The sequence below is a fragment of the Coenobita brevimanus genome, chromosome 53 (assembly GCF_032717465.1).
Source record: "Coenobita brevimanus isolate Jiangsu-jjx chromosome 53, ASM3271746v2, whole genome shotgun sequence".
Classification (NCBI taxonomy): domain Eukaryota; kingdom Metazoa; phylum Arthropoda; class Malacostraca; order Decapoda; family Coenobitidae; genus Coenobita; species Coenobita brevimanus.
The window spans coordinates 28,185,277-28,257,365 of NC_137006.1; positions in this window are offsets into that span (position 1 = coordinate 28,185,277).

Genomic DNA, 72,089 nt, shown 5'->3' on the forward strand with positions numbered 1-72,089 from the left:
CTCAATTTTTCCAGCCCCTTGGAAAGAAGCAAATATTCATCCTGTTCCTAAAAAGGGGGCAACTTCTGATCCATCAAACTTTAGACCAATTGCAATAACTTCCGTTCTCTGTAAAGTTTTTGAGACACTAATTAACAAACACGTAGTCAAGCATCTAGAAATCAGTAATTTGATCAATGATCGGCAGTATGGATTTAGACAGGAACGTTCAACTGTAGATATTCTTTGCCTTCTTACCCATCAGATTAACAAAAGAATATGCCAACATGGTGAAACACACACAGTAGCACTTGATATTTCAAAAGCATTTGACAGAGTATGGCACCAGGCCTTATTGTCTAATATGTTACACTATGGCCTTGCATCACTGGTTCCTCTAATTTCTTCTTACCTTCATAGTAGAAAAATACTGGTCATGGTAGATGGCATTTATTCTCAGTTTCATTCCATAAATGCTGGTGTACCTCAGGGATCAGTTTTGGTGCCAACCCTTTTTCTCATTCATATAAATGACCTCCTATCTGTCACGCACAACTCAATACACTCTTATGCTGATGACTCGACCCTTCATAGTTCTTTTACATTTAGTACCTCCTTTACACAATTTGCTATTATAAATTCCCAAATAAACACAGCAATTTCTTTGAACCAGGACCTTTCTAATATTAACCAATGGGGACAAAAAAATCTGGTTTCATTTAATGCTCAGAAAACTAAATACATTAATTTCTCCAATAGAAAGAATCCTTCAGACTCACACATAATTTTAAATGATGATATCCACTACAATTGATATCCTAGGTGTTACTCTAAACCCCAACCAAAGCTGGACAGCTTATGTTAAATTCCATGCTAAAAATGCTTCTAAAAAAACTGGGACTTATGTACAAAGTTCGTGAGTTCTTCACTGACGAGCAGATGGCCACAATATACAAAAATCATGTGCTTTCTCAGGTCGAATACTGTTCACCACTGTGGAATGGATGTGGAGCGGTTGCATTGAGGCAGTTGGACAAAATTCAAAATAAAGCCATTAGATTAATCAATAATCCTGCCATAATGCAGGACCTTCCTCCGTTATCAGTACGTCGAGATGTTGCTTCTTTAGCACTTTTTCATCGATATTTTTACCATAAGTGCTCTAACGAACTGGCTTCAAATGTGCCTCCCCTTCACATTTTCTCCCGAAATACTCGGGCAGCAGGGAACGCCCATGAACTCACACTCTCTCCCCCACAATGCAGAACTTCTGCTTATCAAAATTCATTTATCCCCAGAACTACTACTCTCTGGAATTCACTTCCTAGGAGTTGCTTCCCACCTACATTTAGTCCTCTCGATTTTAAATCCAATTGTTATAAGTATTTTATGAATGGAGGATGTCTTTAGGCACATGGACTTATTTTTTTTCCTTTGTTTTTCCATCCTCCATTCATTATAAAAATCTCTCATAAAAATCTCTCTCTCTCTCTCTCTCTCTCTCTCTCTGTGTGTATATATAGAGATATATATATATATATATATATATATATATATATATATATATATATATATATATATATACTGTATACCTAGGCTGCTTCCTCTGAGGAAAGGGAGGTAGCCGAGACAGGACGACACACTCCCCATTTACTCATCTACTCAAACACATTCATTCACATCTTAGCCCCAGGGTGAAGAAGGGACAGATCCTCACCGCACCACACCACACGAGGGTCAATTGTGCAGTGCAAACAGTGACATCCACAGCAGGGCCCGACAGCAGAGCTGGTTTACCCCTGCCACATCATAATGGCTCCATCCCTTATCTGCACCTGACCTGATCAGCTGATCAGACAAAATGCAGGAGAATGTCCCCTCAGGGCTGCGTCATCATTTATTCATTCACAGTTTCTCTCCATTCATTTCTATCATGCACAGCCACTCTTCCTTGCTCAACAGACATCCCTCTCACATCCAACGCTCTCTTCACACTGTCCATCCATCCTATTCAAGGTATACCTCTCAGCCTTACACCTCTCACATCAGATCTAGTTATCTTCTTCACCAATTGCTCATTATCTATTTTCTTCATATGCCCAAACCATCGCAACACCCTCTGCTGACCTCCATCAGCCATCTCCCAAACAACTTCAGTTCTCCTTTGCTCTTCATCATTTCTCACTCGATCCATACGCATCACTCCACACATAGTCCTCAGACACCTCATCTCCATTACATTCAAATTTTTCCTCTCTGCTACACTCATATTCCATATTTCAGCCCCATATAACGCAGTCGGTACCACAACACCCTCATACAGCCTTCTCTTTACATGAATTCTAAGCGAACGATATCGAAACACTTTTTTCACTCCTCCCGGTACCTTTCCTACTTCATTCACTTCTGCATCTATTCTTCCATCCACAGCAACATGTGACCCCAAATACCGTACTTAAAACTCTCCACCTTGTCAAGCAACACACCATTCAAAATTATATTCATCCTCCTACCATCTACCAACCTTGCACATTTCATCACTTTAATCTTATTGTCATTTACTTTCAATTTCCTTCTTTCACACACCCTTCCAAACTCCTCTACCAACTGCCTCAATCTCTCCTTTGAATCACCCACCAGTGCAGTACCATCTGCAAACAGCAGCTGCTTCAGATTCCACTCTCTGCCATCTACATTCACCAGACTCAGACCTCCACTTAAAACTCTTGAATTCACCTCCCTTAGAACACCATCCATATAAATATTTAACAACCGAGGCGACATCACACATCCCTGCCGCAGCCCCACTCTCGCGGGAAACCAATCACTCACAGTATTTCCCACTTTTACACATGCACTACTGTTTACATAAAAATTTTTCACTCTTAGTAACGTACCATCAAGTCCATACAATCTTAAAACAGTCCACAAAGCTTCCCTGTCAGTTCTATCATACACTTTCTCTAAATCTGTGAACGCCCAAAACACATCCTTACCTTTTGCTAAATACTTTACACACACTTGTCTCACAGCAAACACCTGATCCATGCATCCCTTCCCTCTCCTAAAGCCACGCTGCTCATCACCAGTCTCTCCCTCTGTACCCTCTCTAAGGCTCTTAATTAACACTCTACCATACAGCTGTAGCACCAATCGAACAGGACAGTACTCCCGAGGTGGGTGGCAAGCTGGTGATAGGGAGAGCTGGAGTTCGCTTTTCACCAGCCCTCAGGTGACCATCTCCCTTTGCTGAACATTTTCAGTGCTTTCATTTACACAGAGAGTAGGCCAGCATACTCTCTTAATACCTCTACCTTCAACTGTCTACACCACACTACATGCACATAAGATATCACACCTTCTTTTCCCAGTCTCTTTAGCAATGGTCGCTGCAATATTAAGGTACTTTCAAAAGAGGTTGTACCTTAGATTGCCATCACCGGCAGGGTAGGGCTGGCGGCACAGTCCTCCCAGTCGCCATCAAGCGACTGTGCTGGCAGTGACTAGTGCAATTTCCGGTCATGTTCATCAGCGGAGACGTGAAAGTGTTGCCTTATTCTTCATGAACGTCTGTGGTCTTAGTACCAATTTAAATTCAGTTCATTTTTTTCCTTCAGTCCATATCCCCTCTGGCCCTATTCAACAGAGAACCACAAACCTCACTCTCTATTGAAATATCCCCATTTTGTTTTCCTGGTTACCATCTCCTCACAAACTTCAGTAACAAGGGCGGCACCTGTTGTTATATCAAATCTCAATACCCAGTTGACACCATTTTAAACTTTGTTTCATCCAGTTTTGATTACTCACTGTATAAACTATCTATCTATCTATCTATCTATCCGTAGCCCGACGCCCTAATCCCGCAAAGGGTGGCCACAGACAAAATGCATTCGTCACTCTGTCACCCACCATTTGACTACCCTCCCCCCAACTCTTTTCCCCCCTCCCTTATATACCTCTCAACTCCATCCCTCCACCTCATCCTCGGTCTACCCCTCCCTCTCCCTCCCTCCACCTCACTCTTAGTCAGTCTTTCATTTTCCATCCTCTCCACATGTCCAAACCACCTCAGTGTATTTCTTCCAATCTTCTCAACCACATCCACATCAACCCCACAATGTATAAACTAAATTGTCAAAATATTACCAAATATATCTGTGTAGTCTATCACTCACCCAGTGCTTCTTCGGAACCATGTGTATTTGATTCCATATCCACACAGTTGAGTAACCTTAACCTTGCCCTTAGCACCGAAATGACCATTTTGGGTGATTTTAACGTACACAATGTCGAATGGTTATTGCATTCTGCCAGGACTGACGATGCTTGTCTAGAGTGCGAGCTGTTTGCAGAATCATTTAATCTCATGCAGCTGGCAAAGGAACCAACCAGAATACCAGATGATCCTGACCATAATGCCCATCTTTTGGACCTATTCCTGACAAATAATCCAGAGCAATACAGGATAGAAGTATTGTCTCCACTTGAATCCTCTGACCATAATCTCATCAAAGCCTCATTAGTTAGCCTCCTGAAACCTCCTCGTTCTGAACCTTTCAGGGTGACCCGATGGCACTTTGATAGGGCAAACTGGGATGGACTTAGGAATAATCTTGCTGACATTTCATGGCAGTCTTTCTTCTCTGGTGATGCTAATTCTACCCAGTCCAACATTTGCGACTTAATACTAGCTGGTATGGATTTATTGATACCAAGTCAACAATTCACTAAAAGATCGAACCCTCCAAAATGGTTTAATAGCAACTGTGCTAGAGCAACAGCCCAAAAGTCATTAGCATAATAACTTACTTAAAATAAAAAAAATCTGAATCACTCTCTCAATTTAAAATTGCTATAAACCATGCAAAAGCTGTAATAAATCTTGCTAAATCAAACTTTCTTTAAAATCAAGCATCAAAACTACTGTACTTAACAACCTTAATGACAAGAGAATATTCTATATTATGATCAACTTTCAATTCATTCAATAATAACTTCAAGTCATCATCCATTCCCCCACTAAAATCTTCAGATGGTAACATTACAAATGACCTGCGTGGGAAAGCAGATATCTTTGCCAGTACATTTGCTAGAAATTCTACCATAGAGGAAGCCAGCCAGAACGTCCCAGTATTAGAACTTGATTCTCCCGAAACTGTTCTACTTAAAATACAGACAAGATACATGAAATCCATCCTAGACAATTTACCTACCAACAAAGCTCCAGGCCCAGATGGAATTCTGCCAGTTGTTTTGAAAAAGTGTTCCCGAGAACTTGTCTCTGTTCTTGCTAAATTATTCAGACTCTGCATACTTACTTCTTCATTTCCTAATTCATGGAAAGAAGTCAATATCCACCCAGTTCCAAAGGAAGGAAGTTCCTCTGACCCCTCTAATTACAGACCAATAGCTGTCACATCTTCTTTTGGGAAGGTATTTGAAATTTTAATTAATAAGCACATAGTTAAACATCTTGAATCCAGTAACTTAATTAGTGATAAACAATACGGTTTTCGCCTAGAAAGATTCACCATTGACATACTCAATCTCCTGACTCATACCATTCATCCATCAATCGACCTACACTGAGAAACTCATGCAGTAGCCCTTGATATTTCTAAAGCTTTCGACGGAGTATGGCACCGTTCCTTGTTGTCCAAACTCCCTTGCTCATATCTCAGCAACAGAAAAATAAGAGTAAAAGTAGATGATGTAAATCCCAATTTCCACTCAATGAACGCCGAGGTACACAGGGATTGGTTCTGATGCCAACCCTATTCCTGGTTCATATTAATGATCTCTTATCTGTCACCCACAATCCCATCCATTCATATGAAGATCACTCAACACTTCACAGTTCATTCAGACTCAGACACCCATTTACAAAGTCTGATATCTCTAACTCTTAACTTAGTACAACCATCACCATAAATCATGATTTATCTATGATCACTGAATGGGGACAAAACAACTTTGTCTCATTTAATGCTAGTAAAACTAAATACATACAATTTAGTAATGGACAGGTATTACCAGATTCGTATATTACCTTCAATGCTACAAATATTCCCATCTCCAAAAGGATTGGAATTCTTGGCATCTCACTTAACAATGCCCTCACCTGGACTTTTCATGTCAGATCACATGCAAAACCACATCAAAGAAACTTGGATTATTGTACAGAGTCCGTGACTTCTTCACTGACGAGCAGTTAACTATAATTTATAAAAGAGTCATGTGCGCTTTCAGGTTGAATACTGCTCACCCTTGTGGAATGGATGTGGAGAGGTACAACTAGACAGAATTGAGAACAAAGCTGTTACAGTAGAATTACTAATAACCCTGCTATTACTAATAAACTGCCTCCCCTACAAGTAATAAGGAATGTTGCCTCCCTTGCATTATTTTACAGATATTTTTATAGAAAATGCTCAGACGAAGTTGTGTCCACTGTGCCACCTCTCCGTGCCTTCCCTCGTGCTACACGGGCATCAGGTAGCACTCATTCATTCAGCCATATTGCAGAACTTCTGCCTATCGGAATTCTTTCATTCCCCGAACTGCATCTCTCTGGAACTTGCTTCCCTAGAGTTGTTTCCCTCCAGACATCAACCTACAGATGTCCAAGTCTAACTGTTACAGATATTTTACGAATAGAGGACAGCAGTAATCTCGTGTATGAATTAGTATTTTTATTCATTTGTTTTTCCTTCCTCTGATCTGTTATTAAAAAAAAAAAAAAACTTATCTACAACACTCAGCAGACTTATACCCTTAAAGCTAGTACATTCATACTTATCACCCTTACCTTTATACAACGGGACCACACAAGCACATGCCCAGTCAATTGGCACCATACCTTGCACAAAGATCACATTCAACAATCTTACTAACCAGTCAACAATAATCTCTCCACCACTTTTCATGCATTCCACAGCACATCCATCCATACCAGCAGCTTTCCCTGTTTTCTTTTTCTTTTACTGCCTCCTGCACTTCCTCCATCGTGATCAATGTATCATTCAACTCTCCCAACACATTTATTCCTTGCACCCTTCCTTCTGCCACAGTCTCAGCCTCCCTTACCTTCTCTACATTTAACAATCTTTCAAAATACTCCGACCATCTCTTCCTTACTGCATCCATCTCAGTTAACATCCTTCCATCCTCTGCTTTTACTCGCTCTTCCTTCCCAGATTTTCCCTTTCGCACCGTTTTCACCTCCTTCCAAAACATTTTCTTATTCTGTTGAAAATTCTCAATCAACCGCCTACCCCACCACTCATCTGGTGCCACTTTAGCATCATGCACAGCCCTTCTCACCATATTCCTCTTTTCCGTATACCTCTCATATGACACCTCATCCTTCCTCTGCAGCCACACTTCATATGCACGTCTCTTTTCAGCCACAGCAATACATACTTCCTCACACCACCATTCACTTCCCTTTCTTACAGCACCACCCACTAGTCTCACACCACACACCTCTTCCACATGCCCCACCACAACACTCTTAAACAACTGCCATTCCTCCTCCACACTACCATTCTCCTGATCTTTCACTGCATTCCACTCATCTTTCAATTTCTTGTGATACTCCATCATTTTCTCTCTTTTTCCAACTCACTCACTTTCAAAACCTCCCTGCCATACCTAACTCTACTAGCTCTCACCCATCTCTTACCTACTCTCAACTTTCCCTCCACCAGGTAGTGGTCAGACATACCTCCATCATCTCCTCTCAATACTTTCACATCCAACAATCTTCCTATTACATTCCTAGACACAACCACATAGTCCATCAATGCTCTATCAACAACCCTTCCACCCTCCTGTCTCACCCATGTACACTTATATCTTTCTTCTGAAATAATTTCCAATCATCATCTCTCACTCAACGCTCATACCTACCATTTGTTCCCTATTTTCATTTCTTCCAGGCACACCATGCATACCAACTACACCTTCAACTGCTGCATTTCCCAGTCTAGCATTCAGATCTCCCATCATTACCACATTCACATTCGCACCAAAACTCTGTAGACACTCATCAACATCATTCCAGAAAGACTCCCTCTCTTCATCTCTTTCACTACCAAGCTCATATGCACTCACAAATACCCACAACTCACGTTCAAATTTCGCTTTCACCCACATCAGTCTCGATGAAACCTCCTTCCATTCAATCACACACTGCTGTACTTCTGGGCTCACTAACAAGGCCACACCTTCTCTTGCCCTTCCTCTATCCTCACCTGACAATCTTCCATTCACACTTCCAAACTTAGACTCACCATTCCCCTTCATCTTTGTTTGACTCAAAGCTAACACATCCAACTTTCTTCTCACAAACATTCTCAGTCTCCTTCCTTTTAGCCTCAATCGTACTACATCCACGCACATTCATAGACCCAATCTTCAGGGTACGGGAATAACTCAATCCCCCATCCCTTTTTATGGCCTGTCTCTTTTTAGGAACTAAAAAACAGAGGAGGGGGTCCCAGGTCCCCTCACCCTGCCCCTTTTAGTCACCTTTTACGACACGCAGGAAATACGGTGGCAGTATTCTTCCTAACACAACCTGTCCACAGAGTAGAAGTACCACCCCATAGTGCGGCCAGATTGTGTCCTCCCCGCCACAGGGGATATATATATATATATATATATATATATATATATATATATATATATATATATATATATATATATATATATATATATATATATAGTCTGCAAAAGCTGAAATAAAAAGTTCCTGGAATTCTCATAATCCCTCTTCAAAAGCATAAGAGGTACACCCGGGGATAGTTCCGCTTTATAGCCTACACTCGCTCACCACTTCGAAACTGTAAATGTGAGGCAAGTGGTAGCGAAGCAGTAGCCAACATTCATCTCTCTGGTAACTGTGTGAAAAGGATGGGGATCGAAGAGGGAGGAATATGAACTATCAGCTCCCCCAGCCTTCCTAATCCCTTAACCTCTCCCCTCCCACACAGTGGTACCAGACATTTGAGTGTCTGGCTATCGCTTCACAAGTGGTTGTCTCACGCATAAAGGTCCGAACTGGCAAACAGGTGTATAAGGCAGAACTTTCCTTTGGGTGTAGGTGTTTTTTTTCTGGTGAAGAAAGAAAGACTGAACTAGAACAAATTAGATTAGAGTGTTTGCCTTTTTGGCCCCAGCAATGCCCGGTACCGCAGCTAGTATGTATATATATATATATATATATATATATATATATATATATATATATATATATATATATATATATATATATATATATATATATGTAACAGTTGGAATTTGAACACATGTTCATATAACATTTTTCCTTAGAAGTATATATATATATATATATATATATATATATATATATATATATATATATATATATATATATATATATATATATACTTCTAAGGAAAAAATGTTATATGAACATGTGTTCAAATTCCAACCGTTACGGAGCTGCAGTTACTGATGACCTTATGGGCGAATTAGGAAGGAGACCATTTTCGCCCATAAGGTCATCAGTAATTGTAGCTCCGTAACGGCTGAGGTTTCGACACATGTTCATATAACATTTTATGCTTAGAATTCTCTCATCTGTCATATCTCAAAGTTTTTGACTTAACTCCCGGGACACCCTGTATATATATATATATATATATATATATATATATATATATATATATATATATATATATATATATATATATATATATATATATATATAATTATATACATACTAGCTGCGGTACCGGGCATTGCTGGGGCCAAAAAGGCAAACACTCTAATCTAATTTGTTCTAGTTCAGTCTTTCTTTCTTCACCAGAAAAAAAACACCTACACCCAAAGGAAAGTTCTGCCTTATACACCTGTTTGCCAGTTCGGACCTTTATGCGTGAGACAACCACTTGTGAAGCGATAGCCAGACACTCAAATGTCTGGTACCACTGTGTGGGAGGGGAGAGGTTAAGGGAGGAGGAAGGCTGGGGGAGCTGATAGTTCATATTCCTCCCTCTTCGATCCCCATCCTTTTCACACAGTTACCAGAGAGATGAATGTTGGCTACTGCTTCGCTACCACTTGTCTCACATTTACAGTTTCGAAGTGGTGAGCGAGTGTAGGCTATAAAGCGGAACTATCCCCGGGTGTACCTCTTATGCTTTTGAAGAGGGATTATGAGAATTCCAGGAACTTTTTATTTCAGCTTTTGCAGACTATATATATATATATATATATATATATATATATATATATATATATATATATATATATATATATATATATATATATATATATATATATATATATATATATATATCCCCTGTGGCGGGGAGGACACAATCTGGTCAACCTCACGTATCCTATGTCCGAACCGGACGTCATGTGAATCTCCCTGCTAAAAATTGGGCTGCTGGGTTTCTTCGTACAAGCGTGTGTTATCAGTGACCTGAAATGACCTCTGACTGATGACCTCAAATGACCTCGGGGTTCAACCTTACATAGCCAATGTCCGAACTGAAGGTCATGTAAGTCTTCACGCCAAAAATTGGGCTGCTGGGTCCACTTGTTTAAGTGTGTGTTACTGGTGACCTTAAATGACCTTGGAAGTGAATCTTACATAGCCTATGTCTGAACTGGAGGTCATGAGAGTCTCCTTGCCAAAAATTGAGCTGCAGGGGCACCCGACGTTCCCCGGGCCAAAAAGGGAAACATTCTACTGGTGACCTCAAATGACCCAGATCTGAATTTTGACCCCCTTAAAGCCATCCTTGGGTCACCCTGATTCAGAATACTTATGGGTCTAAGGGTCACTTGCCCATGGTTGGGGCGTGAATGAAGGACAAGCAAACAAATAAACAATGTGCTAATATAATGTATATATATATATATATATATAGACAGATAGATAGATAGATATAGATAGATAGATATAGATAGACAGATATAGATAGATATATAGATATAGTTACAGATAGATAGATAAACAGATAGATAAAGGCTGATGAGATGAGGTTATACATATTTAACCCATTGGATCCCAGGGGTGCTGGGCGAGGCATGGCACTTGCTGGGTACTAAGCTCACCGCTCTCCGCCTGTCGGCTCATAGTCGCGAAGCTCATAGGTCCCTACCCGGGGGTTCCCTACTTTATAAAGACTTGAAGAATCCCAGTTCTGTCCAGTATTCCGGACACTGGGCTCCAATGGAAAATATATATATATATATATATATATATATATATATATATATATATATATATATATATATATATATATATATATATATATATATATATATATATATATATATATATATATATATATATATATATATATATATATATATATATATATAGATATATATAAATATATATATATATATATATATATTTCTATATCTGTCTATCTATCTAGATAGATAGACTGACAGATAGACAGATATAGATATAGATAGATAGATACAGTTATAGATAGATAAATAAATAGATAGATAACAGATAGATAGATAGATAGGTATTGTATATATATATATATATATATATATATATATATATATATATATATATATATATGCGCTGTAAGAGAAGTAGCGGTACATCACTCGCGAGTAAACCTACTTAACTGAGGGTTACAAGGGAGATATCTGAAGGATAATCGTGTATCACAGTTTACTACATTGGAGGATAATCTGTTCCATAAATATACAGTCTCACGAAGAAGAGCTATTGAGTTTTCTGTGGCTAGAATCGCTGTCCAGTTGTTTTATGACCATTAATTATTGTATAATTTGACTAATGTGAAATTTTTGTTGACAACCATATTATCATTCTAAATACTTGAATTAAATCTCCTTGTATCCTGCACATAGTAAAAAGATTCAGGTTTCTAAGTGTTACTGGTGTGATTTCTGTATCATTTTTGTCACCCTTTATTGCAATCTTTGAAGTTTTTCCATATCTATTTATCTGTCTATGTATCTACCTATGTATGTATGTATGTATGTATATAGGAATAGTGGTAAAGTGTGCGTTTTCGTACACTGAAGAACGAGGGATCTTGTCCCGCCTGGGTAATAAACTTTGGGAGCGTTCTTCTTGCCACGTACTGCATTGGCGGACACAACGGGTGCTGTGGTTGAACCAGTGTCGCATACTATAAAGTATGCTTGCACCCAGTCGGCTTGCGCAGGCCGATTACACTTGGTTCACAGACTACACACACATCCAAAGCCACTCCAACACTACAATTACACTTACAAGCACTTCTCACCTTACAAACAATCTCTACCAGACAGCCTAAGCCACTTGGTTGAGAAAAATTAGCTGTATCGTCCCCACTTCGGTCGGGATAAGCCGGTCCTGCAGTGGACACTCAAACACATAAGCTTACTGAGTGTGGTAGGGAAGGTATATGGAAGAATTATTATACAGAAAGTAAGAGAGATAGAAGTCCTAGTGAGTGATAAACAGGGTAGCTTTAGGAGTGGCAAAGGATGTGTGGACCAAATATTTGCAGTGAGACAGATAGTAGAAAGGGCTTGTGAGAAGGACCATAAGGTGTTTATGGCATTCATGGTTCTGGAAAAAGCATATGACAAAGTGGACAGAGAAGGATTTTGGAAAGTTTTGCGCATGTACGGTGTAGAGGGTAAGCTGTTAAGTGCCGTCAAGAGTTTTTATGGTGGTAATGAAGCATGTGTCAGGGTTAATTGGCATCTAAGTGATTGGTTCACAATCAGTGTGGGAGTGGACAAGGTTGTGTGATGTCCCCATGGTTGTTCAATGTATATATGGATGGGGTGATGAGAGAAGTGAAAACACGCGTAATGGAGAGAGGGAAGGCATTGGTAATGAATGGTGATGGAATATCTCAAATTTGTTGTATGCTGATGATGCAGTACTACTTGCAAGTACCGGACAAGAACTTGGTAGGCTAGTGCAGGTTTTGCTAATGTCTGTAAGCGCCGTTCCTTGAGAGTAAATGTGCAAAAGAGTAAAGTGATGGTTGCTGAGAGAGAAGGTGACTCCCAGTGCAATGTAACAGTGAATGAAGAGAGACTGGAACTGGTGAGAGAGTTCTGATACCTGGGTACAGTGATAGAAAAGAGAGGATAATGTGCAAAAGAAGTTGAAAGTAGAGTGACACAAGAAAGAAAAGTAGCTGGTGCAATGAAGGCCTTGATAAGAAACAGAGGATTGAGTGTTGCAGCTGCACAAGGCTTACATGAAGGAGTGTTAGTGCCAACTTTAACATATGGATGTGAGACTATGGTGTGGCATGAAAATGAAAAGTCAAGAGTAAGAGCAGTGGAGATGGGACTGCTAAGGAATGTATGTGGAGTACAGAGGGTGGATAGGATACGAAATAATGTGATTCGTGAAAGATGCGGAGTGAGGAAGTCGGTGGACAGCGGAATTGAAGAGAGTGTACTGAGATGGTATGGTCATGTGGAGAGAAAAGATAACAATAGCCTGGTGAAGAAGGTATATCTGAGCGAATTCGAAGGAGGGAGGAGGCGAGGTAGGCCAAGGAGAAGGTGGAGAGATATGGTGGATGAATATGTGAGGAAGAGAGGTTTGGAAGTCGGTGAGGCAAGGGAACTGACAGGAGATCGAGCTGGCTGGATGAATTTTGTGAGGAGATGTGCATGATCAGTGATTTTTGGCACCCCTTTTCAACGTGACAGCGTCTGGATTGACTCTGTCGGATACGATATGTGAAGCTACAGAAAGTGGTGAATGTTTTTGGCTTATCCGATAGAGCCAGGATTCCGGGGGCTTGAATGATGAGTGAATGGAAGCGTGGCCCATTGGATTGGGCAATTTTGGGCTGTCTGGACATTGCTACTCCTCACCCTGCATATATATATATATATATATATATATATATATATATATATATATATATATATATATATATATATATATATATATATATATATATATATATATATATATATATATATATATATATATATATATATTTAATTCATAACTCTTTCTCGTGACTGACATTAACTAGTCGAGTCTTGTTCATAGTGGAAATTCTTTTTTTTTTTTTTTTCGTTTTACTTCCAGTATTTAGCACCTATAGTTTACTAATACTAAAATCCATCCACCACGTTTGTGGTCAAATAAACAGACGATCGAAGTCACACTGAATTGCCTTTCCCTATAAGGATATGTCTGTTTTGTTAACATTTTTATTACCTTCAGCAAATATGGATATAATACGACGTAAACCATCGCCAGTATAATTTCTTTCTTTTAAAAATCAGTAGGGTCTAACCGAACCCTGTGTTACTCTGTTTGTATCATCTTTCCGCTCTGTGTCTTGTAATATCTTTCCATCATGATTCTTTTCTACCTATTTAGGCTCTTGGTTTACGTCCTGTAAGCCTTTTATCGATCCACCCGAGCACACTGCAACTGAACCCATGCGCCTCTTCTTTCTGAAGTGAAGAACTTATCAAATGCCTTTTGAAAAACAAGATGGAAAATATCAACGGATTTTGGGTCACGATATACATTGAAATAATCACTAAAGCATTTAAAAGATTCTTAAGGCAATTTCGATTATTTTGAAAACCATGTGACTCTTACATGAAATTATCTGCTACTATTTTACTGCAAACTTGTCTCTGATAAATATTTGCAGCAACATCTGGTATAGAGAAAATTACATTTAATTAACTCTCTGTACCGGTATGATGTAATGTATTATGAAGATTTTTATCAGTGATTTTGCAGTTGTTTAGAGTTTTTAGAATTTTTTCTCTTCAGTAGGCCTAAATATGGAGTTCTGCGTACCGGGCTTCATTTAGATTTTAACCCCTTTGCTTTTGATAGTTTCAGATGGTGTCAGAATACTTTAATGGGAGTCAGTGGATAAATATGAGTGTCTTGAGGAAAGTGAAAAGGCGTCTGATTGTCACTGATTGAAATGATGGCAATATTATGTGCACACAAGCATTGTATCTGAAAGCTCTGAATACTTTTGGGAAGCGGTGAGAGGAGATATGAGTGCCTCGGTGTGAATGTGAGTGTATATTAGTGTGCCTGACGAATGAACATTCTAGAATGAATGTAAGTAACTTCAGTTGATATGGGAAGTGTAATGGGAAGTGTAATGGGTGAATGGGTCATAAGGTTAATGCGAGTATTTCTGGATGTGTCTGTGGGTCCTATTCTCATTGGTTTTTGTGCTTTCACATTCCATCTTCTTGATCCTAACGATCCTATATACTGTAGCTTGAAGGAATGGGATGGTGATGGCGATATACTTAGCCATTTTCTGTTAGGCCTGTCTCATTGTGCTATTTTTCCTACTGACCTTTTTATAATAGCGAGAATTAGGTTAAGTTAATGTTGCTCATCGTTACCCTAATTTCATGTTTTCCATTTTGTAGACCTGAACCACCTCCTTCATAAGATAGGGATTAGTGTCAGGCTTCATTTGCTAGTTCTGGTGCTGCTTCTTATGATAATGTGGTGACGTAACAGGGTAGAAAAACACGATGAACTGCAATCAGATGTGAACAAATACATAAATAGTAGTTACTGGAGCTTCAGGGCCCTCCGTTGAAAGCCCTTAGCTTGGTGTGGTGTGGGAGGGTGTTTTGCATGGAGTAGTTTGGTAAGGTGGTATGGAGTGGCTGGGGTTGGAAGATGGTATGGTGTGGTGTTGGAGGATGGTATGGTGTGGTGTTGGAAGGTGGTAATGTGTGGTGTTGGAAGGTGATAATGTGTGGTGTTGGAAGATAGTAAGGTGTGGTGTTGGAAGGTGGTACGGTGTGGTGTTGGAAGGTGGTACGGTGTGGTGTTGGAAGGTGGTACGGTGTGGTGTTGGAAGGTGGTACGGTGTGGTGTTGGAAGGTGGTATGGTGTTGTGTTGGAAGATGGTATGGTGTGGTGTTGGAAGGTGGTACGGTGTGGTGTTGGAAGGTGGTACGGTGTGGTGTTGGAAGGTGGTACGGTGTGGTGTTGGAAGGTGGTACGGTGTGGTGTTGGAAGGTGGTACGGTGTGGTGTTGGAAGGTGGTACGGTGTGGTGTTGAAAGATGGTACGGTGTGGTGTTGGAAGGTGGTAATGTGTGGTGTTGGAAGGTGGTAATGTGTGGTGTTGGAAGGTGGTAATGTGTGGTGTTGGAAGGTGGTATGGTGTGGTGTTGGAAGGTGGTATAGTGTGGTGTTGGAAGGTGGTATGGTGTGGTGTTGGAAGGTGGTACGGTGTGGTGTTGGAAGGTGGGATGGTGTTGGAAGGTGTTAATGTGTGGTTGTCACCGGGTTTTGAGAATTTAAAAATTAAATAAAGGTTATATGTTTTGCTTGAAAATAGAGACAACGAATTGACTTGTGAAATCAAGCAGCAAGTGATACTTTATGCCGGCTTACTTCGCCGATTCTTTAAGGACGAGAATTTATAAACTTTCTTAACAGTCACAGCAGAGACTAATTACTCACGAGTGCTGTTTGTAGTACTGTTAGCCTCTCGAGTTAGTAACTCCACCCCTGACAATCAATAACTAATACTAATAGTAATAAACAGGTTCTTGCCGGTGCATAAACTCCTGGCTGGCACAACGGATTTAAGTTTAATACAAAAGGACTGGCCTAAGTACCAGCTATGAGTAATGTAAAGCGTCCGTGCAAACTAGGAGTGGCAACTAAATAAGCTAATTGTGGAGAAATAAAGCACGAGTTTAACTATACATTAACCTCAAAGGAAAAGAACTGTAAAATTTATTAATTAAAAATGAAATAAATTTACCTTACATGAGTGTCAAAATGACTTCAAAATAACAACTCACTCGCTCACTCAAAGCTAAGCACTTAAACCTAGGAAAAACGAAAAGAAATACTGGTCAGTAGAGGGAGCTAAGCCGAATGACTGGGTGTCGATATGTAGGACGGACGCTGCAATACACTGAACCCTCTTCACCAAATCACCGTCTTAAGTGGAGATTTCAGGAACTCGCTGTACACGAACCTTCTCTCACGACGATCAAAGCCTAAGTTCAAATTATGGAAGAGGGCGAGGGCCAGCTGTGCTTGCTCCAATGGTCAACGAAAATAAAGTGAGCGATACACACTCACAATAAATCACTCAGCGAAGGCGCTAATTTCGCGTGCAAGGATGATCACTTATGAAACAGTGAAAAATGTTCTGAAAACCATCCCAATCGAGTGAATACATGGACGGTTAAAATGAGCGATACACAATGAGAATTCCACTAGAATTCGCAGTTTTCACTCTGAACAAAACGTTACGAACTTATAAACACGCTTGCGCCAATTCGTGACATTACGCCCCATGAAAATCAATTTTTTTTTCTTCAGAAAAAAAAAAAAATCAATATACATACATATAAATCCTAACTCAGTCACACAAGACTCACACTGTGGTGTGTGTACTACCCTGCTACAGGAGAAAATCACAGTCGCCCATGAGCGTTAAAACCTCGTATTTACGTTAATAGAAGCAAGCTTGAGGAAAAAACTCTGAGACAACGGTGAAAAATTCTGTACTCAGGTCAAACTGAGCAAAAGTTCACTACACTTACACTAACAACTAATTGTTATGTAGCGTGATGTATGTAATACACGGTGTAGGTGTGACAGTTGTGGGGTAACTGTGCCTACGTGTAGAATTATGTAATACAATAGTAAATAATGACGACAAGGCAGACGAGAAGAGGCGGCAGCATGTGTCAGCGATGATCAGCTGATCTGCACGACAATGCTGCACCCGCCAGCTACACCTGCGAAAGGAATCAAGGTGGAGCATCAAAAGTGTCATTTCTCTCTCTGCCTTGCAATCAGTACTTATGTTTATTATTAACCAGGAAACATAGTCTTTGGATTGCTCAAATCTCTCAAGACCCCTGTAGTTTACTGGTTAACCTACATTATTAACCAGAAAATGTGCCAGTTCTTGAATTGCTCAAATCTCTCAGAACGGGCAGTTTACTGGTTAACCTAACATTATTAACCAGGAAACGTGCCAGTTCTTGGATTGCTCAAATCTCTGAGAATGAGCAGTTTACTGGTTAACCTAACTCTACACTTACGATTAACATTAGGTAGCTGAGAATCCCTACGCAATCTCGGGCAGGTCACGTTTTAACACCCACCGTGGGTGTGAACACTGTTGTGGATAATGTGCATTCTCCGGGAATCCTATCATGAAGGCCCACAGCTCGAGACACCACAAGGTAATTCATACGCAGCCTCAGATTGTCCTTACAGAGGTCTCAAACTTCCCGTTAACCTATGGTATACATGTATATACAGGTCCTGGACGTAACGTGTCCTGTGGGACCAACGGGCGAGACGTCAGGTATTACTGGTACACTTTTAACTGGGAACCAGTCTGGTCCTTGGATTGCTCAAATCTCAGAGGACGGCTGTCTTACTGAACCCAGCATACAACAGTTGCCCATGTTAGTCAGCAGTTAGCAGGCGAGACATCAGGTCTGCACCTATGTTGTCACTTCCCTTGATGTATCTCATAGTAAAGTTAAACTGCTGCAAATACAGTGCCCAGCGTGTTAATCTTGCATTAGCCGTCTTAGTCATGCTGAGACTAGTGAGTGGCATATGATCAGTTTCCAGAGTGAATGGTGCTCCATATAAATAATAGTAATATTTCGTAACACCATCAACCACATCCAAGAGTTCCTTCTCAACAGTACTGTAATTCCTCTCGGCAAGTTTTAGCTTACGGCTGTGGTAAGCCACTGGGAAGATTCCACCTTCCAATTCTTGCATTAACACGGCACCTACTCCATCTTGTGAAGCATCAGTGCGCAGTATGAAAGGTTTTCTGGAATCAGGCAACTGCAAAATAGGCTCCTTACACAGCATATTCTTAAGGGTGGCAAAAGATCTCTCTTGTGCTTCTCCCCATCCAGTGGTGTTAGGAGAATGTTTCTGAAGCACCTTGTGCAATGGTTGGGCAATGAGAGCACAGTTGGGGATAAAACTCCTATAATACCCCACTAGGCCAAGGAATGCCCTAACCTGTTTCTTGGTCACGGGTCTCGGGGCTTCTCTAACCTTCCTGATCTTGTCACCTTGACACCTGCAGTGACTGTTTCCAACAATATGTCCGAGGAACTCCACCTCACTGTGAGTAATTTTACACTTGCTAGGCTTCACAGTCATGTTGAAACTCAGGAGTCTACTGAAGACAATTTCCAAGAGTCTGAGATGCTCCTCCAGCGTGGCAGAATGAACGAGGACATCGTCAACGAACATCTCTACTCCTACAATACCATGGAGCACTTGTCTCGTGGCACGATTGAATACTGCTGGGGAGTTGGTAAGTCCAAATGGGAGGACTTTATACTGATACAACCCCCAGGAGTAGCAAAGGCAGTGAACTGACGGTTCTCGGGGTGAGGGGAATCTGAAAGAATCCCTTCGCCAAATCGAGCTTTGTGAAATATCTTGACCCTGCCAGCTTAGAGAAGATGACAATGTGGTCACCCACTGGCTCAGCATCCACTTTGGTGATTGCATTTAGCCTCCTATAGTCACCACAAATCCTGACTCCACCATCCTTCTTGTGGACTACTACCATTGGACTGCAGTAAGGAGATGAGGACTTTTCAATAATACTGGCAGTCTCCATGTCAGCAATTTCATTGTCTACTGCGTCTAGTAGTTGCATGGGAATTGGATATGGCTTAACCTTTACGGGAGTATTGCTGGTCAACTCAGTTTTGTGACAATCAACCTTTGAAAGTCTAGGTTGGCCAGAGAAGACATCACCATACTGACAGAGCAGTGACCTTATGGCATTCTGGTCACCTAATGCTAAGTCAGTGTTGAGTAAAAACATCTGTTAAGTAAAACATCTCCAACAGTCTCCTCCTGATGGGACTGAACGGTTAAGGGTTTGTCATCGTGGTCATCAGTTGGGATCAACGTGGCTGCCCTGGTTTCTTCCAGTGGCTGGTCACTGTCATCGGCTACTCGTAGGCCAGTCTCCTCGGGGTTTGACTCATGATAAGCCTTCAACATGTTAATGTGGAACCTTTTACGAAGATTCCCCATCTGAATTACGTAGTTGAGGTCTGAAATGCACTCTAATACATCAAATGGACCCTTTCACTGTGCCAACAACTTGTTCTGACCAGTGGGGAGTAACGCCAAGCACTTATTGCCTAGACTGAACTTCCGATGTTTTGCCTCCTTATCATAATAGGCTTTCTGAACTTCGTGGGCCTTGATCAAATCTTCCTTAGCTACCTCGCACATCGACTGGAGGCGGTCAGCTAGATCAAGGACGTAGGAGTAGGTGGTCTTGACTTCAGGGTCGGGTTCTTCATCATCCCATAACTCACGAAGGACTTGAAGTGGTCCACAGACTGACCTTCCATACACCATTTCAAAGGGTGAGAACTTCAAGGAATGCTGTGGGGCTTCTCGATAAGCAAACAGAAGAGGAGCAATGAACTGCGGCCATTCCTTTGGCCGTTTGGCGGCCATGCGCTTTAACATCTTCTTGAGAGTCCCATTGAACCTCTCACAAAACCAGTTACACATGGGATGATAAGGCGTAGTTCGCAGGCCTCTGATGGACAACAACCTGAATGGTTCGTTCATCATTGCAGAGGTAAACTGCGAACCCCGGTCGCTTAAAACCTCTTTGGGGATACCTACGTGACAGAACACTTCAATCAATGCCTCAGCAACAGTGACAGCCTCTATATTCTTAAGGGCCACGGCTTCAGGCCACCGTGTGCTGAAATCAACAATAGTGAGGATATACCTTGATCCATCACTTGCCCTAGGAGAGATTGGCCCAACAATGTTAACTGCTACTCTCTCGAACGGTTCAGAGATTACAGGCATTGGTTTCAATGAAGCAGGACAGACACGTCCCCAGTCAGTAGTACGCTAACACACATCAGAGGAACGCACAAGCCTTGTTATTTCCTGTCCCATTCCTGGCCAGAAAAAGTCAGCATGGATGCGGTCAGAGGTTTTCTTTTGGCCCATGTGACCTCCCATCATTGAACTATGACCTAATTCGAACACTGCTTGGCGATACTTTGCGGGAACGACGAACTGCAGTCGAACCTCGCCCTGGGGTGTTTGTGACTCACAGTATAGCCGTCCTCGCTTACGAAGGAACCTGGCTTGACCTCCCCATGAATACTTAATCACTTTACCCTCCAGCTTCTTACGCACTGAGGCAAGTGTCGAGTCAGACTGTTGTTCTTGGACAACATCTCGACTACAAATCAGATCTTGCGATGTTGTGACGGTCAATGGGGTGACACGATTCGGAGCCTTGGCCATAGCTCGTGTTACTGTAACAGCCGAAGTCTGAGTAGCAACATCTACGGCGCAACTGTTTTTGACGCCCAGAATGTTGCTGATAAGAGGTCAAACAAAGGTTCTGGCATGACAACAGCAGCTGTCGAGCCAGTGTAGAAAGGAGATGCCACCTGGATACGTGCCTCAGGGAACAATCTCATTGATCCATCAATAAGTCTAACTTGGATCTGTTTACCCGTGTACTCGTCGGGCCGAACTAAACTTTGCTTGACAGAGCAACCTGAGGAACCATTATCTCTCAGGACATTTACAGAAACACCTCCCACAAACCCTGGCTGAACAAGAAAGGCAGTGTTACTGGTGGAAGGGTCTGAGGAGGTAGCAGCCAGTCATTGGTGAGACTGCAGAACGAACGATGTAGCAAATGTGGCGCCCTGAGAACTAGATGCCTGAGGGGTCATGCCCACCTTCTGAGGAGTTGGAGCATTGACCACCTGAGATGGAGAGTTCACTGTTGCTGGGGGACCAGTGAACTGTGGAGAAGTACCTGTACTGGTGGGGTTGGCACCACTGTGGGCTTGTCGTAGAATGAAGGCTGCATTTGCATCCTGCCTCCAATACACTAAAGTCAATTGTCCTGACTGAGGGTTAAGTGGTTTGTCCTTGCCCTGCTGCTGCTTGAAATACCGGTACTGCTGCTGGTTAGGGTTCTGCTTGTCGTACCACCTTCACTCAGGTTTCTGAGTATTTTGCCCCAGGTCCTTCTTCTGCAGTTTTGGACCTTGGCCATTATTCTGGGAACGGCCTTGTTGCTGGGGTTCAGTCTGAGATGGTTTCCCAGATTTGTCAGCTTTCCTGTTCCAGGTGTGCTGCTTACAAGTTTGATGCCTGTATGCACTGAAGAATGCATCAGCCTTGTTCATCATTTGGCTGGCATCCCTTACCTGGCAGATTTTATGCTGAGCCATAAGTTCAGCAGGCCATGACATTTCTGGCTGCTTGCGCAGCATAAGTTCGATTATCCCCTCACGCGTGGAAGGAGTTTCATCTTTCTCCATCCACTCATCTAAGTAAGCAGTAAGCCCATCAAGAAACTGAACGGCAGTCTCTTTTTCTTGTAAATGCGCCCTCATAAAGTGACTCTTGGCGTCATTAACTGTGAGACCGTATGCTTTGACGAGTGCAGCCTTCATCATCTCATATGTGAGATTGTCTCCACGAATTCTGTGGAGAATATCGAGAGCAGGGCCTTAAAACAGGCTAAGAAACTGGAGCCGCTTAGCTGCCTCATCCAGCTGAGCCATATCTTCGAAACGAGCTATGAATGGCTCGATTCGCTCGCCTTCCTTGTATGGAGGAATCTTGATGAGTGGGGTCACCAAAACATGTGCAGGGAAAGCACTCGTGGAGCTTGGGTTAGCTGCACCAGATGTGTCTGAAGCCAAGGAGTCTCACTTGAGCCTCAGCATCTCAAGTTCATGTTTTTCACATGCCTCACTCTCGGCACGTTCATGTTCTTGTTCTCTCTCTTGTTGATCTAACTCGAGTTCACGTTGTTTTTGCTTGTGTTGACGTTCTCTCTCACGTTGTTCTCGCTCGTACTCACGTTGTTTTTGCTCGTATTTGCATTGTTCTCGCTCACGTTCACGTTGAATTCTACGCTCTTCGCGAGCATCATTCTCACGTTGCTGCTCGTAACTAAACCGAAAGAGTACATACTCACTGACTTTTTCAGGGTTGGTAAGCCCCATATCTTTAGCTTCCTTTACATAGACGTTGGTAGACATGATGCTAACTCAGTCTGAGTGAACTAAAGACTAAGTACTGACTGCTGTTTTGCAGAGAAATGCCAATAATCAAGAGTAAAGAATATAGGCCTAGGTTAGTGGTGACCAATTTTATCTAGTTAAACTGGTAAAGAAAGAAAATTAAAAAAAAACATCTGACTGTGAAACTATTATCTAAAGTTAATAGAAATGAATCAATAATCACCAGTTACTTAGTGCCTATAGACTTTAATGATAAATAACTAAGAATGAGTGAGTGAGTAATATCTAGTTAATTACATTAAAGCTAGGAGTTAATATCCTGGAATATGGTCACCAGATGTCATGGAGTTTTGAGAATTTAAAAATTAAAGGTTATATGTTTTGCTTGAAACTAGGGACAACGAATTGACTTGTGAAATCAAGGAGTAAGTGATACTTTATGCCGGCTTACTTCGCCGATTCTTTAAGGACGAGAATTTATAAACTTTCTCAACAGTCACAGCAGAGACTAATTACTCACGAGTGCTGTTTGTAGTACTGTTAGCCTCTCGAGTAAGTAACTCCACCCCTGACAATCAATAACTAATACTAATAGTAATAAACAGGTTCTTGCCGGTGCATTAACTCCTGGCTGGCACAACGGATTTAAGTTTAATACAAAAGGACTGGCCTAAGTACCAGCTATGAGTAATGTAAAGCGTCTGTGCAAACTAGGAGTGGCAACTAAATAAGCTAATTGTGGAGAAATAAAACACGAGTTTAACTATACATTAACCTCAAAGGAAAGGAACTGTAAAATTTATTAATTACAATGAAATAAATTTACGTTACATGAGTCTCAAAATGACTTCAAAATAACAAGAAGAATACACTCACTCGCTCACTCAAAGCTAAGCAAACCCTTAAAGGCATACGTTAATGAACCTATCTTGTATAACATACGTTGAGTGTAACAAACTCCTTTTTTGGAAATTCAAAACACAAGGTTGTAATCAATTTTTATTGGTTTTCTGGCCATGAAAAGAAAGAAAAACTCTTCTACTTTGCTGTTAATTACTTTAGTAATTATGTAAAAAGAAAAATGTTTAATGGGTGACTAAAGACACTTAACAAAAAGTGCATTTTTTTTTTTTTTTTTTACATAACTGAACAAAAAATTTATTACTTGGCCAGTATGATGATTTAAGATCAGAGATTATATATGCTGCTTCTCAGGTCCCGTGGCCGTGTACTGTAAGTGGCGCACACTTCTGGCTCTGGAGGGTCACTGTGGGAAGACACCCTGAAAAGGGGTAAATTTTTTTTCATAAAAAATGGACATTTTCACTATACAAATTTTTATGACTTTATGGTTCCCTGTATATACACCCTAATGACTTTGTAAATTTCGTTTGACACTAAACTATGATTTTAAGCCCAAATGATGAGGACTGATACTTTATATGATGATGATATGACGATAATATAAGACACAATGTTTAGTTTTCTTTTACTGACCTACATCCCCTCACAATCGGTACACAGGGTAATGTTGTGGCTGAGACACACTGAGAGGTCACACTTGATGCACTGGTGTTCACAAGAGTCTCTAGTTCTGTGTCTGACAGCAGTGTCTTTCCTTTTCCTTTTCCTTTTCCCTTTCCTTTCCTTTGTCCTTTTCCTTCCATATTTTCTTTATATTCACTTTAGTCTTTTCTTCCACTTTTATCTTAGTCTTTATATAATATTAGTTATAATCTGCAAATAAAAGAAATAAGCATAAGGAAAAAACAAATAAAATAATATAGTATATAAAGTATAATATAAAGTATAGTATATGTAGTATATATATAGTATATCTATAATATATAATGTAAATAATATATATATATAATATATAATAACATAAGAAACATAATATAAAAAAGTCATGCACATATATTTCCAAAAAAGGATTGTCACACTCCTAAATTAGTTATACTTGTAGAGCATACGCTGAGTCCTAAATGAGTTAGACCTGCACAGCATACGATGAGTCTGATGGACTAAAAACGCAAATAAATCCCACAATGGGAAAACAAGAGGGAGCACACTAACTTCACACAACAGGCCTAGGCAAACACTTCACATACCTGGACTGCCTGGCAAGCATCTTCAAAGGAAGACAAGGTACCACATGTTAAACAAAAACCCAATCCGGAAAGGGGGAACGTATGCCTTTAAGGACCTAGGAAAAACGAAAAGAAATACTGGTCAGTAGAGGGAGCTAAGCCGAATGACTGGGTGTCGATAATATGTAGGACGGACGCTGCAATACACTGAACCCTCCTCACCGAATCACCGTCTAAGTGGAGATTTCAGGAACTCGCTGTACACGAACCTTCTCTCACGACAATCAAAGCCTGACTAAGTTCAAATTATGGAAGAGGGCGAGGGTCAGCCGTGCTTGCTCCAACGGTCAACGAAAATAAAGTTATCGATACACACTCACAATAAATTACTCAGCGAAGGCGCTAATTTCGCGTGCAAGGACGATCACTTATGAAACAGTGAAAAATGTTCTGAAAACCGTCCCAATCGAGTGAATACGTGGACGGTTAAACTGAGCGATACACAATGAGAATTCCACTAGAATTCGCAGTTTTCACTCTGAACAAAATGTTACGAACTTATAAATACGCTCGCGCCAAATCGTGACAGTGGTGTTGGAAGGTGGTATGCTGTTGGAAGGTGGTAATGTGTGGTGTTGGAAGGTGGTACTGTGTGGTGTTGGAAGGTGGTAATGTGTGGTGTTGGAAAGTGGTATGGTGTGGTGTTGGAAGGTGGTAATGTGTGGTGTTGGAAAGTGGCATGGTGTTGGAAGGTGGTAACGTGTGGTGTTGGAAGGTGGTAACGTGTGGTGTTGGAAGGTGGTAATGTGTGGTGTTGGAAGGTGTTAAGGTGTGGTGTTGGAAGGTGGTAAGGTGTGGTGTTGGAAGGTGGTATAGTGTGGTGCTGGAAGGTGGTATGATGTTGTGTTGGAAGGTGGTATGGTGTGGTGTTGAATGTGGTATGGTGTGGTGCTGGAAGGTGGTATGGTGTAGTGTTGGAGGATGGTATGGTGTAGTGTTGGAGGATGGTATGGTGTAGTGTTGGAGGATGGTATGTTGCGGTGTTGGAGGATGGTACGGTGTAGTGTTGGAGGGTGGTACGGTGTAGTGTTGGAGGGTGGTATGGTGTAGTGTTAGAAGGTAGTATTGTGTTTTTTTTTAATGCAAGAAAGAAGGAACCAAAGGCTAAGAGCCCAAGAACCGTTCCTTCCAAGGAAAAAAAAATACAAAAGAGAGCCAATCTCAAGATCAGTTCATTTCGAGATGCTTGGATACACTGTGTTTGAAAGACTGGAGATCATAGAAAGTAGGAAATACAGACAGAGGGAGAGAGTTGACTGGTTGCATAAATGAAGGGCTGGGAGTAACGGTTAACTCTTGCATTAGACAGAAAGGGGATGAGAGTTTGTTGCTAGACGGGTGCTACGCGCCCGTCGTAGAGGTGGAGGGATGCAAGCAGACAGTTCAGAGGAGCAGTGACCATTGAAGTAGCAATTGAAAAGAGATAATGATGCAACAGTGCGGCGAAGAGACAGACGTTGAAGGGCGCCAGTGCTAAGAGGAGGAGAGTTAATGAGACGAAAAGCCTTTGACTCCATCCTATTGAGAAGAGCTAAAGCCTTCCTGAGTGGAGCACCTCACGTCCGAAAATCGTTAGAAAGGCAGACAGACAGAGCCACTCCTAGATATTATTCCCGAATCTAAAAATATTGGGGCGAAGTGAAGGCACGAACTTGAATATGTACAGGTGCGCACACATGAAACAGACACAGTATCTTAGCCCACACACAAAGAAGAAATATGTTATTTCTGGATGACTAGTTGCAGCGAGGAGAGTGAGAGTGGCAGCAGATGGGTGTCGTGTAGGTGAAGGTGCTATCACTCTTCCCACTCTAACTCATCAGCCAGAAATGACCCGTTTCTTGCGTGCGTCGATTAAGACAGTCTAACCCACCAAATCCATAGGCTATGAATGACTGCTGGAGTGTGCGTCCACAGGGTATGACTTGGATGAAGATGCTGAAGCAGATGCTCATTGTATGTTCAAAGATGGAGAAATGAAAGTGAAAAAAGATTACTGGTGAAGTTTTTAGCACATCTTACTACTACCCCACTGATTAGCATTTCTTTAAATATTCTTGTTAGGTTGATGATGTCTGCCTAGATATGAAGTGAACGAAGATACTTGAATTAAGTATTCACTGTGTTGGCACTGGGGCTGAAGGAATGAGTGAAGAGAAAGAGATATATGATATCAAGATTCTAAAACAAACTTATGGTGAATTCCCAGTCATAACTTGGAGTGGATAGTACTCTAGGTTCAGCAACCATGGAAGGTTTGGGAAAAAACAAGATTCACAAACAAACTATCATTTCCTTGCCTCGAGGATATGAAGTTAAAGAATCTTAAGTGGTAACAAGATTCTCTCTCTCTCTCTCTCTCTCTCTCTCTCCTTTCGGCAAAAATGTTTCATAGTAACGGAAGGAAAGTAATCAACGTCCATGCCCATTGTTACCCCTTCAGTGGTGTTGAGGTTCAATGCTAGGGAACATGCTAGGCAACCTTAGCCTAGGACATTTTAGGCCGAGAGACTAGCCTACGTCTGTGATGGCATTACACTATCGAAACATTCCTGCCACTTTTTGCATATTGGAACTAATGCGTCACTCCGACTAGTGCCTCACGCAGTAAAAATCTAATTGGCATTTCAGTTAGCAAAACATTTCTTACTACAAGGTGTTCTTCTTCGATCTGCGCGTTCAGACTGAAAGTGTTCATAATATTCCTTTAATTTTATAACAGTTCTGAAGAGAATGCCTCCCCCCCAAAAAAAATGTTTCAACAGAAGAGTGGGTTAAATCAACCTAGGTATAAAAGAAGAAAAGTGTACTGAATCTAATGGGACTGTGACGGCCTAAAAAGAGATACTTAGAGAAATATGTTAGGTATATTCGTGTTAGTTTTGCCATTCAAGACATTACCAGGATATCCTGGAATACTGGTAGGGCGAATTCTTGTCCCGAAGTATAAACTGGATCGTACATAGAAAAGTGAATTTGCATTTTGATTTTTCCACGTCTGAGAGAGAGAGAGAGAGAGAGAGAGAGAGAGAGAGAGAGAGAGAGAGAGTTCACACATTCATGTTTTACATTAATGTCTGATAACAACACATACGAAAATGAAATTACCCTGGTAATCGTTATATTCCTTAGGCCTTATTTGACAAGGTGTGTGTGTGAGTTAAAGGGTTCTTGTTGTTCAACGCGATTCACCCAAGTGGTATATTCTCTCATAATGGTCGTTTGAATGCAAAAGATCATAAATTAATGAAATAAAATTGTGTTGAAGGTATCTCTATAATATTCCATAAAGATGTCCCTGTAAGGTCTGCAGCATGTAACCTTTGCCTCATCCCGACAATCATGGTCCAATGGATGATGTAATGGAGAGACTCTGTACTTGAGGCACCGGTTGAATGTAACATGTCAAGATTATTTGCAGGTCCCAACATCGGGGAATGGAAAGAAAGGTGACTGAACTGACTGCCGATTGAGTACTCTAGTGACAGACCCTTGTTTTCTAGAGAATAATCTAAGGAATTTTTAAAGATAATAATGTAAGGAATAGCTTGCTAATACCTTGATTTTATCTGTAATTGAAATTTCGTACACATGAAGTCTTGGGGGATTTTGATAGTTTCCAAATACCGGTACATTTATGAAATCCCACCCACCAAGAAACAGAGCTATATGAAGTTTCAGTTTTTATGATAACGTGACAGTCATTAAAATTAACAATATATATAAGCTCCTTTTTAGTCCGACAGCGTGAGCAGTGACCTATTATTTTTACTTAGGTTAGCTCCAGATTATTTTTCTGTGGCTGACGTCAGACAATTTTACTAGTCGGTGGGAAACCACGCTCTGTCTGCAGGTTAAGAAAGTTTTTTTTTTTTTTATGCGAGGAAGAAGGAACCAAAGGCCATGAGCCCGCAGTAACAGTTCCCTCAAAGAGAAAAACAAAATACAATAGAGAGCCAAATTCAAGATCCGATCATTTTGAGATGCCTGGACACACTGCGTTTGAAAGACTGGAGATCATAGGCAGCAGGAAATACAGACAGAGGGAGACAGTTCCAGAGCTGACCTGTTGCATAAATGAAAGACTGGGAGTAACGGTTAACTCTTGCATTAGAGAGTTGGACAGAAAAAGGATGGGAGTTTGCTGCCAGACGGGTGCTACGCGCCCGTCGTAGAGGTGGAGGAATGCAAGCAGACAGTTCAGAGGAGCAGTGACCATTAAAGTAGCGATAGCAAAGAGATAAAGATGCAACAGTGCGGCGAAGAGACACAGGTTGAAGGAAGTCAGTAAGAGGAGGAGAGTTAATGAGACGAAAAGCCTTTGACTCCACCCTATTGAGAAGGGCTGTATGTGGGGAGCCTCCCCACACATGAGAGTTGTACTCCACACAGGGGTGGATAAAACCCCTGTATAGAGTCAACAATTGTGCAGGGGTAAAGAAAAAGCGGAGTCGGCTTAGCACACCCAATCTCTTGGAAGCAGATTTTACAAGAGATGTAATATGATCTTTCCAAGATAAGTTCCGAGTAAATGAAACCCCAAGCATGTTCAAGGATGATGCAAGATTAAGCTGAATATTATTAAACATTAATGGGTATACCTGTGGAAGATTTTGTCGGGTTGATAGGTGTAAGAACTGAGTCTTAGATGCATTAAAAACAACCATATTATTTTTACCCCAGTCAGAGATACAAGCCAAGTCAGACATTAGGTGTGCCATAGCCTCATCCCTTGTTTGTTGAAGCAACTGTTGAGATGGGCGTTGCGGGAACCGAATGGAAAGGTGAAGGGTAGAGTCATCAGCGTATGAGTGGATAGGGTTAGATGTACAGCTTAGAAAATCATTGATGAATAAAAGGAAGAGAGTCGGTGATAGGACAGAGCCCTGAGGAACACCACTGTTGATAGATCTAGGAGAAGAACGATGGCCGTCTACAACAGCGGCTACAGAACGACCAGAAAGGATGAAGGCACAGATAGAAGGATAGAAACCGTAGGAGGGCAGTTTGGAAATTAAAGATTTATGCCAGACTCGATCGAAAGCTTTTGAGATGTCAAGTGCAATGGCAAAGCTTTCGCCAAAGTCCCAAAAGGAGGATGACCAGGAGTCTGAAAGGTAGGTGAGAAGATCGCCAGTGGAGCGTCCCTGACGGAACCCATACTGACGATCAGAAAGAAGGTTGTGATAGGAAAGATGTCTTAAAATTTTTCTATTGAGAATTGACTCGAAAACTTTTGAAATACAGGACGTTAAAGCAATTGGACGATAGTTGGAGGGTTGGGAGTGGTCACCCTTCTTTGGGACTGGCTGAATGAGAGCAAACTTCCAGCAAGAAGGAAAGGTACAAGTTGACAGACAAAGGCGAAAGAGTTTGCCTAGGCAGGGTGTAAGCACAGAAGCACAGTTCTTGAGAACAACAGGAGGGACCCCATCAGGCCCATATGCCTTGTTAGTACTGAGGCCAGTGCTAGCAGAAAATACATCAACTGAAATAATTTTAATGTCAGCCATGAGGAAGTCAGAGGGGGGAAGTGATGGAGGAACAGCACCGGAATCGTCTAAGGTGGAATTGGAGGAGAAAGTCTGTGCGAAGAGATCTGCTTTATCAGTAGAAGAAATAGCTACAGAACCATCAGAGTAGAAAAGAGGAGGGAAGAATGATGAGGTAAAGTTGTTAGAAAGATGTTGTTAGAAAGATTTTTGGCAAGGTGCCAGAAGGAGCGGGAAGAATTCGAGTTGGAGAGTTGAGAGCATTTAGTATGGATGAAATTAAATTTTAGTAGAGTACTTAGCACGATTCCGGGCAGAAACGTAAAGATGATGTGATTCAGGGGTGTGTTGGTTCCAGTACCTTTTGTAGGCCCTCTCCTTGTTGCGGACAGCATTAGAACAAGCGTGATTAAACCAAGGCATTCTTGCATTAGTCAAAGGATATGAGAAACGAATGTATGCTTCTATGCCCGAGAGAATAACCTCCGTAATGCGCAAGGCACACTCAGATGGCTCCCGGCCACAGAAGCAATAATCATTCCAGGGAAAATCAAAGAAGTACTGCCTGAGGGCCTCCCAGTCCGCGGCTCCAAAATGCCACAGACGACGTTTCCCTGGAGGGTCCACAGGCCGTACTGGAGTGATAGGACAGGTTAAGGTAATAAGGTTGTGATCGGAGGAGCCCAACGGAGAGAAAAGATTAACAGAATAAGCAGAAGGATTAGTTGTGAGGAAGAGGTCAAGTATGTTGGAGCTCTCTCCAAGGCGGTCAGGGATACGGGCAGGGTGCTGTACAAGCTGCTCTAGGTCATTAAGGATAGAAAAGATGTAGGCTTGTTCACCAGGTGGAGCCGTGAAAGGAGAGGAGAGCCAAAGGTGGTGGTGAACATCGAAATCTCCTAGAATGGAGATTTCAGAGAAAGGAGAAATGGATAGAATGTGTTCCATCGTAGAAATAAGATAGTCGAAGAATTTTTGATAGTTAGTAGAATTAGGGGATAAGTAAACAGCACAGATATATTTAGTCAGAGAATGACAGGAAAGCCGAAGCCAGAGTGTAGAGAATTCAGAAGAATCGAGTTCAGGAACACGAGAACAAGATAAGTCGTTGCGTATATATACACAACAGCCACCTTTGGCTTGAAATGAGTATAGAGAAAGTAGGAGGATACAGAAAAGGGTTTGCTGTCAGTTGCCTCAGACAGCTGAGTCTCCGTTAGAAAAAGAAGGTGAGGTTTAGAGGAGGAGAGGTGGTGCTCAACAGAGCGAAAGTTAGAGGAAAGGCCGCGAATGTTGCAGAAATGAAGAAGAAGAGAGTCAGACAGTAGTTCCAAGCACCTCGAGTCGTCATCAGGAGAGGGGCGGATGGTGGGGGCATTTAAGGTCCCCCCCCCTGGGGACTCCGAGGCTGTTTGTTGTGACGCCATGATTTTTGATTTTTGGAAAAGGAAGTGTAGTGTGTACTGTGCATGTAGTTTGGTGTAGATAGAGAAATTTGTACTGGAGAGCATGCTGGCCTACTCTCTGTGTAACTGAGACACTGAAAAAGTTCAGCAAAGGGGGATGGTCAGGAACTAGTCCTAAGGGCTGATGAAACGGGAGCTCCAGCACTCCCTGTCATCAGCTTTCCATCCACCTCGGGAGTACTGCCCTGCTCGACTGGTGCTACAGTCTACTCCTCGGTTAATAATAATCGTTCCTATTATATTACTTAGAATCTCAAATAACTTCATGCAGTCATTGCAAAATAATGTCCTAATTCGCGTTCAAATTTTGAAGTTCCATAGCTGGACTGATGAACTGGTCGGGTGGCAGATTGCGACGGGTTTATGTGTCAGAGAGCGTGGCTGTGCTGACCCTCTGTGGTATTCATGCCAGAAGAGCTATAGGTGTTCAGTAAGAGGGAACACGGCTGAACTCCATAATAAAGTACATTTTCTCGACGTATGTAAACAATAATATTAAGAATGGTAAGTTTGTAAAGCTGTGTTATTTTTTATTAGTAAACATTTTCTCATAGTGAAAACAACCTTTCTTAGGTTACTGTTTTCGTTACCGTAACCAGTAATAATGTTTGGACATTCTATTATGACATATATTTTTTCCACCCCTGATTAGTTTGTCATGCATCCAGTGGCATTTATGAGTTTTTTTTCAACCTTTACCTCCAAAGGTTAATTATTACGTTAAAAGGCGGGCATATAACTGATCATACATTGTATAGTAGACTGTTGTTGTACTGCATGCATATTGTTAAGTTCATCGTCGTATCAAAAATTCTGCTGGGCTGTATTTTGTCATGCGAATAATTCCCTATAGGTTATGAGACAATGCATGGCCACCTTGTAAGTAAATCTGAAAACCCTTCAGCTTCTCACATCATATCATCCATAACACCACGGTTGTCAGTAGGAAACCAGATTATGCGCGGCAGTCCCTGCAGGGACATGAACAAACCCGTGACCGCCATGACTGAGGCTTCAGTAATGTAATGAAAGTCATGACTATTTAACGGTATATGCTGTTATCGTAACTAATGTAAAATACGAATAGATAAGCATTCTTAAATATCATTATAGAATCTACGAAATTTTTCCACTTCACACTAAGAAACAAAGCTATCATAGCCCTTCTCCTGGTCGGCTCGAGGGGTGTTGAGTGTATGACCAAACCACGACCTGTCGCGCCATTCGGTAAGGGTGGAAAGGAGTGTGCACACTCCACCATGACTATTAGATTCTACTGTCAAGGACTGTTCATACAGAGAGACATACAGACAGACAGCCAGGCAAACATGCAGACAGACAGATAGACAGAGACCGCCACTATGCTGTTGTTTAAACACCACTTTTAACATTAATCATGCGGGTGAGTACGTCCGCTGAAGAATAGGTCAGATAAACATAATGAGAGCTCATGAGTTTGTAGAAGGGAGAGGTTGAGATGAGGTATGTGGTGGAACATTTGTCTTCCGTACGATCAATGAATTAGAGTGTAGACTACCCACCGAGTTGCTGTTCAAACTGGAGGAATAAGACTACTGAGCCAACTGCACAGGGTTGGAGCATTCAAGCGTGAAGGGACTAGGGGGAAAGCAGAGGTATTTGGTCAAGTATTTGATGTCCGTTAAACGAGAGAGAGAGAGAGAGAGAGAGAGAGAGAGAGAGAGAGAGAGAGAGAGAGAGAGAGAGAAAATATTCACTGGAGAAAGTGGCAGTTACTCATGACAGCAGGAAGTGCGTAGTTACGTAAGGCCAAAGCTTTATGGTCCTTGTGGGACGGTACGAAGTGGATCATGTGGGAGAGAGAGAGAGAGAGAGAGAGAGAGAGAGAGAGAGAGAGGAGCTGAAGTGTCAAGGTGCTTTTCCCAATAAAAGGTGTGTGTGTGTGTGTGTGTGAAGTAAGATAAGCTGTGGGGCTCAGTATGTTTTTAACTGTTTGTAGTGTAAAGGATCTGACAAGACATTTTTGTCGTGTCCCCTTGCACTTGCTGCATATATGTATTTTGATTTAAACACACGGCATTTTTTCGCTCCCATACCCTTTCTTAACCGTTCCAAATATTTATGTAATGGCAAGGAAACTAAATGTTTATGTCTCAGCAGAAATAATCTTTTCCTCGGTTTATATTCATGTCCTCTTGCCCTTCTATCATCTTGTTCTCCCAAGCTCCGCACCGCCCTTTTAGCTGTCTTTTGTACAGTCGAGGTCATACTCACCCATCCTCCGGTACCCCGTGCCTCAGGCTGGCTCCTTTATACGCGGCAAGTCACAGTGGGGTATGGAGGGCTGAGAGGGAGGGGCTAGAGAGAGAGAAGGGAAGGTGGGTGGGGGGACGAGCGATGGTGCGAGGGTGGGGTAAGGGAGGGGAGGGAGGGTAGGTATGGGAGGGAGAATGAAATACGAAGTATTTGTCTATTTTCTTTCATTCAGGGCATGATATAAAGGAGTTAATATTTGGTAGATAATGCTGCATTGCGCCTTGTATAGCGGCGTCAGATAACAAGGAAGTTGAGAAACGGAAGAGAGAGGAAAAGGGGGGTGAAATGATTAGTAAGAGAAAGAAGGGAGTAGGTGAGGAATTTAGAAAGAATTTGGGTGTAAAGTGGAGGAAATGTAAGAAAAAGTTCAAGAAGAAGATAGAGAGAGTTGGACAGAGTGATAGAGAAGTTAAGGGGGGAGGTGTCAAGGGAGGAAGAGATCATTAGGATGGAAGTAGTGGAAGCAATGAAAAAGTCAAAATGGGGAAACCCCAAGGAATTGATGGAGTGTGTGGTGAAATAATGAAACATGGGGGAGAGATGGTAGTGGAATGAATATGGAAGATGTGCAGATTGGCCTGGGAGGAAGGTAAGAGTCCTGCAGGAATAGAGGTCAGGTATAATTATTCTCCTTTACAAAAGGAAAAAGGGAAAAAGAAGTGCGCGGTAATCACTGGAGCATTTGCCTTCTTAGTGTAACAGGAAAGGTATATGGTAGGATACTTATTGACAGAGTTAGGGAAATAACAGAGGAATTAGTGTAAGAAGAAATGTTCATGCTTAGATACTTATTGACAGAGGTAGGGAAATAACAGAGGAATTAGTTGAAATAGAACAGGGAGGTTTTAGGAAGGGAAGAGATTGTGTAGATCAGATTTTCATCCTTAGGTCTTTAGATGAAAAGAATCTTGAATAGGGAAACAAGTTGTATGTGGCCTTCATGGATTGGGAGAAAGCTTATGACAGTGTCAATAAAAAAGGCACCTGGAACGTATTAAGACTATATGGAACTAATGGGAAGTTGCTGAATTACGTGAAGAGTATGTATGAGGATACTAAGGCTGCATAAGGGCGTGGATAGTGAACTGAGTGAATATTTATATCTGAATGTTGGATAGAAACAGGGATGTGCCTTGTTTTCATGGCTGTTCAGTCTGTTATGGATAGGGTTATAAAAGAGATACAAAGTAGGGCAGTGGATGTTGGAGCGGCCCTAATGAAAGAGGCAGCGTTTGGAAACTTCCGGTACTGTTGTTTGGAGATTATACTGTATTACTAAATGAAGATGAAGGGGAACTGCAATGCTTGGTGAATGAGTTTGGGAGAATGTGTAAGAAACTGAATATAAAGGTAAATATAGGGATGAGTAAAGTTATGGTCTTCCACAGCAATAAGTCACTGAATGTACAGTAAGTTTGGAAGATGAGGAAATGGAAAATATGAGTGCATTTAAGTCCTTGGGTAGTGTGATGAGTAAGGATGGAAGTTTGGAGGATGAAGTGCTTCAAAGGGTACAACAAGGAAGGAAGATTACTGGTTCTTTGAAAGCAGTGACAAGAGACAGGAAAGTGAACATGGAAGTAAAAAAAAGCGTTCCATGATAGTATTATGATAATAACTCTAACTTATGGAAGCGAAGCTTAGACCTTGTTGAAAGGACACAATTCAAGAGTGAGAACAGTGGAAATAAATTATATGAGAGGACCATGGAGAGACAGAATGACAAATGAGGAAGTGAATGAGCTTGTGCTGTGAATGTAGATATGATAGAATGAGTTAGAAAAAATTCACTGAGGTGGTTTGGGCATGTGAAGAGGGTGGGGAATGAGAGACTAACGAGGGGAGTGTATGTGAGATAGGTGAAGAAGGGGAGAGGAAGGGGGAGGCCGAGGATGAGATGAAGGGATGGAGTGGAGAGGTATATGAGAGAGGGGTGTGTGAGCTGGGGGGAGGGCAGTGAAATGGCTGAGAACAGGGCGACAGTGAGGCGATTTGTCTGTGGCGACCCCTTACGGGATTAAGGCGGCTGGCAATAAATAGAAAGAATATTATTATTATTGTTGTTATCATTATTATTATTATTATTATTATTATTATTATTATTGTTGTTGTTGTTGTTATTATTATCATCATTATTATTTTCGAGACACATTTGGCCTGGACTGGTTCAAAACATAGATCCTTCATGAACCCCATCATTGTTTGGATCCCCTTATAACATGAATCAAATAAAAAATACTTCATCCGACTGAAAAGATAACAGCAGGTCCACTGGATATAGCCCCATACGTCTGGGGTGGAATACTCTTACGTTTCTACGACCGATTCCTTGTCGTAACTTAGGTATGTTTTTACTGGAAGAAATAGACAAAGGAAGATTTTGCGCTCCTTTTCCGTGATCATCCTGCAGTAAACAGTTATAACCTGCAGTACTTTTCGTCTCTTAACACAGATTTATTTAAGATGCTATAACAGGAGACAAGAAAATTCAGTAGGACCCTTGTCCTTCCTGCAAATCAAAACTAGAATTACGACAGGCATTTGAACGTAAAAGCATTTGTGCAACCCGGTCCTTACCTCCAGACCTGTGGGAGCTAAGTGGTTAGCATACTCGTTGCACGTCGTGTTTACGCTTTGTCTAGGATTCGAAACCCATGCGGTGGTGGTTATGATCGCACACAGTAGGTTCCATCGACAGTATATGCACAATCAAAGACAATCATAAGCTAGTCATTAGAAAACCTAAGCTTGCACATGCATGTCATCCCTACATACAGTACACTCCTTCCACATTCGTACTGCATCATTCTGGGGAAGTGTTAATTCTGGCTGTTACTATTCCATCTAGTAGGTGGTTCGGTGCTGCAATGGCTCTCATATAAATTGTTACTGGTGTGGTTACTGTATATGATTTCCGCCAGATGATTTTGTTTAACGTATCGTACGTAGGGTGTTACCAGTACTGGATAATGGTGAATTCTAAAAAGTATTTTAATATAACACTTCAAAATGCCTCGTACGCCAAGGTGGAGGAAGCAAAATAAAAAATGACATACAGTACTGCCTCAGTCGATACATCGTAGATGTTAGGAACTAGCCAAGAAAGTCTCCATTGGCCCGTCGTATCCAGTGACTTATTTTTCAAAATTCCTACCCCGCCACATTTTATGTAAGGTAACACATTGTACTGGATACAGTTCCTTTATCAGTCCATTTCCTGATTTTGCGCTAAATTTAGTTTACACACCACATAAAATATCCATCGCTCCGTAAACCGTCAGCCAACGATCGGGTATCTCCATTTTTCACAAGCTTGCACTCAGTTTCTTCGGAGGATAATCCTGTGTGGTCAGTAAAGCACAGAGCCGGTGGTGAGCATCCGTTTGGAGTGTTTGTTGTATATGGGAGTTGTGTTTCGTACGGATGTGGTTTGGGAGTATGAATGGGTGAGCTGTGATGCATTTTGTTAAACTCTTTATTCATAGGTATATAAACTAAATGCTTTACAGTTATTTTATGTTTGTCGGGCCCACCAGCTGCCGACCTATGAACTGCTTTATCTTTTGAATCGCCTAAACTGAACAGGAGAGTGTCAGTCGTTTTAACTTGCGCCAACTTGTCCTGTGAAGTTATATCATTCAGTTTAGACAGTTGCACTTTAACACAAGATCTGTTATAAAAACATCGTGTTTAAAGCCTCCAGGAGTAAAAATTATCATATATATATATATATATATATACTATACTATACTCATGGGAGACTTCAATGCAAAAGTTGGAGAATCACAAAATGGAGAAGCAAGTATGGGAAAATTTGGAGTGGGAGAAAGGAACGAAAGAGGAGAAATGTTGGTAAACTTTACAGAAATGTTTAACATGAGAATAATGAACACATTCTTTCACAAAAGAACAGGGAGAAAGTGGACCTGGAGAAGCCCAAATGGAGAAACAAAGAATGAAATCGACTTCATTATAGCAAATAAGAATAACACAATCACAAATGTCACAGTTGTCAACAAAGTAAATATTGGAAGTGACCATAGAATGGTGGGTTGCACAGCAAGATTCAATTTCAAAAGTGAAAGAAAGAAGATGATTAAAGACAAAAAGATATGCCCAATAAAAGTCACCGAAAACAAAGCAACTTTTCAGTTGGAAATAAGGAACAGATTTCAGGCTTTCAGTAATGCTGAATGTGACATTGATGAGCTGAATGACAAACTAACAAAAGTGCTAAAAGAATCAGCGGAGGTAGTAGGAAAACCTAATACAACCAAAGCCGGGAAGTATTCAGAGAAGACACTTGAGCTTATGAAAAAAAGAAAGGTAATGAAAGTAAAAACAAAGAAAGATGAAACAGAACGAGCGGAATTAAACAAGCTTATCAACAAAAGACAAAGAGAAGAAAAAAGAAAGAGAAACATGGATCAAATCAAAGAAACCATCAAAAAAGGAAAAAGTCTGAAACAGGTCCGAAATAAAATGGCACTTGGAAAGCAACAAATTACATCACTAAAAGACAAAAACGGTGAAGCCATTAAATGCAGAGATATGATGCTGAAGAGAGTTGAAGAATTTTACAAAGAACTGTATGCATCAAAGACAGTAGTACCAATAGCTAACTTTTCTGTTGACAGAAGTGAAATACTTGAGGTAACACCAGACGAAGTAAATATTTCTCTTGAAAATATGAAAAGAGGGAAGGCTCCGGGAGAAGATGGAATAGTAGCAGATATACTGTTGGATGCAGGAGCAGAAGTACAAAATAGGCTTGCTCACTTATTTACCCAATGTATAAAACAGAAGAAAATTCCCCAAACATGGTGTAATGTAATTGTTATTCTATTCTATATAAAAGGCGACTCAAAAGACCTTAGTAACTATAGACCCATTAGCTTGCTATCAGTCATTTACAAACTTTTCACTAAAGTCCTTATAAACAGAATAGCTACAAATTTGGAGGAAAACCAACCTCGTGAACAGGCAGGATTCCGAAGCGGGTACTCGACTACTGATCATCTGCACACAATGAATCAGCTAATTGAGAAAACTACAGAATATAATAAACGACTGTGCTTAGGTTTTGTTGATTACGAAAAGGCTTTCGACTCAGTGGAGCACATAGCAATTATAAATTCATTGCGAGAACAAGGAGTGAATGAGAACATTGTAAAACTGCTCGAAAACATATATAAAGAGGGCACTGCTACAGTTAAATTACATAAGGACTCAGAGAGAAAATTAAGATTGAGAAGGGCGTGCGTCAGGGAGATACAATTTCACCAAAGTTATTTACAGCATGCCTACAAGTATTTTCAGAAAGCTAGACTGGGAAAACAAAGGAGTAAACATAGATGGAGGAAAGCTAAACCATTTAAGATTTGCAGATGACATTGTCCTAATCTCAGAAACAGCAGAGACATTGCAAGAAATGTTAAATGACCTGAACAAAGAAAGTCTCAAAGTAGGGCTAAAGATGAACCAGAGTAAAACTAAAGTAATGTTTAATCCTCAAACACCAAAGAGCGTCATAAGAATAAGTGGAGATATTCTTGAAGAAGATGAGGAGTACAATTACCTGGGACAAATACTAAAATTAACGAAAGATAATGATAGCGAAATAAAAAGGCGCATTACAATTGGATGGAAAGCTTTTGGTAAACATAGACATTATGAAAAATAGCTTGCCAGTTTCTAAGAAACGAAAAGTATATAACGAATGTATAGTTCCAGCTATGACGTATGGTTGTGAGACTTGGAAACTGACAAAATCGATGGAAAATAAATTAATTCGTTCTCAGAGAGCAATGGAAAGGTCAGTGTTGGGAATATCTTTAAGAGACAGGAAAAGATCAACTTGGGTGAGACAGCAGACTAAAGTCAAAGATATTATGGAAGTTATAAAAGAACAGAAATGGAGGTGGGCAGGCCATGTAGCAAGAACAAGGGATAATCGATGGAGCAAGAGGTTGACTGACTGGACACCAAGAGATGGTAAACGTAGCAGAAAAAGGCCAGACAGGAGGTGGAGAGATGAGATAGAGAAATTTGTACATGGCCATCAGGGCTGATAACATTACCATACCACAACCCAGTCGCTTTAATACATTAAACAATACTGACCTTGGGACAAAATCATAAGCTTTAGAGAAGTCCACAAAAATTCTCTTGTGTTTAGCCATGTCAGTAAGGAGGCGGAGGATAACTATATGTTCAGTACACCCACGTCCACTCTGTGCCCCCACTTGCTCACGATACGGCTTAAACCATTGTGTCAGCCGATCACATAGTACCATGTCATACAGTTTGGCAATGCTGTTGATGATGATAATGCCACGGTAATTGTTAGGGTTTTTCCTATTGCCCATTTTAAATACCATGAAGAGCTTCGCCCTACTACACTGTAACGGATAATTGCCGGATAGGAAAATATTGTTAAACAACGTTGTAAGGGTTAATATCCACTGAGGTGACAATAATGAGAAAAGACCCGCCGGTAACCCATCAGGTCCACAAGCCTTATCGAGTTTCATTTTACGAATCTGTGCCTCAACCTGGATGGGCAATGTGTGTTCGTCAAGGATGGGAATACTGACATTTGTCTCAATATTCACTACATCCTCACTCGTTCCATCCTGTGGGTTCGGTACCTCCACCAAATAGACCCTAAAATCATTGTCACTTAGTGCATCGTCACTTTAATTCAAGCCTACGTCCACCTCACCCTTCCAGTTGATTGTTTTTCATACTCTAGCATCATCCCGATCCGCTAACAATTTCTTCCATATACCCATCTGCGTATCACCGTAGGCCTAATCATCTCTGTCACTCGCACTCTCTCCAGCACATTAGTACAGCACATTTGCCACACTGCTTGCCATGCTTTCAATGTCACTATTATCACACGCCACTTCTAATTGTGCTGCGCGATCATAAAACATCTGCTTATCAATAAAGTGAAAACTAATTAGTTTTATAATACGGCTATGTGAGGTTGTGTTTCCACACACCGCAGCATGATCACCCAGTGATGCAGCCCAAGACAAAATATTATTCATATCTGGGCCAGTCCTGGCTAAAGATACAGTCAAGGGGGCGTGATCAGAGGGAAGATCATCGCGCTGTATAACATTAAACTTGCTCAGATAACTCAATAACTGTGGTGACGCTAAACATGTGGCCAGCTCCGACATCCACAAGCCACGTTTCTTATAAGTTTTTTTTACTCACAAAGTGGTTATTTCCTGTTTTAAGATTATATTAAGTTTGGAAGGAATGAGAGAGTGTTTTTGATCGGTGATGTGGATGGTAAAGTAGGGAATGTGAAGGTGGATGGAATAGTTGGTGAGTGGGGTGTCCCTGCTGAGATAGATGAGAATGGCAGTGCGTTAGTGGACACTTGTGCCGGGAGGGGGTTGGTGATGGCCAATACCCTCTTCAGGCACAAAATGATCCACAGGTATACACGGCGAGTGATGAGAAGAGTGGGTGGTGAACTGAATGAAAGGAAGGCAATGATTGATTATGTGTGTGTGGATGAAAGCATGTGAAGATGTGTAATGGATGCAAGAGTTTATAGAGGTAGGGCGAGTGGACTTTCTGACCACTACTTGGTGGTGGCCAGTATCAAGATCCAAGCAAGATGGAGAAATAGAAGGGAAGGACGGGAAGAAGCTGTAGTTGCAAGGAGAGTGGAAAGGTTACAAGGGGATGAGAAAATGGCAGAATATTAGAGAGAAGTAGCGGAACAATTGGGTAAATATGAATTGGAGCAGATGGGGGACGTGCAAGATGTGTTCAGGATATTCACAGAAGAAATATGTGCAGCATGTGATGTGGTGTGTTCGGTGAAGAGAAGACGAAGGGGGGTACAAGGAACAGCGTGATGGAATGACGAGGTGAGACAGGCTGTGGCACAAAAGAAGAAAGCATACAATGAATGGATGAGAAATAGGGGCGTGGAAGAAGTTGAGAGGCAGAACAGAGAGTTATATGTAGAAAGGAAGAGAGAGGTGAAAAGATTAGTAAGAGAGAGTAAGAGGAGAGTGGATGAGGAATTGGAAGGAATATGAGTGTAAAGTGGAAGAACTGTAAGAAAATGTTCTGGAAAGAGGTGAAGAGAGTGAGACAGGGTGGCAGTGAAGTAAGCAGTGGAATGAAAGATAAAAATGGTAGATTACTAGTGGAGAAGGGAGAAAAAGTGAGCAGATGGAGAGAACACTCTAAGGAATTGTTGAACATAGAGTATGGAAGGAATGCGAGTATAACTGGCTGAGGAATGGCTGGGAGAAGGAGGGAGGTGAGAAGACAGGAAGAAATCAGTTGGATAGAAGTTGTGGAAGCAATGAAGAAAGTCAAATTGGGGAAGGCCCCAGGAAATGATGGAGTGTGTGGTGAAATGCTGAAGCATGGGGGAAATATAGTAGTAGAATGGATGTGGAGGATGTGCAGATTGGCCCGGGAGGAAGGTAGAGTCCCGGAGGATTGGAAGTCAGGTATAATTATTCCCTTGTACAAAGGAAAAAGGGATAATGAAGTGTGTGGTAATCATAGGGGCATTTGTCTTCTTAGTGTAATAGGAAAATTGTATGGTAGGATACCTATTGACAGAGTTAGGGAAAGAACAGAGGAATTAGTTGGAGAAGAACAGGAAGGCTTTAGGAAGGGAAGAGGTTGTGTAGATCAGATACTCATTCTTAGATCTTTTGTGGAAAAGTTTCTAGAGAAGGGAAAGACGTTGTATACGGCTTTCATGGATTTGGAGAAAGCATATGACAGGGTGGGTAGACAAGGATTGTGGAAAGTATTAAGAATATATGGAGTAGATGGGAAGTTGTTGAATGATGTGATGAGTATGTATGGTGGTGCTAAGGCTGCAGTGCGTGTGGATGGTGAACTGAGTGAATTTTTCTCTTTGAAGGTTGGGTTGAAACAGGGATGTGTCATGTCTCCATGGTTGTACAGTCTGTACATGGATGGGGTAATAAAAGAGGTACAAGGTAGGGTAGTGGATGTTGGAGTGGCCCTGGTGAGAGAGGGTAGTGTTTGGAAACTCCCTGTACTGTTGTTTGCTGATGATACTGTGGTGTTGAGTGAAGACGAAGGGAGCTGCAAGGCTTGATGGATGAGTTTGGGAGAGTGTGTAAGAAACAGGAATCTAAAGGTGAATGTAGAGAAGAGTAAAGTGATGGTCTTTAAGAGAGGTGAAGTCAGTGAATGTACAGTGAGGTTGGATGGTGAGGAAAAGAAAATGTGAGTACATTTAGTACGTGGTTAGTGTGATGATTAAGGATGGAAGTTTGGAGGGTGAAGTGCTTGAAAGGGTACAACGAAGAAAGGTTGCTGGTTCCTTGAAAGCAGTGATAAGAAACAGGGAAGTGAGCATGGAAATGAAAAAGTTGCTACATGACAGTATTGTGATACCAGCTCTAACGTATGGAAGTGAAGCTTGGACGTTGTTGGAAGGACACAAGTTACAAGTGAGAGCAGTGGAAATGTGTTATTTAAGAGGAGCCTGTGGAGTCACATGGAGAGAGGCTGACAAATGAGGATATAAATGAGCGTTGTGGTGTGGATGTGGATGTGATAGGAAGCATTAGGAAGAACACACTGAGGTGGTTTGGCCATGTGGAGAGGATGGAGAGTGAGAGACTGATGAGGAGAGTGTATGTGAGTGAGATGGAGGGGGGGAAAGGGAGGGGGAGGCCGAGGATGAGATGGAGGGATGGGATGGAGAGGTATATGAGAGAGGGGTGCGTGAGTTGGGAGCAGGGCAGTGAAATGGCGGGGGACAAGGCGACGTGGAGGCGATTTGTTTGTGGCCACCCCGTACGGGATTGAGGCGTCTGGCAATACATACACAGATAGAAGATTATTCACCACTACCAACTTATTATCATTACAAAGAGTAGATAGAATTTTTGCATTATCAATAGGGGATTTAACATCATCACATATATAAGGGAGGGAGAACACATAACCGGTTAACTCGTCCCTGTTCATCATGTCACGAACGGCACAACCGAACCTGGCATTCATGTCACCCAGCAATATAAATTATGTCCAGTCGTGGGAACTCTTCAATTTCTCTTAGATCACAGCAAATGAGTCGTGGTAATAATATTGTGAATCGCAAGGAGGTATATATATATATATATATATATATATATATATATATATATATATATATATATATATATATATATATATATACACACACACACACACACACATATATATATATATATATATATATATATATATATATATATATATATATATATATATATATTAAAAATATATACAGATACGCATACATGCATATATATATATATACGTATACATACATACATACATATATACATACATTATACATACGTACATGTATATACGTATGCATACATCCATACATGTAGAGTTGGCCAAGAAGAAAGTGCAACCAAAGAAGCTGGTGTGTAGCGATATCTGGCAGCTGCTCCGTAGTAAACACTCGTATTTTTTCAATGGATCACTCAGAATCACAACCTTTGTAAGGATGCACGTGATTGGCTGAAGCGTTCAGTATCGGAACAAATGTTTTGTACCTTATTTATTACTGAATATTAACTACGTGGGAAGAGGTAATGTATGCAGATGATGTCTATGTACTAAATAAGCAAGCTGTAATTACAGTTATAGTAAGAATAACACGTAGCAATGAGTACCGATTAACTTATGGTATTGTTTTTGAATTGAGAAAGGTGTTTCAGGGGTTAGTTTCGAATGATTTTGACCTTTGAAGCAACGGAACCTGTCCGAGGCACATTGTCTAATAGGCGTCGGTATCTATCGAGATGCAAAGTTTCCTTACGAAATGGGCTAATATGAGACGTTAGGTAATTACACACGCTCTGAAAAGTAGTGTAATAGGTAATTACACACGCTCTGAAAAGTAGTGTAATAGGTAATTACACACGCTCTGAAAAGTAGTGTAATAGGTAATTACACACGCTCTGAAAAGTAGTGTAATATATAAGTTATATAAGACTGGCCATTACAGTTCAACATCACTGGCAATGCATATTTTGTAAATCATTTATGCAAGTCTTATAATATTCCCTCAGAACGATGTCATTTATAATTAATTCATTTTGGTTACAGAAAGTAAAATTTAAATATGAGAGAATAATTGCCTGCTCAGCTAAAGGAACTACCTTAACTATTCCCCCTAGTATCATGATTCATAACCGAATACTTGATGCAGTTTAACTACTTCATTGCAAAGTGATACTGACAGCTGCGGGCGTCCACATTATGAATCTGGTAGCACGCTACTTGTAGCGCTCCACCCGTGAGTAGGGGTCTCAACCCCGGGTAAATTACCCCCAGCGCAATCATTGCAGTCATTCTGCATTTAAACACATTTTTCGTTATATATACGCTAGGTCCATTGCCTACATAAACGGATGTATTGTTTGTGTATATTATGGCCAACGATCCAAAAGTATTTGGAATATAGAAAACAGCTTAGGTATGTTGCAATGCTCTAGTAGGTCAACCAAGGATCAAACTGTCTAACCTAAACCGGCAGCCGTTCACCCTTCCTCCATTTCCCCATGTCAGTGCACCTCGCCGCATCACCAATTCGACAACAGATATAACCTGACTACCTTGCATATTGTGATGATCGTGTAGAAACTATAAACACCTATTAAATGTTTGGGTTTCGATATGATTCAGTGTTGTTTGCTTTAAGGGGATACAGTTAATTTTTTGGTTGAAAATGAAATTATGCATAAATTTTCATGAAATTTTACTGGATAATATCTATATTTGGAAAAACTAGTGCCTGAGCTTTATTTGTAAATGCTTAATTTAATCACTGATTTATTTAAAATGATTATATGTTTACTCACTTAGGAGCAGTAGTCAGTGAAAGTTGGGTTAAATATATTAAGAATTTACAGAATATTTTGCTCTTTTTTCATGTTTCGTCCTGAAACTTTCTACAAGCTTAAGTAGGTATCATAGCTAATATCCATTAAAGTTTCATGTAGATTGATGCATAATTTCATTTTCAACCAAAAAAATGAACTGTGGTCCCTTAATTTCATAGGATGTCGAATTGGAGGGTCCTGAAAGCCATGCTCGGCATACCTGCTCACACCACACCTTGTTCCCATGAATCCTTCCTCCCTTCTCATCTCACTATGGTGTGGAAAGGAAGGATACCTTTAACAATTATATATCCTCATGCCTGTCATTATACCCATATGTATTTATTTATTTATATTTTTGTCAACTATCGCGTATTTCTATGCAGTTCAGGATGCAGTAACTATTATATGAAAAGGAGGGTAGGAATATCTAGGTAAGAAAACTGGGAAATGACGAAATAAAGACGATGGGAATTTTCGGCATTTAACCTTACGTTATACCGACACATATATGCGCGTACTGTTAATTATACGAGGCTAGCTAAACTGATATCGTGAGTTAGGAGTTTGTGCTTAGTAATACTGCGACCGAGAATATCTGAGAGCTATATCGGACCCCAACACGTTCACCAAGATATTAAAGGTTGGTAATGAGCAATATACCTACAAGTTCTTTAGGAACAGTGAAGGTTAATACTGTATTTTCCTTTGATCAGTGATACTCTAAGATATCATTAATCACAGGGAAGTGTGTATCGGGGCTCCAACACTTTCTCGTAATTCAGAGTGTAGCCATGCGCTCAAAAATCAAACCACTGGTTTATATTTATTTTTATTTATACACATTCTGTTCATACCTTTTAATGCACAAGTTTTTTATTTCCACCCTCTACATATTATCCCACTGTAAAGAAATACATTTAATTTTTACTTACTAACATTAGTAGGATAACAGAAATATCAACATGCATAAGAGTTATTAAATGTGCTCCATAAAAGGCATGACAAGGAAGTGTTGCAAGAAGCAATATTACTGGACAGTTCAGTACTTTGTCCAACCACAAGTCTTCACGATTACACTGTGGAGGCGCTCTGTGACGGAAGCCACGTGGTTGTGAATGAGAATCTGTTTCCCTTTCAAGACTATCCACTTCGATGTCATGTGTTGCATGAGTTGCTCTGGCGTTCTTTCCTGTGCTGGCTCCCACGTATTCACAATGTTAGCCCGCACGTTTTCTATAGGGTTCAGGTCAGGGCTGTTGCTAGGCCATAGCAGATCAACGTGGCGCTGTTCGTCAAACCACCGTTTCTCTACCCTAGCTGTGTGAACAGGGCTGTTATCCTGTATGAAGATAATGGTCTCTGGATATGGGAGGGCGTAGGAGCGGACAGGGGGCATCATCATTTCCTCAAGTATCTCCAAATACTTAACTGGAGTGAACCTATCCTCTGTCTATGTGACCTGTCCAACCCTCTACAGGAAAATCCATCCCCACACGTTGCAAGTCACATGACCGCTGCGAGCTACCTGGTAGATGTTCTCATCATACCTAGAAGACATGTTATATCATGTATACATATATGTTTTGTTTTTTAATTCGTATGTTCACACTTGTAATATATATATATATATATATATATATATATATATATATATATATATATATATATATATATATATATATATATATATATATATATATATATATATATATATATATATATATATATATATATATATATATATATATATATATATATATATATATATCCATCATCCAATCCTACGTTCCCCATGAGGAGCGTAGAAGCCCGGGGCTAGGCAGTTGGTCCTGACATTTAAGATGAAAGTGTATATATATATATATATATAGATAGATAGATAGATAGATATAATTACATCGTATTGTCTCTCCTCCAGCAATGAAGTTTCCCATGAGATGTGGAGCTGAATGTTTTCTCATCAGAGAAAACTACTCTCCCTCAGTGGTCCAAGCCTTCCACCACATAACGCTGGGCAAACTGGAGACGAAATTCCCGATGATGCTCTGTTATCCTGGGTTTGATCGCTAGTGTTCGGTGGCGATAGCCCATTTCCTTCATCCTCTGCCGTATAGTCAACGCTGACACATCCAGCTGCAACTGTTCTCTAGCTGCCACCGTGTTGCTGAATGGATGGGTATCAAAATATATACTCTCATACGCTGATCCTCTTCAGCCGTAGTTTTTCTCACCCGTCCAGGTTTAGGGTGATCTCTCAGGTTGCCTTCCGCCTCCCACCTCTTGAGCCAGCGATATACAGTGGTGCGGTGAATGCCAAGTTCCTCTGCAATATTGCAGGTTGATAGGCCACTCTCTCTCATTCCCACTATCCTCCCTCGCAGGGCATGTTTGTCACCTTGACGTTGTTCTTTATTTGCTGCCATGACGCGCTATGACGGTGTGGGTGAGATCTATGGATCCCTGATCACATAATTTTATGATGTGAGGCAATGAATGACACGTCATGGCAGCACGCTCTTATTATCTCATCTATTGATTCAACCTCCCTATCTATTCAAGACCAACATATTTAAGAGAAATTTAATTAATTATTTTCATTAATCAGTATTACTGACTCACACAATACAAATTGGATGATATTCAGTGGTTTTGATGCATGGTAAAATACTTGCCTTTCACTGTTTAGACCATTATACGAAACCATTCTGCTACTGCTAGACTCTTCCTGTGTGCTATGATGTCAACTACTGTGATTATGAACTGATATTAAAGCACTTTTAGTTTCCGTAGTTTATCATCTCACATATCTGAATATAGTCCAATCGTTACTGGTGAACGTGTTAGTGTCTGATATAGCTCTCAGATATTCTCGGTCGCAGTATTACTAAGCACAAACTCCTAACTCACGATATCAGTTTAGCTAGCCTCGTATAATTAACAGTACGCGCATATATGTGTCGGTATAATGTAAGGTTAAATGCCGAAAATTCCCATCGTCTTTATTTCGTCATTTCCCAGTTTTCTTACCTAGATATTCCTACCCTCCTTTTCATATAATAGTTACTGCATCCTGAACTGCATAGAAATACGCGATAGTTGACAAAAATATAAATAAATAAATACATATGGGTATAATGACAGGCATGAGGATATATAATTGTTAAAAGTATCCTTCCTTTCCACACCATAGTGAGATGAGAAGGGAGGAAGGATTCATGGGAACAAGGTGTGGTGTGAGGAGGTATGCCGAGCATGGCTTTCAGGACCCTCCAATTCGACATCCTATGAAATTAAAGCAAACAACACTGACTCATTTCGAAACCCAAACATTTAATAGGTGTTTATAGTTTCTACACGATCATCACAATATGCAAGGTAGTCAGGTTATATCTGTTGTCGAATTGATGGTGATGCGGCGAGGTGCACTGACATGGGGAAATGGAGGAAGGGTGAACGGCTGCCGGTTTAGGTTAGACAGTTTGATCCTTGGTTGACCTACTAGAGCATTGCAACATACCTAAGCTGTTTTCTATATTCCAAATACTTTTGGATCGTTGGCCATAATATACACAAACAATACATCCGTTTATGTAGGCAATGGACCTAGCGTATATATAACGAAAAATGTGTTTAAATGCAAAATGACTGCAATGATTGCGCTGGGGGTAATTTACCCGGGGTTGAGACCCCTACTCACGGGTGGAGCGCTACAAGTAGCGTGCTACCAGATTCATAATGTGGACGCCCGCAGCTGTCAGTATCACTTTGCAATGAAGTAGTTAAACTGCATCAAGTATTCGGTTATGAATCATGATACTAGGGGGAATAGTTAAGGTAGTTCCTTTAGCTGAGCAGGCAATTATTCTCTCATATTTAAATTTAATTTTCTGTAACCAAAATGAATTAATTATAAATGACATCGTACTGAGGGAATATTATAAGACTTGCATAAATGATTTACAAAATATGCATTGCCAGTGATGTTGAACTGTAATGGCCAGTCTTATATAACTTATATATTACACTAATTTTCAGAGCGTGTGTAATTACCAAACGTCTCATATTAGCCCATTTCGTAAGGAAACTGCATCTCGATAGATACCGACGCCTATTAGACAATGTGCCTCGGACAGGTTCCGTTGCTTCAAAGGTCAAAATCATTCGAAACTAACCTCTGAAACACCTTTCTCAATGCAAAAACAATACCATAAGTTAATCGGTACTCATTGCTACGTGTTATTCTTACTATAACTGTAATTACAGCTTGCTTATTTAGTACATAGACATCATCTGCATACATTACCTCTTCCCACGTACTTAATATTCAGTAATAAATAAGGTACAAAACATTTGTTCCGATACTGAACGCTTCAGCCAATCACGTGCATCCTTACAAAGGTTGTGATTCTGAGTGATCCATTGAAAAAATACGAGTGTTTACTACGGAGCAGCTGCCAGATATCGCTACACACCAGCCTCTTTGGTTGCACTTTCTTCTTGGCCAACTGTACATACTTATATTATATATACATACATACTTTCATTTATACATATATATATATATATATATATATATATATATATATATATATATATATATATATATATATATATATATATATATATATATATGTATATGGAGCCTCTGTGGTACAGTGGTAGAGTGTCTCGCACGTTGGTGGACGTGGGTTCGCCTCCCGCCAAAGCCGCCAGAGTTGTAAAACTTTGGGAAGCGTTCACCGAGCCACTTATTACTTTGGCTGACATAAGGGGTGCTGTGGTTGAACCAGTGTCGCATATTAGTCTGCTTGCACCCAATTGGCTTAAGGCGGGCTGATTACACTTGGTTCACAGCCTACATACACATCCAAAGCCACTACAAAACTGCAATCACACCCACAAGAACTTCTTACCCTACATACTGTCTCTACCAGACAGCTTAAGCCACTTGGTAGAGATACATTGGCTGTATCGTCCCTGCTTCGGTAGGGATAGGCCGGTCCTGCAGTGGACCTCAACGGCTGATGATATATATATATATATATATATATATATATATATATATATATATCTATATATATATATATATATATATATATATATATATATATATATATATATATATATATATATATATATATATATAATATATATATGTATATATATATATATATATATATATATATATATATATATATATATATATATATATATATATATATATATATATATATATATATATATATATATATATATATATATATATATATATATATATATATATATATATATATATATATATATACAGTATATCCATCATCTAATCCTACGTTGCCCCATGAGGAGTGTAGGAGCCTGGGGCTGGACAGTTGGTCCTGACATTTAAGATGAGAGTGACCAACCTCACTCATCCCTGAGTGGATCAGCCATTTGAGTGTCCAGTGCAGGACCGGCCTATCCCGACCGAAGTGCGGACGATATAGCCAATGTATCTCTACCAAGTGGCTTAGGCTGTCTAGTAGAGATTGTATGTAGGGTTAGAAGTGCTTGTAAGTGTTGGAATGGCTTTGGATGTGTGTGTAGTCTGTGAACCAAGTGTAATCGGCCGGCGCAAACCAAGTGGGTGCAAGCATACTTTTCAGTATGCGACACTGGTTCAACAACAGCACCCCTTGTGTCCACCAATGCAGTACGTGGCCAGAAGAAAGCTCTCAAAGTTTATTACCCTGGCGGGGAGCGAACCCTCGTTCTTTAGTGTACGAAAAACACACACTTTACCACTGTACCACAGAGGCACCACATTACATATATCTATCTATCTATATACGTAGGCTGCTTCTCCCAAGGAAAGGGAGGTAGCCGAGACAGGACGACACACTCCCAGTTTACTCACCCATTCAAACACATTAATTCACATCTTAGCCCCAAAGGGGAGAAGGGACAGATCCTCACCGCATCACACTGCACAAGGGTCAACTGCACAGTGCAATCAATGATATCCGCAGCAGGGCCCGACAGAAGAGCTGGTTTACCCCTGCCACATCATAATAGACCCATCCCCTTACCCGCACCTGACCTGACTAGGTGATCAGACCAAATGTGGGAGAATATCCCCTCAGGGCTGCGTCATGATTTATTCATTCACAATTTCTCTCCACTTATTTCTGTCATGCACACCCACTCTTCCTCACTCAACAGACATCCCTCTCGCATCCAGCGCTCTCTTCACACTGTCCATCCATCCTATTTGTGGTCTCCCTCTCAGCCTTACACCTCTCACATCAGATCTAGTTATCTTTTTCACTAATCGCTCATTTTCCATTCTCTCCATATGCCCAAACCATCATAACACCCTCTGCTTAACTCTCCCAGCCATCTCCCAAACAACTCCAATTCTCCTTTGCACTTCATCATTTCGCACTCGATCCATATGCGTCACTCCACACATACTCCTGAGACACCTCATCTCCATTACATTCAAACTTTTCCTCTCTGCTACACCCATATTCCATGTTTCAGCCCCATATAATGGAGTCGGTACCACAACACCCTCATAAATCCTTCTCTTTACATCCATTCTAAGTGAACAACATCTAAACACTTTTCATTCCTACCAGCACCTTACCTACTTCATTCATTCTAAACTTCACTTCTGCATCAATTCTTCCATCCACAGCAACATGTGACCCTAAATATTTAAAACACTCTGTCTCCTCAAGCATCTCACCATTCAAAACTATATTCATCCCCCTACCATCTACCAACCTCGTACACTTCATCACTTTACTCTTATTCTCATTTACTTTCAATTTCCTCCTTTCACACACCCTTCCAAACTCCTCTACCAACTGTCTCAATCTCTCCTCTGAATCAGCCACCAGTGCAGTATCATCTGTAAATAGCAGCTGCTTCAGATTCCACTCTCCACCATCAACATTCTCCAGACTCAGACCTCCACCTAACACTCTTGCATTCACTTCCCTTACAACACCATCCATATGAATATTAAACAACCAAGGCGACATCACACACCCCTGTCGCAGCCCCACTCTCACGGGAAACCAATCACTCACAGCGTTTCCCACTCTTACACACGCTCTACTATTTACATAAAAACTTTTCACCCCTTTTAGTAACCTACCATCAAGTCCATACAATCTTGAAACAGTCCACAAAGCCTCCCTATCAATTCTATCATACGCTTTCTCTAAATCCATGAATGCTCAAAACACATCCTTGCCTTTCGCTAAATACTTTTCACACACTTGTCTCACAGCGAACACCCGATCCACGCAATCCCTCCATCTCTTAACCCGCCCCGTCCCGACGACGTATGGGTACGTTGCAACGATTTGCATTTGCCAATCCTGGCGACGTACCAGTTCGTCGTGCGATTGCAATGTGCATAATTTCGACAATTTTCAAATTTCGCGCTTGATTTGCGGTACGTACCCTCGCCTGACCTTCCCCTACCTGCCACCAGGCGGGGACACTCGGCGACCCCGCGCGACCCGCGCTAGCCCGCCACTCGTCCACTCACCTGGTAGCCACGGTCCTGCTCAGACATGGCTAAGAGAGGTCTCTCAGAGAGCGAAATTCAAGTCGCCCTGGACACCTTTACCGGTGACAGTGATTCCCCACTGGATGACTAGGAGATGGACAAGGATTACGTGCAGCCAGAGGAGGAAGAAACCACCAGCAGTGACGAGGAAGTTCCGTCACCCAGGAAGCGGCAGTACGTGACTTACCGTGCTGCTAGAGAGGGGCAGGAGGCAAAGAAGGCACGTGGTATATCATATCCCTATCCCCAGCATGCCTTGGAAGCAGAATTCGAGGTCGAGGACGAGGACAAGGATGAGGACGGAGCCGTGGGACGTGCTGCCACGTGGTATGGACGGGAGGTGATTACACATCGTGGCCCAGAGCGCACACCACGTCGTATGAGCAGGTATGGGCCTAGCATTCTGTTTGGGGAGCTAGGAAGTCAAGTGGAGGGAGTGGGGAGTGAAATGGAAAGTCCTGGGATTAGGGAAAGTGAGAGTGACGTGAGTCATTGCTCTCCCTACGCAGTGTGAGGTGGCAGAGTGGATCACGTGGGCCAGTGCGGGTGCGTTCATTATCACATGGGGTTGTGAGGGAGGGGGAAGGTGGGGAGGAACCACTCCAAAGCACGTCTTATGCTCCCCAATATCCCCTAACACGTGGTCGAGCAAGGTTGCGTGAGAGAGCACGTGGTGTGGTAATGGAGGGGGAAGGTGGGGAGGAACCACTCCCCAGCACGTCTTCTGCTCCCCAGTATTCAACAATTTCATCCCCACAGCCCCCTAATGTTCCTCAAGGCCGTAAGGGTAAGGGAAAGGGAAAGGGTAAAGGCAGAGGGAAGAGGAGTGACAGTGGGGAAGCCCTCCGTACTCCTTCTCCCCAACCTCCCCAACCAGGATCTCCTCCCCACCCAGACGAAGGTGGTGATGGGGACGAGGGATTTGTGTCGTGGGATTGGGAGGATGGGAGTGATTTTTCTCCCCTCATTCACCCCTTCACTGAGCAAGGGCGATCTGGCTGCATTGCACCAGGTATTCACTGTAATTCAAGCAGGTTGGATTTTTTCCACCTGTTTTTCAGTGAGGCCTTCATAGATCAGATCGTTTTTCAAACAAACCTGTTTGCAAGCGCCCAGCGCCTAGAAAGTGAAAGATTGGGAACAAGGAGTAGGCATTCTATGATTTATGATTACCCTGTCTCCATTCCAGAAATGTTCTTATTTTTTGCCCTTGTCCTTTTGATGGTTATAATAAGAAAAAATAGAATTCCTGCTTACTGGACTAGGGACCCTGTTATGTTTACCCCCATATTTGGTCAAGTGATGAGCCGTAATCGGTTTCAACAAATTCTAAGTCGCCTCCATTTTTATGATGCTCATGACCCTGCAAATGCAAACAACACTGACAAAATGAGGCGAATTCGGTTGGTCTTTGATCACCTCAGGCAAACCTTTCAATCCTCATTCTATCCCTATAGAGATCTCGTCATAGACGAGAGTCTCGTGTTGTGGAGAGGCAATATTTCATTCAGACAGTATATACCCAGCAAAAGGCACCGTTTTGGGCTCAAGATCTTTGTTATGTGTGACTGTAGGACTGGATACGTGCAAGACATAGTCTTGTACACCGGTGCACAGACGGACATAATAGAAGATCGAAGTATAGGACTTTCGGGAGCAGTGGTAAAGACGATGATACAAGACTACCTTCATCGTGGTCACGTTCTCTACCTCGACAACTGGTACACTAGCCCTCTTCTCGCTCGTTATCTTCACACACATGAAACGGGAGTCTGTGGAACCGTAAAGGTGAACCGGCGTCACATGGTCAAGGTAGGGCGGAAACTTGCAAGGAGTGAGGTTGTCTTCTTCAAAGCCAACAACATCCTTGCAACAATGTGGAACCACAACAGAGAAGTAAGCCTCTTGTCCACGGTTCACCGCCCCTTGATGCACCGTACTGATTCTGTTGATTACCATAGCGAGAGCAGGCGTCGTGTTTGGAAACCTGAGTGTGTAATGGATTACAATATAAACATAAGCCTCGTGAACCAGTCTGACTCCATGATATCGATGGTAGAGTGTGCCAGGACCACGATGAAGTGGTATAAGAAACTGTTCTTTCACTTACTAGATATCACTGCTCTGAATTGCCACCACCTTCACGCCATGACCACAGGAGTTCAGGAAACATTTGAAGGGTTTGTGAGGGAGCTCACACGAGAAATCTTTGCTAAGTATGCTGTTGAAAGGCCCCAACAGCGCCCCCGCACTGCCCCTATTACCCAGACTCCCCAGAGAATATCCGGCCGCCATTTCCCCACTCCTATCCCTCCCCAGCCCAACAGACCTAGGCCCCAGCGCAGGTGTCACGTGTGCAGTAATTCCCAGGTGAGACTCACGACACAGAGGAAGGACACCCGCTATGAGTGCGTGCAGTGTGACGTGGGTCTGTGTATTCACCCATGTTTTAGTGAATATCACACGTTGCTGCAATTTTAGCAAAGTGTGAATGCGAAAGGACGCTGAAATTATGAGGTAAATGCGACAGACAGACGCTCTGTGAAAATAGGAGTCATGTGGATCGCCAAATATTAGTATAAAGTGCCTACGGGTAGAACATAAGTGAAAACATTGGGTGTAAGTATATAAATCTGCCCTAAGTTGAAACTTACATAGAGAGGGTTGTTTGATGCGATATTCTGTCGCTCAGTGCAATAAATACGGCCCGTTATTATATATTTATTATTATGTGACATTCTTACGGGTATAATATAAGTTCAAATTATTGTATATGATGATGTATATTCTAAGTCAAATATTCATAGCATGTCTATAAAGATAAGATTTCCTGACGCTTAGACGAATGAATAAGGCACGTATTAGTCAAAATAAAAGTCAGCAAGTGATAAAGTGAATAATTAGTATATAAGTGTGTGAGTGAATTAGTATATAGGTGTGTGAGTATTATGTATGACGAAACATTCCTTGCGAGGGTATTTTCAGGCGATATTCTCACGCTCACTTGAATAAATAATGGCAGTAAGTATGTGCAGTGCATTCTAGGGGTGTAAACGTGTGTAATGTAAGTGGGAAAATATAATTGGAGTGAATAAATAAAGTAGATGATGAAACACGAGTGTTTGAGATCGTGGTTGCTACGTGAATAGGTGCTAGCATATCGCTAAATGCCCTTCGTAATGAATGAAAATAATTGAAAACCTTCACAGTGGTGGAGGAAAGGTTCTATGTAAATGGGAAAATAATTGGAAAGTGATAAAACAATTTGGTATGTTGAAATACGAGTCATAGCGAGTGCGCTTACTAAGCTGATGTGCGCTAAACTTATGCTACATGTCATCATAATGAATGAAAACATCTGAAAACACTTACAAACAGTTGTAATTGGTAAATTGTCATTGAAACAGAAGTATACAAGTAGAAAAAATGATAGGTTGACTCATACCAGAAACTATGCATATAGCATGTTACGACTTGGACCTAACTCGCTATGCTCGCGCGATGGTACAATGCTTATTATTCCTATATATGTGTCTGAAATCCATTATATTGTTACTGTTATTGTTTATTAGTTCAAATTCAATAAATGTAGAGGTGTTGTGTGTTGTTTGTCCCATTATTCCTTACCATAGAAAACGTAAACGCATATCCAGCCCATTACAGAATACGATACCTGCGGGGGGAAACCGCACCTGTACAGACCACTTATAGACCGCAGGGACCACTTTCTTCATGATTTTCCATCGTTTCTCGACCTAAGCGGAAGTTTTAGAAGAAAAAAAATTTTTCCAAAAAGGCTCGGGACTGGGGGATGTCATAGGTGCGGAAAGGCTCGGGACGTGACGGGTTAAAGCCACACTCCTCATCACCAATCACTCCCTCTGTACCCTCTCTAATTCTCATAATTAACACTCTACCATACACCTTACCTACAACACTCAACAGACTTTTACCCCTAAAGCCAGTACATTCATACTTATCACCCTTGCCTTTATACAACGGGACCACACAAGCACTTGCCCAGTCAACTGGCACCATACCTTTCACAAAGCACACATTCAACAGTCTTACTAACCAGTGAACAATAGTCACTCCACCACCCTTCAGGCATTCCACAGCACACCCATCCATACCTGCAGCTTTCCCTGTTTTCATCTCCTTTACTGCCTTCTCCACTTCCTCCTTCATGATCAAAGAATCATTCAACTCTCCCAACACATTTTTTCCTTGCACCCTTCCATCCGCCACAATCTCAGCCACCTTTTCCTCCTCTACATTTAACAATCTTTCAAAATACTCTGCCTATCTCTTCCTTACTGCATCCATCTCAGTTAACATCCTCCCATCCTCTGCTTTTCCTTGCTCTTCCTTCCCAGACTCTCCCTTTCGCACCCTTTTCACCTCCTTCCAGAGCATTTTCTTATTCTGTTGAAAATTCTCAGTCAGTCGCCTACCCCACCTTTCATCTGCTGCCACTTTAGCATCACGCACAGCCCTTCTCACCCTATTCCTCTTTTCCTTATACCTCTCATATGACTCCTCATCGTTCCTCTGCAGCCACACTTCATATGCACGTCTCTTCTCAGCCACAGCCATACTTACTTCCTCGCACCACCATTCACTTCCTTTTTTTACATCACCACCCACACGTCTTACACCACACACCTCTTGTGCATGCCCCACCACAGCACTCTTAAACAACTGCCATTCCTCCTCCACACTGCCATTTTCCTGATCTTTCACGCGTTCCACTTATCTTTCAATTTCTCCTGATACTCTATCATTTTCTCTCTTTTATCCAACTCACTCACTTTCAAAACTCCGTGCCACACCTAACCCTCCTAGCTCTCACCCATCTCTTACCTACTCTTAACTTTCCCTCCACCAGGTAGTGGTCAGACATAGCTTCACCCTCCCCTCTCAGAACTCTCACATCCAACAATCTTCCTATTACATTCCTAGACACAACCACATAGTCCATCAATGCTTTATCCACAACCATTCCACCCTCCTGTCTCACCCATGTATACTTGTAAATATCTTTCTTCTCGAACAGCGTATTTCCAATCACCATCTCTTGCTCAACACACTTCGATATCATTCGTTCCCCATTTTCATTTCTTCTAGGCACACCATACCTTCAACTGCTATATTTCCCACTCTAGCATTCAGATCTCCCATCATTACCACATTCACATTCGCTCCAAAACTCTGCAGACACTCATCAACATCATTCCAGAAGGACTCCCTCTCTTCTTCATCCTTTTCACTACCAGGCCCATATGCACTCACAAACACCCACAACTCACGTTCAAATTTCGCTTTCACCCACATCAGTCTCGATGACACTTCCTTCCATTATATAAATAAATATCTATTATATATATATATAGATATATATATATATATATATATATATATATATATATATACCGGTGCATACATACATACATACATGCATACATACATATATACATACATAGGCGTACGGGGGTTGTTGAGTTTAGGGTGACTGAGAATTAGAGTTGCCCGAAAATTTTCCAAACTATGTCATCCATGTGACAACGTCATCGTCGAAACCTTATGGCATCTAAACTCCTTCAAGAGCCCGAGTCGGCTGTAGAGCACTAGTAAATAACACACGAGACTACACACTGCCAACAGAACTGCGCCAAAACTCTCAACAATAGGCACACAGGAATAGAAAACTATAGTAATACTGACAGCAGAACATTGTTTTCAACCGAGATCTACATCTTTTACTGTCATATTAAGACATAGCATAAGCAGTTGCATAAGAAAATATTGAGTTCAGTAATGCAAAATTTCACAAATTCTCTGAGAGTTAAAAATCAAGTAATGCAAGACAGAACTATTCAGGGAAGGCAGCACAAATACATGGAATGGCTTGCAAAAACTCTGTGCTCTAACCTCAGAGCATTGGCATCTCCAGAAGAAATGCTGCTTCCTTCTTGGCATCTCTAGAAGAAATACTGTTTTCTTCCTTCTTGGCATCTCTAGAAGAAATACTGCTTTCTTCCTTCTTGGCATCTCTAGAGGATATACTGCTTTCTTCCTTATTGGCATTTCTAGAAGAAATACTGCTTTCTTCCTTGCTTAGAAGCAAATATATATACCATGTGGTCCAGACTCTTGCCAACAGACAATTTTGTTTCATGTCACTCCGTTCTCTGTATGGCTACGCTGCTCAGACGTACCTGACCCAGTTTGCTCCTCAGATACTCTACAGTATGTTTTCAAACGTCGGAGCACATTGAAACTGCGTTCTGCTGAACAAGACGTCGCAGGAATGGCAACGGTCCCGTGAAACACTGGCAGCACGCAATGTAGATCATTTTTGTACGAGGTCTCCACAACACTGGCTGCAGTTGACTGCGCGACTGAGTTTGACTGGCATGTATGATCGTGCTTGAGAAAGTTGGTGAATATTGCTTTTTCTGCGTTGAGCAGGTCCTAATCAACACCATAATGCAGAAAAAGACGTTCGTAGTGCTCTTCTGAGTCGTCTGGAGAATCAGGTATGAGAATGACTTCGCCGAGTGCAGAAAGCACAGCTTGATCATTTCCATCGAATCGTGATTCAACATAACAACCTTGTCAAGACTGGCATAGTAGGTTGATACACGATGGAAGTCTTTAGCTGTTTGATCCAGTGGCTTTTCGTTTGCAATTCTCCAATGAGGGCTTGATATCGATGGGACACCTTTCTGCGTGGAACACACTCTCATTTTTGAAGGAGAACTGTGTGACTCTCTCTTTTTTGAAGGAGAACTGTGTGTCTTGGATGATTAACTTCGCAGCATCACACAACTTTTCTGCACTCTTCCAAGCAGCTTTTTTTTTTTTTTTTTTTTTATCAACATAAAATTCTATCCCTCTCTTCTACTTATATCCCCTTAACCCGTCTGTTTTAATGTTTATGTTATGTACGGTATATGCATTCCTATCGCAGTAATATGTATTGCTCATGTCGTATACTGTGTTCAAGCAAAATTTCGTTCCAAGTATGGGTCGTGACCTCTTGCCCGAATTTCTTTCATTTCTGCCCGAATCCGGGGGGGAAGAAAGCCCCCTCCTCACTACCCCAGTCAGCACACCTATGTATAATATATATATATATATATATATATATATATATATATATATATATATATATATATATACACACACACACACCGGTATATATGATTATATTTAATAATATTTTTCTGTTTTTTCTAGATCAACAGTTTCATAAGATGTTTTCATAGTCGGTAAAGGAAAAGGTGTGCTTCCTGTAATAGATAGCCACTGATATTCGGTATGCGCTGTTTACTGTTGTCAGTTTCTTTTCAAGCTGTGTGAAGCTATATTTACGACACTTTCGTAATTTGAAAAACTTTGGTTTGTTTGAAGCTGTATGTAAAACTGATCAGCATTCCATAAATGTCTTTTTAAAATTGGTTTAAATTTAATTTTGAATTATATTTCTTCGGGGTCTATTAATGTAGGATCATCCTCTCTTACTTTATAGATGGACGTAGTATTAAACCTTGAACATTTTTTTGCTCATTTTGCTGGGTGCCTATTTACCTATAAACCTTTACTGTGATTAGTATGGTCTCTATGAAGGTTAGTCTTGCCTATATAAATTTCTTTGCATCCACTGCAGGGAATCACATAGCTGCAAATTTGTGTCGAGCATCCCATATTTACGTTAATTTTGGAAGTATGGTTGGCATAGGGAAAAGGAAATTGGTTCCCTTCAGTTTTTTCAGTGTAGTGCTGACATTTTTTTGATTTCACATTTTTTCACAGTGAAACTAGATATTTTATTAAATCTGTCCTTCGTTAAATTGTTTTCAAATTACTAACCTGTCGCTTTGGTTTAATTAGGGAGACATCTTTGTAAATATCTTCTTTTGTGGGTACTTTTTCCAGGACATTATTTGTACTTGAGACTTATTTCAAGTGATCTTCATAATTTGGGTTATAGGTCGTTATTTATGGTGCTGTTTGTGTACGAGTATCACTGGCTATTTCTTTATTACTGGTGCCCCGAGGATGGGCCATTGGTATTTGTTTTGCTCTTTCTATGCCACTTTCTGTTATGCTTTTATGATATCCACATTGCAAAAGAATAATTTTTAGATTGCTTAATCTTGTCTCCTTTAACTTAGGTTCTGAAACTATTGTGAAAATCATTCTTGCTAATTTAAATGGGACGTTGTTTTCTTATATGTCTTGGATGACTAGAAATGTAGGTTAGATAGGGTAATGTTTAGTATCAGTTTCCTTATAATGGATGTCAGTAACTATTTTGTTATCCTGCTAAATCAGTTTTATGTCTAGGAAAGTGACCGTGTTTCCACTTATATCGCACGTAAATGTTAGTTTGGGATCTAGGTTATTCCTGATGTTTATGATTGTTGAGAATGTCCATCTCTCTCACCACATATCATTAAAACGTCATACAAGTATTGCATGTACTTCTTTTTCATTTTATCTGCTATAATATGACCAAAACTTGATGACACTTTAGAATATAATGTGTTTTCTAAGTATCCCAGCACAAGATCTGCATAATTAGGTCCAAATTTTCTCCCCATTGCTGTTCCAGATACTTGTAAGTAATTTTGCCCATTAAATTAGAATGAGTTATTTTCCAAAATTAAACATCCTTCTTTTATTAAGTTTGTAGGTATACGATTTGCATTATCACAGTGTTCATTAATCCAACAAGTGATAGCTTCATATCCATGTTCATGGCGAATGTTGCTATACAGGTTTACCACATCAAGAGTAACGAATATTTCATTATTATCCAATTCAGCAGGAATTAAAAAAAAAAAAAAAAGCTTGAGTGTTCTTATTGTATAAAGGTACGTATTTAAGAAAAAGTTGCAATATATATATATATATATATATATATATATATATATATATATATATATATATATATATATATATATATATATTGCCAGACACCTCACTCCCGTTCGGGGTGGCCACAAACAAATCGCCTCCACTTCGCCCTGTCCCCCGCCATTTCACTTCCCTGCTCCCAACTCACACCCTCCTCTCTCATATACCTCTCCATCCCATCCCTCCATCTCATCCTCGGCCTCCCCCTCCCTCTGCCCCCCTCCACCTCACTCACATACACTCTCTTCGTCAGTTTTTCACCCTCCATCCTCTCCACATGGCCAAACCACCTCAGTGTATTCCTCCTAACGCTTCCTATCACATCCACATCCACACCACAACGCTCCTTTATATCCTCATTTGTCAGCCTGTCTCTCCATGTGACTCCACAGGCTCCTCTTAAATAACTCATTTCCACTGCTCTCATTCTTGACTTGTGCCCTTCCAACAACGTCCAAGCTTCACTTCCATACGTTAGAGTTGGTATCACAATACTGTCATGTAGTAACTTTTTCACTTCCATGCTAACTTCCCTGTTTCTTATCACTGCTTTCAAGGAACCAGCAACCTTTCTTCCCTGCTGTACCCTTTCAAGCATTTCACCCTCCAAACCTCCATCCTTACTCATCACACTACCCAAGTACTTAAATATACTCACATTTTCCAATTCCTCACCATCCAACCTCACTGTACATTCACTGACTTCACACCTCTCATAGACCATCACTTGACTCTTCCCTATATTCACCTTTAGATTCCGATTCTTACACACTCTCCCAAACTCATCCACCAAGCATTGCAGCCCACCTTCGTCTTTACTCAACAACACAGTATCATCTGCAAACAACAGTACAGGGAGTTTCCAAACACTACCTCTCTCATCAGGGCCGCTCCAACATCGACTACCCTACCTTGAATCTCTTTTATAACCCCATCCGTATACAGATTGAACAAGCATGGAGACATGACACATCCCTGTTTGAACCCAACCTTCAAAGAGATAAATTCACTCAGTTCAGCATCCACATGCACTGCAGCCTTAGCACCATCATACATACTCTTCACAACATTCAACAACTTCCCATCTACTCCATATATTCTTAATACTTTCCACAATCCTTGTCTATCCACTTTCTCATATGCTTTCTCCAAATCCATGAAAGCCGCATACAACTTCTTTCCCTTCTCTAGAAACTTTTCCACTAAAGATCTAAGAATGAATATTTGATCTACACAACCTCTTCCCTTCCTAAAGCCTCCCTGTTCTTCAACTATTTCCTCTGTTATTTCCCTAACTGTCAATAAGTATCCTACCATACACTTTTCCTATTATACTAAGAAGACAAATGCCCCTGTGATTACTACACACTTCTTTTTCCCCTTTTCCTTTGTACAAGGGAATAATTATACCTGACTTCCAATCCTCCGGGACTCTACCTTCCTCCCAGGCCAATCTGCACATCTTCCACATCCATTCTACTGCTATCTCTCCCCCATGCTTCAACATTTCACCACACACTCCATCAATTCCTGGGGCTTTCCCCGATTTAACTTTCTTCATTGCTTCCACACCTTCTATCCTACTGATTTCTTCCTGTCTTCTCACCTCCCTCCTTCTCCCAGCCATTCCCCAGCCACTTATACTCGCATCACTTCCATCCTTTATGATCAACAATTCCTTAAAGTGTTCTCTCCATCCGCTCACTTTTTCTCCCTTCTCCACTAGTAATCTACCATTTTTATCTTTCACTCCCCTGCTAACTTCACTTCCACCCTGTCTTACTCTCTTCACCTCTTTCCAGAACATTTTCTTACAGTCCCTCCACTTTACACTCAAATTCCTTCCAAATTCCTCATCCACTCTCTTCTTACTCTCTCTTACTAATCTTTTCACCTCTCTCTTTCTTTCTACATATAACTCTCTCTTCCACCTCTCAACTTCTTCCACGCCCCTATTTCTCATCCATTCATTGTATGCCTTCTTTTTTTGTGCCACAGCCTGTCTCACCTTTTCATTCCACCACGCTTCCTTGCACCCCCCTCCATCTTCCCTTCATCCCACACGCCACATCACATGCTGCACATATTTCTCATGTGAATATCCTGCACACACCTTCCATGTCCCCCATCTGCCCCAATTCATATTTGCCTAATCGTTCCTCCACTTCTCTCTTATATTCTCCCTTTTTCTCATCCTCTTGTAACCTTTCCACTCTCCTTGCAACTACTCCTCCTTCCTGTCCTTCCGTTCTTCTATTACTCCATCTTATTTGGGTCTTGATTCTGGCCACCACCAAGTAGTGGTCAGAAAGTCCACTCCCCCAACCTCTATAGGCTCTTGCATCCATTACATATATATATATATATATATATATATATATATATATACACACTCAATCCTCGTAAACCGCAGCAATTTGGGCCTGGACCACTGCCGTGGATTACAAATTCCGCGGTTTATAAATAATAACTTATGTGAAAAATTAATTAGGGTCTGGACTTTGGCCAATCACCTCCCAAAGCACCCTACCTACACCTATCTAGGCACCAAGAAACACAAACATACAAATTTAGGAATATTCAGTGCATGTATTTAATAGAAATAAGCAAGGTTAAGGGATCTCACCTTAATCCTATCATGATATTGCTTAAGTGAATGAAGTGGGGTGGTGTTGGGAAGAACTTAGAACCTCTCAGCATGAGGTAGGGGTGCTCCCTCATGCTGTTCTCCCTTCTCCAGCTCCTCGGCCTCCCTCAGGAAGCCCTCAAAGTCTGCCTGGTTTTATTTTGGTTTCTCCCTGGTTTTGTAGATCATCCTTATGGTCGACTCGTTCCTCCCATATTCTTTCACCAGGCTTGCAAACTTCTCTCCCTTCTCAACACGACAAATGAGCTCCAAACATTGACTTTACGACAACGGCAGCTGCTTCTTGATGCCACAGGGCTTAGAGTGCTTCTTCGGGGGTTCGGGAGGGGCCATGGAAGGTAGGAGGTGGGGGGAAAGAGCACAAAAAAAGGCAGGTAGCTCTCGTACCGCACGGTGATGCTTTGTAGTGTGCGGGTTGGCGGGCAGAACAACATGGCGGCATTAGTATGCACACTTGCCACCAGGGACGGGTGGTGATTGGTTGTTGGGTCATGGTTATCAAACTGAATGCTGCGGTTTACGATTCTCCTCGGAAAAGGCCCACTTCGGTGCCTAGATCCGCGATTTTCGTGACTTAACAGCAGTTTAAGGGTGCTGGCAGTCTGACAGCCACTTTGCCGCGGATTACGAATCCATGGTTTATAAACTTGCGGTTTACGAGGATTGAGTGTATATATATATTATAACTAAGAAATGACTGAAACCGTGGGTAGGGCAAGTTGGTCCCACCATTTATTGGTCTCATTTTAAGGTCTGCTGGGTTTGATGTGCAAATCACTTATGAAGTGTTACCTTTAATTCTGTTAATTATCAGTGTGACTTTGTGTACTTCTGGTAAACCATAGGTAAAGCCTGTCTTATAATTAATATTGCTTATTAACCCCTCCATGCACGATGATGCGTTTGTCGTCATATAGGTGTGGCTGCGACTATACTCGTTGACACTTTTGGCATCATTAAAGCATAAAACCTTCCGTCAGAGGAAAAGTTTTCAGCCGATTGGCGTCATTTTTGGAGACATCATAGCTTCCCTGCTCCTCGTCAAAAGTAATGAGTTGGCAACTGTGGGTTCTGATACCAGCAAGAGAGTGGACAGGTTATTCAGTACCAAATGAGCTGTGAGTAGGGAAGGTACTGTATGGTTCTGTCCCTTTAAATTTCCACTCTTACCCCTATGCCGGCCATGCAACATATTTCACTATACCAGTAGTGCTTGTGTGTAGTGTTTGGGCACTGTTGTGATTAGATTTGGTGTCTGCAATAGAAAATTTCGTGTTTGTGAAGCAATCCTGGTCGTTATCAGCCATTGGCCCAGCGAAGATTGTGCTACTGTTTCTAATCAACTACACTGCCTCTACCGTGCACCAAATGTGAGTATTCAGCTATAATAATAGTGACAGTGAATCATGTGAATATAGTGTGCATATCTAATGGACAAAGAGTTTGTGAAATATGTGCAGTAGCTTAGAGGAAGGCAGGAAACTGCCCTACAGTCATGACACAGTGTGGGTACACTGTAATTTTTTGCATTTTTCTCGAAAACTATGAGACCTAGGATCACTGTTTTGGTTCCAATGAAAGTCAGTTAAATTCTGCATAGGATGATGAAATAAAAACATAATAGTGGCAAGAAAAGTTTTTCGCTAGAGCTCCCCGAATTAAGAAAATCTGTTGTCTGTTGGAAATGGGTTTTACTTTTTTGCTTATTACTCGAACACCATACCTCGAACTAGGACCTCTGGCATTCGAAAGCTAATAAAATTCTCTTTCAAATGATGGTATAATATGTAGAGATTGATTAGTAAGCATTCGACTTATGATGCTGGGAAGTGAGATGCATGCTCTTGAATGTATATTTACACGGCCCTAATGTTCGTATAGTGTCTTATTTTTGTTGTTGCTTATCGTGTAGAACAAACATCGAATAGGAATATGTGGGTTTTGTGGTAAAATAAATATGTTTGGGTGGTGGAAGTAAGCCAAGAATACACATTTATGGAGCACGTGGCTGAGAAAAGCAGGTGCGTCATGTCCCACAAAACTTATTAACTTATCTGCTCGCGAAAGGGTTAACTTCACTTTTACTTTGCGCATCCTTATAATTATTACTTAGTTTTCTTATTTTATTCATTGTTTTTTGGTCTATAGGTTTTGGTTATCTTTTCATATGTTTCTTGATCCTTTAAAATATCCAAAACTTTTTGTTCATAGAATATTTCCATTAGTACAAAAACTAACTCTTTATCAGCCTCTTCAAATACGTCAGTGGAATTCCTAAGGGGTTTTATGGCTTTTTGTTCACTAGGTGTTAAATTATAATTAGGTTTACTTTTTTCTGGCAATAGTAGATCGACTTAGTTTAAGGAAATCAAATGCAGCATCGAGAGTGGAGTATCTACCAGTATTTGGTTCTTATGCAGATTTAGGTTTTACTAGTAGTTCATTAGTAACATCTGGTTGTGGAAAATTTCCTCGAATCTTAATTTTCAGCATAATTCTTCAATATCATTATTTAGTTCTTTGTGGTTGAGTTGGTTTGGTGTGGGACAATATTTTAGTTCCTTAGTAAGTGAGGATTTTTCACTATCACTCAGCGTACAAGTTGAAAGGTTTAGGCCTATTATTGCTGGATCCCACTTTCTGTATTGTCTCCACTTCTGATTTCTCCTTAAATTGTGATTCAGCGTATTTGATTTATTATTCCATTGATATAATGGGTCTTGTGAGGTGAAAGTCAGTGTAAAGAAAAGGTTTTACAATTCGTTCAACCCTGGAACGTAATTGTATCTGTGCTTGTTTCAGCCTTGTATGTTATTAATATTAGAGGGAGGTCTTGTATCATTTTTATTATTTCCTTCATTGGTGTATGACTTGGGTTTTTTTATAAATGAGATTTGAATGTTGTGCAGATGCAGGTTCTGCTGTATTATTAGAGCTGGTACTTAAAAACATAAATTTCTTTCTTTATTTTAAATCTTTTTAGATTTTTCTTTTTTACAGCGGGGAGTTGGGTAGAGGGGTGGGGGAGAGTTGGGAGCTGGGGTAGAGGTGGGTGGAGCTTGTTTCGTCGCCCTCCCACCCCTCTTCCCTGGGTATACAGAGGAAGGAAGGGGACACCTATGGGCAGAAATTAATGATCGTGAGTGTACATATTTCTAATGTTTTCAGAGGTCCCTCCCAATAGTCCAAAAAAACAATAGGCAGAATGACTCTCGGTCCCGCCGTTCGGATTACAGGAATTTTATTCTGTATATATATATATATATATATATATGTGTAAATCAAAACAGTCACTCTAAAGGATAAGAAATAAATGAAAATAAATGGAAATAATTTTTCATATTGAAGACCAATTGCATCCCACACCAGGCCACACTCACAGTCTCTCTCTCTCTCTCTCTCTCTCTCTCTCTCTCTCTCTCTCTCTCTCTCTCTCTCTCTCTCTCTCTCTCTCTCTCTCTCTCTCTCTCAACCTGGTTTTAAAAGTGAGTCTCTCTCAACTGGGTTTTAAAAATTATAGCAGAAACATTAACTGCTCCTCACCATCACTCTCTCCTTCCCCTAATCCAGTGCTTCTCAAACTTTCTCATTCTGTGGCCCCCCGTTTAAATACGATAACACCCGTGGCACTCCACTATAACATCGTCTTTTTGAAGAAGAAAGAAAATAACATCACTCTTAAGAGCATATTGGGTGTGAGATTACAACTATTCGAGTGATTAAAAATATAGATGTACTGCATGTACATCTAAGAACAATGAAAGATTACACGAAATCTTAAACCTACTTTGTATTTCACTTTAACGCAAACAGGCTTATTAAAATGTTTTGCAGATACTGAAAAAAATCACCCAGAGGAACAATTTGCTGATACAAAGGCAGTGTCCCAATGTTTCTCCAAATTCCATCAAGCTTTGCGGTACGATAATGTGAAAGGCAAATGAGTTGCTTCTACGTTTCAGTAACTGACCTTGCATTGCCTCTAGGTATGCTTTGCACAACACTGTTTGACAGAAAAAACAAAGAGATTCCTCATCAATTTTACCCCAGCAAAATGATTATAAAAATTCATCAGTGACTTCCGCACTTGAGACTATGACCATGTCTCCCTCATGAGGGTCCATAGTTTGGGAAGCACTGCCCTAATCCCACCTAATTAATGGGATGCAACTATATGAAATAATTATTTTAATGTAATTTTCTCATGCCCTTGGGGGATATGGCAAATAAAGTGAATACTATTTTAGTAATGAATACCAACCCATCCCATACAGGTATAGCTGGCAGAGGAACAGGGTGGTGATGACGATGATTACTGTGTGTTCCGCTCCGTTTGCTTGTAATATATCTTGAAAGCTTTCAAAAGGCTGACACACACACGCACAGAGAGAGAGAGAGAGAGAGAGAGAGAGAGAGAGGACGTCGAATTGTGTATGCATGAGCCGTGAAACATTCATTACATTTCCAGTTCATTTAATTTCAAATACTAAATACGCTGTATCATTTTTTGCGTTGCTCGGAAACTATGGACGGCTGTTTTGTGTTGTTTTGAAAAGTTTTGTAACAGCTTTTCCGTAGCGAATTATTCTCGTCCTGTATGTTACTGGCGCGCAAAACGTCGGTATTAACTAACATAATCGCATAGACGAGAACCTCAAGGGATACTATATGAAATAAATCGTTAAAGGAGAGGTGCTACGAAGCCTCCTATGCCAGCTAGAATACGGCCTTATATTACCATACGTAACAAGATAATTTCTCCCAGATATAAGAGTTAAAGAAAGTTCAGTATGGTGATAAAAGCATAAATTTGGGAAATGATAGGTGAGGAAAGTCTAAGCATAAAATATTATATGAACATGTGTCCAAATCTCAACGTTTATGGAGCTACAACTACTGATGACGTTATGAGCAAACTAGAAAGTACTCAGAGTGCATTCCTCGGTCAAAGCCATTGCCATTTAAAAGGATCCGGATCAATTCTTTCTTGGCCCACGGTCCACGTTTCCACAAAACTTCATTGAAAATCAATTGAGAACGTTTGGAGATTATATGCGGGATTCTCCGGATTCGGATCTGGATCCGCCCCCAAATTTAATAATTTCATCCTTGGTCCATGGCCCACCCTTCCTCAAAATTTCATCAAAAACCGTTCATAACTCTTTGAGTAAAGTTCCTAAATGACAGACAGCCAAACAAACTACCTAACGCCGGCAAAAACGTAACCTCCTTGGCGGAGGCAATTATGAAGAAGACCATTTTCGCCCATGAGATCATCAGTAACTATACCTCCATAATGGTTGAGATTTGGGGACATTATCATATGTATAACATTTTTTGCTTAGAATACCCTCATCTATCATTACCCAAAATTATGTCTTTTCCTCCTGGGACAAAATAACCACAGGAGAAATGAAAGGAGCGACAGTGAGTACTTTCGTATATTACATCTTCAGAGAGAGTGAGACAGAAACGTAAAGGGTTGAGGTCTTTTATGCACACCCGCAGCAGGGAGTGGCACACAGAACAAAAGATGACCTGAATTTTTACCTGCGGCTTAACTTATAGTCACCTGCAGCAGTGAGTGGCACACAACAAAGGATGACCTGAATGTAAAAATGGGCGATGCACAGAACAATAGATACCCAATTTTTTTCTTCCTTAGGGATGCACGTGACAAAGGAGGAGGGAGTAGGAAGGGAGGAAAAGGGAGGGGGAGGGAGAGGGAAGGGGGAGGGGAGGAGGAGAAGCCAGAAGGGGAGAGGGGGGAGGGAGGAGCAGGAGGAGGAGGGGATAAATACTGCTGCTTAACTTAAGACCTAGAGGATTAATGCTAGGTGTGTCCCACACAGGTGTGACTACACTACCAGGAGATGACAGGGAACAATCAATCGTTAGTCTGGGGGATACTGCTTTAAAATTAATTCAGTTGACAATTTATCACACCAAAGCTCATGTTTACGTTCTTTTCATATGTGCCAGAAATTAAACAAGATTCTGTTACATTTCTTTCATCTAAGCTTTTTGATCTTGCTAGAATCTTAGAGCCTGCCCAGTCAATATGGTGATCACTGGATGCTTTGTGCTGAAATAAACCACTACTCTGTGGGGCTGTCCTTACATCGTACTTATGTTGTGAGATTCTAGTTTCCAAATCTTTTCCAGATTGTCCTATGTAAAATTTGTTACAGCTTTTACACGGGATTTTGTAAACAACGCCTGAATTACTGAAAGGGCTGTTCTTGATGTTTTTTTTTTTTTTATGGTGTTCTCATATTTGAATACTACTTGTACATTGAGTTTCCTCAGTATCTGAACATCAAGAAAATTTTCATGGAAGGGGAGGCCAAGGGTTCTTTGAATATTCTTGCGATCTGGCTTATTAGTTATTTCTTTTGAAGGCAAATTTTACACAAAAAAATTTGGTATGGCCATGGGTAATCCCCGCTCCCCAGTTCTGGCAAATATTTACATGGAATACTTTGAGAAACATTTACTGACCTCCATAAAGGAGCTAAACATAGTTTGGCTCCGATACGTTGGTGATATCCTGTGCTTCTGGCCTAACAGTCTTCCAATTGATGAAT